The sequence below is a fragment of the Quercus lobata genome, chromosome 11 (assembly GCF_001633185.2).
Source record: "Quercus lobata isolate SW786 chromosome 11, ValleyOak3.0 Primary Assembly, whole genome shotgun sequence".
In the NCBI taxonomy this organism is placed as follows: Eukaryota; Viridiplantae; Streptophyta; class Magnoliopsida; order Fagales; family Fagaceae; genus Quercus; species Quercus lobata.
Genome location: NC_044914.1, coordinates 30326843 through 30398931, shown reverse-complemented (window position 1 = coordinate 30398931; position 72089 = coordinate 30326843). Strand labels below are relative to the sequence as shown.

The 72089-nt window shown below is 37.6% G+C and overlaps 1 protein-coding gene, 1 long non-coding RNA gene and 5 other non-coding genes across 9 annotated transcripts in view; 1 reads left to right on the top strand and 6 right to left on the bottom strand.

The window, feature by feature from the left end:
• The window catches only part of LOC115969529, a 746-nt gene extending 397 nt beyond the window's left edge, over window positions 1–349 (bottom strand). Inside the window, exons 1-2 of the long non-coding RNA XR_004087000.1 lie at window positions 177–349; window positions 1–68 (exon numbers count right to left, since the gene is read on the bottom strand). The exon at window positions 1–68 is cut by the window's left edge and continues 397 nt beyond it. This is a non-coding gene — a long non-coding RNA (uncharacterized LOC115969529). The remainder of the gene's footprint in view (window positions 69–176) is intronic.
• Window positions 350–22905: 22556 nt separating this feature from the next.
• LOC115969100 (ADP-ribosylation factor-like protein 8b) lies at window positions 22906–32641 on the top strand. 3 transcript variants are annotated; one of them, XM_031088667.1, is made up of 7 exons: window positions 22908–23098; window positions 23847–23920; window positions 25367–25448; window positions 25558–25590; window positions 25799–25920; window positions 31145–31306; window positions 32207–32641. In XM_031088667.1, the coding sequence occupies exons 1-7, from the start codon at window positions 23069–23071 to the stop codon at window positions 32322–32324; spliced, it is 621 nt and encodes a 206-aa protein (XP_030944527.1). In that variant the 5' UTR covers window positions 22908–23068; the 3' UTR covers window positions 32325–32641. The 3 variants fall into 3 exon arrangements, with proteins under 3 accessions (XP_030944528.1, XP_030944527.1, XP_030944529.1); XM_031088668.1 differs by lacking the exon at window positions 23847–23920 and having other exon boundaries at window positions 22906–23098; XM_031088669.1 differs by lacking the exons at window positions 23847–23920; window positions 25367–25448 and having other exon boundaries at window positions 25513–25590.
• A 3302-nt stretch (window positions 32642–35943) lies between these two features.
• Window positions 35944–36015, bottom strand: TRNAP-UGG. Its single transcript has one exon. It is a non-coding gene; the product is annotated as a tRNA-Pro (tRNA).
• Window positions 36016–42543: 6528 nt separating this feature from the next.
• TRNAP-AGG lies at window positions 42544–42615 on the bottom strand. The gene has a single exon. It is a non-coding gene; the product is annotated as a tRNA-Pro (tRNA).
• A 1135-nt stretch (window positions 42616–43750) lies between these two features.
• Window positions 43751–43822, bottom strand: TRNAP-UGG. The gene has a single exon. It is a non-coding gene; the product is annotated as a tRNA-Pro (tRNA).
• A 1328-nt stretch (window positions 43823–45150) lies between these two features.
• Window positions 45151–45222, bottom strand: TRNAP-UGG. The gene has a single exon. It is a non-coding gene; the product is annotated as a tRNA-Pro (tRNA).
• Window positions 45223–47485: 2263 nt separating this feature from the next.
• On the bottom strand, window positions 47486–47557 carry TRNAP-UGG. Its single transcript has one exon. It is a non-coding gene; the product is annotated as a tRNA-Pro (tRNA).
• Between the last annotated feature and the right edge of the window lie 24532 nt (window positions 47558–72089).

The window sequence follows — 72089 nt, the reverse complement described above, 5'->3', positions numbered from 1 at the left end:
CCAAAGAGTTGAAACACAAAGGCGCAACCCGCCAAACATCTGTAGCAAGATAGCCATCCCCTGCGGCCCTGCTGACCAGCATGAACCTCATGACTCTACTACATTATAGGTTTTACACACACACACATATGGAGAAATAGAACCAAATGCACAAAGTAAAATTGAAGTGAGCTTACCCAGAAACTACAATGTAGGAAGAGACACTAAGGTCACCTTAGTAAGGTGGGATATGGTTCTTTTCTCTTTGTTTCTCGCAAGGCTCATCACTGTATTTTTGTGTGTTAGATTCAAGAAATAGAGGAATTAACAGTACTGACTGATCAGAGCTAAAGAGTCAAAACAACAGCTTGGAGTTTTGCTCGTTACAAACATTATAACTGCTGCTTCTAGGATGCTTCCTAGCTAGTTCTCTTTCTTGTCATGGCGATCCAGTGTGGGTCCCACACACACTTGTCAGCACTAACGGTTCTCTTCTTGTAGGCTGTAGTAGTTCCAATCCATGCCACTAAGGTCGAGCACGACACCTGGTGCCATTAAAAGGCACTCCCTTACGGCACAGAAACAGAGGAGCTTATTTTTATGAAAAACATACGAACGTCTTGCAAGCAAATTGCAAAGACAGGTGGAGCTTCAAATTTTTTTATTCTCTTAAGGGACAGGACATCCGATAAAATTAGAAGGATACGCACACAGCTTCAAAAACTGAACTCGGACAGGATTTCTTGAAATTAGCGTTAGCATTCATGGCCAATTAATTATCCTAGTAACTAATATATAATAAAAAATAATAATAATAATAATAAAATAAAATAAAAAACTCATACTCGATTTTGGATTGTATACGAAGGTTGGATTCAGACACGACAATGTAAATACAAATTTTCTATCTTGATTTCGTATACCATTTTGCTAAATTACCAATTCTCTAAAAGCTTAAATTTTTTAAAAATATATAACAATTTTATTAATTTAATCTAACATTCTTCCTTTACGAGATTATTTAAGTTGTCATTGAATAAGAGCTTAACACGTGAAAATTTAGGAAAAATTTAAATTATTTAATATTATATTAAATTACTGATTCTCTCAAAAGATTAAATTAGTCCAAGTTCATATAATAAAATATTAGGTTGATCTTTGAATTCCTAGCGTTTTTCTCTATTAATTTCTCTTCAATATTATATTATATTGCTTCAATTTTTTTTTTTTTTTTTTTTGGAAAATCAAACAAACAACTATTTTTTTTTTTTTTTTTAGCTCAATAATAGAGGTTTTTACATTATTGTTAATTACCCCTTGTGGATCGACTTCAAACTCACTGAGATATTATTACTTGCAAATAATTTGCACTTGGATTTTGCATTATTTTATTCACAGCAAGTTTGGCTCACACGTGAAGAGGGAGTATTAGATTAAATGAATAAAATTCACCATCTCCTATCAACTAAAGTTTTTGGGAGAATTGGTAATTTAACACACTTTATGTTATATCAATCACAACTTGTCACATGTTTTTTTTACTTTTCTTATAAAATATTTAAATTTTTAAAGAAAATAAAAATTTCAAGCACATGACATACTATTATTGGTGGAGTATAAAGTAAAATATAAAAAATGAGACCAATAATTTGAATTCAAGGACACACAATTTTTTTTTTTTTTTTTTTTAAAGAAAGAAGAGGAATTGTATTAATACTAAGAAAGGCCGGATAAATCAGCCTAATAAACAGAAACAACTTATGAAGGAACAGACTCCATCCACACAATAAAATTAGAAACAATAATTATAGCTATGCCTAGCTAAACTATGAGTGACGTTATTACCTTCTCTCTTAATATGTGAGTAACGTAATTGAAAGAAATCAAGGGAAAAAGATTTTGCATCCACAATTAAAAGACCATATGAAGATAAAGAAACATCCACCTCAATGAGAGCATCCATTACTACCTTTGAATCACCCTTTAAAACTGCCTGTGCAATACCCAGCTCTGAAGCAAACTCTAAAGCCCTCACTACACCTAAGGCTTCTACTTCTACGGCTTGAAATGCCTGGGGGAGAAATTGAGAGAGAGAGGCAATGACTATACCTTGAGAATCTCGAATAACAACTCCGATGCCAAACTTATTTTCAGCGACAAAAGTGGCTCCGTCAAAATTAATTTTGAACCATTTAGAAGAGGGGGTTTGCCACAAAGCACGGGTCCGCTGCTGGGGCAAAGAATGTGGAACTTGCAAGGCCATGAATTCTTCATGTCGATCCTTGGAGACTCGCGCCAAATGATGGAGATTGACATTCAGCTAAGCTAAACGGACTTGATTCCGCTGAGTCCATATCACCACACTCTCATGGCAAATAGTTCCGGGTTCTTATCCTGTTGTATTATCCAAGATAGGAGTTCTTTGAAATCCACACACCGATGGGTATGTCTAAAACTCCACAGAACCGGGTCAAACCATACTACATCAAGCTCTGTACATGACCAGAGAGCATGTAGGGGATTCTCTATAGCACCATTACACCGATCACGGATAGGATTCTCCAATACTGTTCGACGGACTAAATTTTCCTTGGTGGGAATGGCGTTTTGGTAGGCTCTCTATAACAAATTTTTTACTTTGTTTGGAGATTGCAAAGCCCACACTCCCTTCCACAATGGTTTATCCCATGCAACCACTTGGGGAATGAGCTCCTCCTCTTCCTTTAAAAATCTTTACCCCGACTTGCGAGTATACACACCATTCCAATTAAGGGCTAGTAGAGAACATTCTCATAATCAACCCGAGCTAAAGGAATCTTCTTTATTATTTTTGCTTCCTAGGGAGCGAAAATCTCATCAATCACACTATCATTCCACCGTCTATTCTCTAGCTCAATGAGAAAATCCACCTTGGCCTCCTCCAATGACTCAATAATAGGAGATTGAATCAAGGGAGGGTGCTTAATTGGTAGCCAGCTGTGTTGCCCAATCTTTTAAAAATTAAGACATAACATAGTGAGATACCACACTTAATTAATCATATACTATACCGTATAATAAAAGTTGGGCTTAGAAGACGTGGTTGAGTAAAGTGGCTTCACTAAACTGCAGCAATATTTTGTTGTGTTTGCAGCAAGTGGTTACACCAAATTACAGTAATATTTTGGATAAAAACATTTTTTTTAGATAGAGACAACAATTTATTTGTTTTTATCAATTTCTTTAGATAAAATAACAATAAGTTTTTTAACAAAACATGGAACATGCATTTTAGATAAAATAACAATAAATGTTTTTATAATAAAAAGCTTAAAAGTTGTTGTAAGGACCAAAAAATCTAGCGGCCCAAGCCCACTTAGAACAGTGAGTTATACAGTTCAACCTTGGCCCAAATCAATGAAATTTGTAAGAGAGAGAAACAAACAATAAGAGAGAGCTCTGCCCGAGGATCAAAATAAAGAGGAAAAGGCTAATGTTATAAAATAGATGAGCATATATCCCTCCTCAAGCTTGCCCGAAGAGGCTAAGATTATACAAAAAGTTGCATTGTTCACTCTCTTCTCTCAATGCTCTTCTTCTTTCTTTTTGATACTGCTGTCTCGATCCCTTTTTCTACAAACCCCTCTTTTCTTATATACTTCTCCTTTCTTCATATCTCAATCATCCATCTCTACCTAACTAGCTTTCTCTCATGACACTTGTCTTTTTCTACATCTGAAGAAGGTGGTGGAAGGAGTTTGCTTAGCTGTAACTTGCATTGTTTAGGTCACTTCCTCATCAATGCAGTTGATAAAGTTGTTGCCCACCATTAATGCGGAGGCAACAGGCTACTCCAAACTAAAAATTTTCCCTACAATCACTCACTCTCTCTCTCTCTCTCTCTCTCTTCAAATTCTCTCTCCCACTTGGAATGCCTTAGAGTACTTTGACTCGTCTCTTCCTTTCCTTGGGCGGCTTTCCTCCTCGAGCCCATGGACTGTGACATCCCCACAATTATACTGTAGCTCTTTAGATCCATCCTTGGTCCTTGGGCACCAAAAACAGTCCCCTAAAACGTTCGCTATTGTTTCTGAGACAAAAACGAAGTTTTAATCACATAAGTAAACTATGCACATGCCCTATGTGTTCCCACGTGTTGATGTCCTTTCACCTGTCTCTAGCACAATCCTAACGCTTCGAAATCCACAATTTCACATTTATGGTGTCAAGCGGCTACTTGTTGCCCACATTCTACGATTCAATTAGGATCCAACAGTTACCATCTCCCCTCATTTATGGGCAGGAAATTTACTGCCCACTTTTTCACTCCTATAAAAGGAGAACTTGGGGCTGGCTGAGGCTTATTTTTACATTCTGGCAATTTGAGTTGAAGAAACCTCCCAAGGAGCATTTTTCACGTTACTCATAGGTGTGTTGATTTTCTTGTGTCTACTTTTTCATAAGCTTAATATTTCACACCACAAAACTCCATGAGTAGATACGCTAAGTCAGTGGACACTCCTGAGACTAGGGCAGTCTTTAGGGCACAATACAAGATCCCCGACGGTGTTGAAATTCGACACTATGAATACGATGAGTGGCTGGTCATGCACAGACCCCTCGAATTCGTAGTGATTCCTATGATTGCCTTCATTGTAGGCGGGATGGAACTTCCCATGGGAAAAGTCACTAGGGATTTCCTAATAAACTATAGGCTGACCCCCACCCAATGCTCCCCAAACGTCTTTGGGTCCTCAGGTGTGTAGATATGCTAAATAGGAAGATGGGGACTAACCTCACATGGCATGAGATAAACTGGGTGTACAATTGCCAAAAAAGGGAAAAGACCAAAAACTACATCAAGTGCAGAGTCCCCGCCGTTAGATTAATCTCCTGCCTACCTGACTCAAGCAAAGGTATGGACGAGGACTTCCTCATCGTCTCGGGAGACTAGCATGATGGAATGCATTGTCCTACTCAAGAAGGGGAACAAGGTAGGGTTCTCGAGGACTGGAGTCATACATAGAACCTTTACTTGGCTTTATTAGTATGATAATTCTCCCTTTATTTGTTTTACTTACAACCCTTCTTGTTTTACTTTGCAAACAAATACCACACCGCCCCAGTCAAGCACCTGGTAAATTTCAAAGACTTTAACCGAATCCTCAAGTCAGAGATCTTCTTGCACAAGGATGGCCAACTTCGAGCAGCTCACGTCATCCTTAGATACAAGCCCTCCACCAAACGTTTTCAAAGTCTGAAGAATGTCATTAAAGCCAGGGACCCCCGCTTGGCTTTAATTAACGTGGCCGTCCTAGGATTTCTACTATCCAAACCTCTTCCGAAAGGAACTCAAGATGCCCAAATCCCGGCCTCTTTAACTGCCAGGCTCCTCTACTCTCAAGAACCACCTCTTCCCTCGGACAATGAAGCCAAGGAGTCCACACCTGAGCCTACCCTCTAAGAAGTCACTGACAAGGACTTTGAGGTCTTCTATCAACAAGAAGACCCTGAAGATGCTTCCAGCACCTCGTGCCCACATCTAAAACCCGTGCAAGTCAGCGCCAACCAAGAGGCCACGAACATCCCAGAAGGCATGAGATTTGAAGAGAAAATGCCCGACCTGCTGGCATTACTCACTGCCCACACTGGGGGTTCCTCCCCAACCGTCCAATAATGACTCGGCCACCTACTCCTGCCCTAACACGCACCTCTTCCGTAGAGGCAGTAGATAAGAAACGGAAGAGGGCGCAAGGAGGCAAAGGCCAGGAAGCTGAGGAAGGGAAGGTTACCCAGTCCTCCCACCAGCCCCTTGCCAAAGAAGCCTGGACGGGGAAGGGGCAACAGAAGAAGACCTCTTCAGCAGGGACTGCCAAGGATGGAAGGGACTAGCCTAAGAAGCCCGCCATTTGAAGGCCTCTGTTCACCCTCAACTCAGACAATCTAGTGCTTGATGACTCTAACTTGAGGGGCCCCTAAAAAGGTAGCTTAGGCTTAATGGCAGAGTGCCTGGAGAAGGCATTATGCCTGCCCGAGGATATGGCGGGGCTGAGGTCTTTTAGGAAGCGTGAAATCTTCCTCGCTTTGAAACAAGACCTTGCCAAGGTATATCTCTTTCCTTAATATACATCATTAACTTGTAGAAGTTTTAACCAACACTTACATTTTTTTTTTTTTTTTAAATGTGTGTAGGCCATCCAAGCTACCTTTATGGCTGAGAAATGGGTGGACCATTCCCTAGACATGGCTAGAAAAGCCAAAAATAAGTTAGAGGCTGCCGAGAAGGCCCGCACGGACGCGGACAAGAAGCTCAAGGAGACTCTTGCCCAGTTAACTGAAATGGAGAAGGCTTACAGAAATGCTGAGTCTACCCTCAAGGGCTACGAGAAATAGGCAATTGACACCTTGGAGGCCCAACAGAAAGCCGAGAACAAAATGGTTCTGATTGTGGTGAAGCTAAAACAAGCAAAGAAGCAACTGGAGGCCAAGGAGGCCGAGAAATCCTAAGCCGAGCAGGCAACCTATAATGCAAGTATGACCAAGGCAACTGAAAGCCTTACTGCCCAACTCAGGGATGTCGCTCGGGCCTTCTGCTTGGAGGTATGGGGCCTAGCCCTAAGCGCTGCTAGGGTGTACTAGCCCCCTACATTGCGTTTGGTGCCTACCCCCCCAACCTCCAACAAATCCTAGCTCTGCTCCCCCTCTTCTTCGGACTAGCCTGCCCCTACTCCCTCTATGACCCTTACCAAAGACAAGGAGCCAGAGCAGCCCTTTCTAGCCAACGTGGTAGACGTGGAGATAAAGGAAATAATGAAGGTGGCTCAACTGAAAAGGAAGAAGAAGGAGAAAGAGCAGAAGAAGAAGGGAGGGAAAGGAAATGAGACCTCAGCTTAGCTCCACCTAGGACTTAAAAGAAAGAAACCATTTTGTAACTAGGCCGGAGTGTATCTAATGCCTCTCATCTTGTACTTAATATTTTACAAATTAATGAAAAGGACTTAGAGTTTATTTACTTCTTCTCTTAATTATTCAATTCGTACTTGTCATTTTATATCTTACACTCTTGTCTTCTCTTTATAATAATTTCATCATACTAACCTATAACTTATTCATGGAATTTCCCTATCCCTCTATCTAATCTGGAATGATTTGAACTACAATTAGTAGATTGATCCACAGAACTTGGGAAAAATTTCAACCAACACTTACCTTAATTTGGACATGGAATCTCATTGCAAAACCATTAGCAATGATCCCAAATCCCGAGGAGATACTTAAGACTTAATTTTTGCTCAACACTTAGAACGTTTCCCAAAATTGTTAATTTACCCTAGGCTTGTGGCTCGAGGAGCTAGACAAGGCCTAGGTTCTGTTTAATACTTAGAATATTTCCTGCAATGTTAATTTAACCTAGGCTTGTGCCCGAAGAACCAGACGAGGCCTAGGTTCTGTTTAACACTTAGAACATTTCCTGCAATGTTAATTTACCCTAGGCTTGTGACCCGAGGAGTCAGACAAGGCCTAGGTTCTGTTTAGCACTTAGAACATTTCCTGTAATGTTAATTTACCCTAGGCTTATGACTCGAGGAGCCAGACAAGGCCGAGGTTCTGTTTAACACTTAGAACACTTCCTGCAATGTTAATTTACCCTTGGCTTTTGACCCAAGGAGCCAGACAAAGCCTAGGTTCTATTTAACACTTAAAATATTTAAAAGACTAATTGTTTCGACAAACACATCCATAATACAACATAATCATTCGAGATATGAGTTGCAAAGGAAATCATTAATTATAATAACATTGTAGATTGTTTACATTCCAAGGGCGAGGAATTACATTTTCATCCAAATCTTCTAAATAATAAGCCCCAATGCCAGCAATGGAATTGACCTTGTATGGCCCTTCCCAGTTAGGGCCTAGTTTTCCTTAGGTAGGGTTCTTTGTTGTCCCCACAACTTTCCTCAAGACCAAGTCTCTTAGAGCTAATGGCCTAGACTTCACCCCCTTATCATACCCTTGCTTAAATTTTTGTTGGTAATATGTCATCTTTACCGTTGCCACTTCTCTTCTTTCCTCGGCCACATCTAGGTTGTCTAAGAGTAAACAGTTATTCTCTTCAATATTGAACTGATCAATTCTCAAAGTTGGAAATCCGAACTCAAGGGGAATTACTACCTCTACCACATAAGTCATTGAAAAATGAGTCTCCCCTGTTGATCTTCGGGGTGTGGTACGATAGGTCCATAATACGTGGGGAAGTTCATCCACCCATTTCCCTTTGGCATCGTCCAACCTTTTCTTCAGCCCAGACACTATAACCTTATTGGTGGTCTTGGCCTATCCATTCCCTTGAGGATAGGCAAGCATAGAATACCTGTTCCTAATCCCTAACTCCCTACAATATCCTCGGAAGGCTTTGTTGTCAAATTGAAGACCGTTATCCAAGATTAGTGTGTGAGGAACTCCAAACCTTGTGACAATATTCCTCCAGATGAACTTTTTAGCATCCACATCTCGGATATTAGCAAGTGGTTCAGCTTCCACCCACTTGGTAAAGTAGTCTGTGCCGACGATGAGCCATCTTCGATTCCCTATAGCTTAGGGAAATAGTCCTACTATATCCAAGCCCCACTAAGCAAACGGCCAAGGGCTAGATAATGGATTCAGGACTCCCCCTAGCTAATGAATATTTGGGGCATACCTCTGGCATTAGTCACACTTCTTCGCTTAATCCTGGGAGGTTCTTTGCATGCTAAGCCATTAGTATCCCTAGGTGAGGGCTCTATGCGCCAACAACCTACCTCCTGTATAACTCCCACATATGCCTTCATGTAGCTCTTCCAACAAAGGCTCCACTGCCTCTGGGTGTACGCACAACAAATATGGCCCTAAGTAAGAACACTTGTACAACTTCTGCTCTTCAAATAGCCAATAGCAAGAAGCACTTCTACGCACCTTCTCTACCTCACACTTGTCCTCAGGGCAATACCCCTTTCTTCAGAAAGGTTACAATGGGGTCCATCCAGCTTGTCCCCACATGAAGGTTATACACCTCGATTGAGGATACTTTTGTGAGACTTGAGCTATCCATATCCTCAACAACAAATACCTGAGGAAGACTTGACCCTAGAGAAGTGGCTAGCATTGCCAGAGAATCTGCATGAGAGTTTTGTCCCCTAGGGATTTACTTCAATACAAAACCCTTAAACTGAGCTCGGGCACTCTGCACCTTAGCAAGATACCCCTACATCCTCTCATCCCAAGCTTCAAAGTCTCCATTGACCTGGCCCACGACCAGTCTAGAATCAAAGTACAACTCAACCACTTCTCCTCCCAACTACCTAACCATAGCTACTCCTACTAACAAGGCCTCGTACTTAGCTTCATTATTGGTGGCTAGGAAACCTAATTGTAACGATTTCTCCATTATTAGCTTCTCGGGATTGATCAACACAATCCCTATTCCTGCTCCCTTTTGGTTAGATACTCCATCCGTATAAACCTCCCACGAGGGAACAGCAATGGTCGCCATGACCAATATCCCCATAATTGCTTCCTCCTTCTCAGAGGTACCCTCGGTGAACTTCGCCACAAAGTTTGCCAAAATCTGTCCTTTTACGACGATTTGAGGCATGTATTTGACATCATAATCTCTCAACCTAGTTCCCCCATTTAGCAATCCTGCCAGTATAATCTGATTTCCTCAAAAGAGCTTGCAAAGGGAGCTAGGTGAACACCATAATGGTGTGGGCCTAAAAATAATAAGGAAGCTTCCTAATGGCATGCACTATAGCCAACACTACCTTCTCCAAAGGTAGATAGCGCGTCTTAGCCTCCTGTAAAGATTTACTTACATAATAGATGGGCCTCTGAATTCTGTCCTTGTTTCTTACCAGGACGAGGTTAGCAACATAGTCTGTGACTACCAAGTATGCATACAACACTTCCTCCTTCTCAGGCTTGGAAAGTATAGAAGGATTGGACAAATATTGTTTGAGATCCTCGAAAGCTGGTACACACTCCTCAGTCCATCGAAAATCCTTCCACTTGTGAAGCAGCTGGAAAAAAGGATGACACATGTTCGCAGACCGCAAGATGAACTTATTTAAGGTTGTTGCCATCCCAGTCAACCTCTGCACCTCCTTGGGATTCCGAGGAGGATGCAAACTGTTAATAGCCTTAATTTGCTCGGGGTTGACCTCAATCCCGCGATGAGTAATCATGTAGCTCAAACATTTGCCCGAGCTGACCCCAAAAGATCACATAGACGCATTTAGGTGTAACTTATGCTTTCTCAAAACCGAGAAAGTCTCCTCTAAGTCGACTAAATGCTCTACTTCCTGCCTGTTCTTTACTACCATGTCATCAATGTATGCTTTCATATTCCTCCTGATCTGTGATTCAAACATTCGCGTCACTATTCTCTGATACGTGGATCCTGCATTTTTGAGGCCGAAGGGCATCACCCAATAATGATAGTTCCTATTAGAAGCACGAAAGGTCGTTTTCTCCTAGTCAGACAATGACTGGGGTATCTGATGGTAACCCTGAAAGACAACCAGGAAACTCATCCAAGGATGTCCCACCGTGGCATCCACCAGCTAGTCAATTCTAGGAATGGGGAAGGGGTCTTTTGGGTAGACTTTATTCAAGTCAGTGAAGTCCACACAAACTCGCCACTTCCTATTTTTCTTCTTAACCACTACTGTGTTAGCTAGCCACTCGGGATAGAAAATCTCCTTAATGGTCCTGACCTGCTTCAACTTGTTTACCTCTGTCTTGATTGCCTCAGCGTGATATTTGGACGATCGCCAAGGAGGTTGTTTACATGGCACGGCCTCGGGATTAACATTCAACTGGTGACATATAAACTCAGGGTCAATTCCTGGAACATCGTAAGCATTCCATGCGAAAACATCAATGTTAGCCTATAGAAACTTCACCAACTCTGCCTTTTCTAAGGGTGGCAACTGGGATACCACTTGGAAATATTGCTCCTAATCTAGCCCTATTATCACCTTTTCCAGCTCCTCGGATAATTCTCCAGATGCCTTGGTCTACTACCCCTCTGCAGGCCCTTTTAGTTGCTATGGGACTAGATCTTTAATCACTGCAGTAGGACTTGAAGGCCGCTGTGTTATTGCCAACACCAAGCATTGCTTAGTCATGGCCTGATCACCCACCAACTCTCCCACTCTTCCCTGAGTAGGATATTTGACCTTCAAATGTAAGGTTGAGGGCACGGCAACCATAGTGTGAAGCCAAGGTCTAGCCAAGATAGTTGTGTAGGGGGAAAATGCTTTTACTACTATGAAATTAACCTGCACCTCCACATCCCCAACATGTATGGGTAGTCTTATCATTCCCTGAAGGACCACCATTATGCCATTAAAACCCATTACCGATGAATCATACATTTCCAAGTCCTTGGGCCTCAAGTTTAGCCCCTTGTACAAATTAGGGTACATGATCTCTACTTCACTTCCCTGATCAACTAGCACTCTCTTTACATCGTAACCCCCAATCCTAATAGTAACCACTAGAGCATCATCATATGGTTGGAGAGTTCCTTACTTATCCTCCTCGAAGAATCCTAGGATAAGGGTGACCATCACCCTAGCTCTTTTGGGAGCCTAATCACTAGCCTCCATGTCACAACCCCTACCCACGGACATAACCCCAGTGCCTGAGGTCCCATTATTCCCTAGCTTGGCAAGGATCACATTGATGGTACCCAATGTTGGCCGAGGGGAGCTTCCTTTGTGAAACTCAGCTCCTGAGTGACCAAATAGTCCTGTACGCTGATGTAAAAACTTATTAAGCTTCCCTGCCCTCGCCAATTACCGCAGGTGATCTCGCAGGGTTCTGCAATCCTCCGTAGTATGTCCTTGGTCTTGATGGTAGTGGCAATAGAGGCTTTGGTTTCTTCTGGATAAATCTCTGCCCATCTTACTGGGCCATTTAAAATAAGGCTCATTCTTGATTTTCTCCAGTATGTGATACACTAGTACCCACCTCTCCGAGGATCCTTCCTCTCAAGGAACATTTAGCCTTGCCCTTTCCCTGTATCTAGTCCTCTTCTACCCGTTTATACTTATCTATGTGATCCATAAGTTGGCGCATGTTCAAGGCAGACTTCATCATCAACGACTTCCTTAACTCGTGCTCAGTAGGGAGCCCAACCTTGAAGGTCCTCACAGCCATATCCTCAAAGTTTCTATCAATCTCATTATATGTTTCCTAATATCTATCAGAGTAAGTCTTAAGGGTTTCTCCCTCCCTCATCGCCATAGACAACAAAGAATCTACAAGTTTGGGGACCCTATTGCATGCTACGAATCTAGCCCTAAAAGCCCTCATTAGCTCCTCAAAAGATCTCATTGATCCTTCCTCTAGGGCGTCAAATCAACGCATAGCCACAGGTCTAAGACTAGAGGGGAACACTTTGCACATTAGAGCCTCATCGTTGGCATGAACTGCCATCTTCTAATTTAAGTGGCTGACATGCTCCATGGGATCAGTCCTCCCATTATAAATGGCAAACGTTGGCTAGGGAAACCAATATGGAAGCTTGGCCTTGTTAATCCTTCTAGCGAAGGGTGATTTAGAAATCTGTTATAAGGTCTTACTTATTGCATCATTCCCCATGCCATTGTGGGCAGGCCTTTTCTCATGGTCATAACTGCTCTTCTCCCACTTGTCTTTGTACGAAGAAGTTGAATAGGACTCACTAGATGGAGTTCTAGACCTGCGACGGTACGAACGATCCCTACTTCCCTTAGAACCATCACTTAGTGGGGGGAAGGGCTTCTTCTTTCATGTTCCCTGTGCCTCAGCTTGTTGTGCAGGCGATCTATTTCCTGCTACAACGTCCGCGTCTCCTAATCATGCAAGGCATGACTCCAAGTCTTTGAATGACTTCGCTCAGTACGCTCAGTGTGGTAAAACTCCACCACAACGCTTAGGGTATGTTGCCTATCTCTCCTTCGCTCCAAGTTAACAAACTGGTTCTCCCTCAAGGAGCCAACTAATTCCTCCCTATCCTGGCCTACGTTAGCCATAAATACTCAGGACGAATACACCACACCTTGTTGTTTCTCACAAACGGCGCCAATTGTAAGGACCAAAAAATCTGGCGGCCCAAGCACAGTTAGAACAATGAGTTGTACAATTCAACCTTAGGCTAAATCGATGAAATTTGTAAGAGAGGGAAACGAACAACAAGAGAAGGCTCTGCCTAAGGATCAAAATAAAGAGGAAAAGGCTAATGTTATAAAATAGATAAGCATATATCCCTCCATAAGCTTGCCTGAGGAGGCTAAGATTATACAAAAAGTTTCACTATTCACTCTCTTCTCTCAATACTCTTCTTCTTTCTTTTTGATACTGCTGTCTTGATCCCTTTTTCTTATACTCCTCTTTTCTTATATACTTCTCCTTTCTTCATATCTCAACCATCCATCCTTACCTAACTAGCTTTCTCTCATGACACTTGTCTTTTTCTACATCTGAAGAAGGTGGTGGAAGGAGTTTGCTTAGCTGTAACTTGCACTGTTCAGGTTACTTCCTCATCAATGCAGCTAATAAAGCTGTTGCTCACCATTTAATGCGGAGGTGACAGGCTACTCCAAACTATAAATTTCCCCTACAACCACTGACTTTCTCTCTCTTCAGATTCTTGTTCCCACTTGGAATACCTTAAAGTACTTTGACTCATCTCTTCCTTTCCTCGAGCAACTTTCCTCCTTGGGCCCATATACTGTAGCTCTTCAGATCCATCCTCGATCCTCAGGCACCCACAATTGTGGTTGTGCCAAGTGGCTTCACTAAATTGCAGCAATTTTTTCTAAGTTGTAGTTGCATTAAGTGGCTTCACCAAAATACAACAATATTTTGAATAAAAAAAAATTAAATAGAGACAACAATTTCTTTGTTCTTATCAATTTCTTTAGATAAAATAACAACAATAAGTGTTTTAACTATTATTTTTTTTTTAGATAAAATAACAATAAGTGTTTTAACAAAACATGTAACATGCATCTAAGTTTTAGAAATTTAAATCTACTCCAACTAAAAATCTATTATCAAAATTTCAAAACTTATATATATTCACCAATGCTCATAGAATCCCTTTTGCACCCCATGTTTTTGCTTTTTTCAAGTGAAGCAAAACAAGGGAAACCTATTTAAGTTCTTGGTTTCTCTTAGGTAAGTTTTTTTTCTTCAACTTTTGAACTATTTTGTGTGTTTTAGGTTTTGGTTATTCTATGCATTTAGTTTGTAAGTGTTTTGATTTTTTCAATTGACTATTGCTATGAAAAATCTGGTTCAAAACATGTCTTTATGTGTTGTAATGCAATTTGATTCCAAGTTACTTTTACTTGTTAAGACTTTATCAATGTTTATCTATTTTTATATTTTAAAAATTCTTTTTGTACTTTGTGTTAATTTCTTAGTATGCAAAATTCCTCTTATATCCTTTTAGATCATAATTTAAGGTTCCTATGAACTTTTTCTTAGAATTACTCCTATATCCTTTTAGATCATAGATAATGTTCGGCTAAATTAGATTTATCGGTCCAAATTCTTATGTAAGTTTATTTTTACTTAACTTCTTTTTAATTGTTTTTAAAAATTTTAAATTTGGATTGTTTTTCATTAATGAATTGGGATTTTGCCATTTTGGCTTAATTTTGTTGCCAAATATTTTAATTATTTTTTTTTTTTTTTGAGAAACCAACTTGCTTTGCTTTTATTTAAACTAAATTGACCATATCGGCAAAAATTACATTAAAAACTAGTGGTGGAACAGTTTCCATCCACACAACAAAATCTGAAAATTTTGAAGCATAGCATGCCATATAGGGGTGTGAAAAAACCGACGAACCAAACAAACCGACTGAAACCGACCGAACCGTTGCCAAATATTTGGTTCAATTTCAGTTCGGTTCGGTTTCTTTTTTTTAAAATCGAAATTTTCGGTTTTGGTTTCGGTGTTGGATTTTTTCACCCAAAACCGAATCGAACCGAACCGACCGAATATATATATATATATATATGTAACTCTTTAACATAACTGATTAGTGGCTAAGTGGTACGCTACTTTGTGGTTTGGCTAATGATCCTAGGTTCAAGCCTTTGCGTGGGGGCTTGTGTTTTTTTGCTATTTAATTTTTTAAAACCCTAGAGCATGAGATAAAAACAGAAATACCCTTCCCCTCTTTTATTCCTCCCTTTTATTTTCTTCAGTTTAGCTGCCCCCTTCCCTAACTTTTTCTCTCAATTTTTTCTGTCTTTTAAAGAGTTCAGCCCTCAGCCCCTCCTCTTCTCTCACCGCTCCATGCCTCCATATGCCGCCTCCACACATCGGCCTTCCTACACCGGCCTCCACACGCTGGCCTTCCTACGTCGGCCTCCACACGCTGGTCTCCACACGCCGGGCTCCCTACGCCGGCTAATCTTTTCATTTTCACGGAGTTACAATGACCCTCTCTCTCTCTCTCTCTTTAATTTCTCCATAGTTTCCTCTCTCTTTTTTATATTCTGGGTTTGTTTAATATTGAATCAATGCTATTTTTTCAATTTTTATGTGCAAAGAAAGTTAGGGTTTTGAAAAAACCCATGTGCTTGGTTGTTTATTTTTTTAATTTCTTCTCTCTTTTTGATATTTTGGGTTTTTTTATTTTTTTTCTTTGTTTGCTTTCTTAGAAAATAAATGTTAAGGAACCGAAACCGACCGAAATTGAAACAAACCGAAACCGACGATTTTTCAACTATTTCGGTCGGTTTCGATTGAGACTTTTAAAAACCAAAAATTTCGGTTTCGATTGGCCGGATAAAAAAAACGACCGAATTGAACCGATTACAGCCCTAATGCCATACAATGAGCAACCTTATTACCTTCTCTCATAACATGAGAGTAAAGTAATTTTTGAAAGAGCTATGAACTACACTAGACATCGTCAATAATCAAACCTGCATAAGACAAGATTTCGCAACCACTTTATAGAGTTGTTATTAGTTACAGGCAATCCCCTTCAAAAACCTCATGAGTGTAGCCCAAATTCGATGTGCGTTGAAGGCCATCCAGAGCAGCCATTGCCTCCATCACGATAGGGCTATATGCATGATAAACCTTTTGTGTCTTTGAAGCCAAAACGTGACCATCTCGATTCCTAATAACAGTTCCCATCCAGCTGAGTTCTCGCTAGGAAAAGTCGCTTCGTCGACATTGATCTTCACAAACCAGTCTAGAGGGGGGTGTCAACAAACACGATGGGCAGTTGGTGGTGGATTTTCTCATGGTTTTAAAAACCAGACCGGTTTAACCGGGAATCGAGCATTAATCTGGTCCGATTATTGTTAAAAACCAAAAATAGAAGAAAAACTGTTAAAAATGGGAAACCGCTAGTTTAACCGGTAAAATAAAAAATTAGTACAGTTAAACTGGGTTTTAGCAGTTCTTCATTAAAACTTCAAATGCTGTGTTTTTTTTTTTTAAAGAGAGAGAGAGAGAGAGAGAGAGAGAGAGAGAGTTTTTGGTTTAGATTTGAGAGGAAAGATTTTGATTTTGAAAATGCTCTCAAGCTTGAAGTGGTGAAGCCTAAGACACCAACAATGACCCTAAAAACATTAGATCTCCTATCTTTGTGTTGAGGAAGGAGCCCAAATACAAAGCAAATTTACAATGATTTGATATGTCCGCTTCAGTCTTTGTTTGCTGCTCTTGCACAGTTGCACTTGCACATACCCATATTGATGAGAGAGACAGAGAGAGGGAGAGAATATTGAAGAGGGCAATGAAAATTTAGCAAAAAGTAGGATAAGAAAGAAACTAAGTACAGAATTGTTGTTTGAAAGTTTGAATAAACCATGTGGATGTAGTAGATTTTCAAATGGGTGTGATATAAATGTGTAAGTGTAGGATAGGTGGGAAAAAAATATCAAGTGGGCAATGATATTGTTACCAATTGGTGACTTACTTTTTATTATTTGACAAATTAAAAAATAACTAAAAATGGTTTGTAACTGTTACACTTGACCTTATACGTTTTTTTTTTTTTTTTTTGGTTGAATTTTGTTAAGTGGTTTCCAAAAGTTGGTAAGTTAATATTTAATGTTTTACTATTATTTAATTTTTTAAATAAAATGACTAGTTATAAAATTATTTATTTATTTTTATAAATAATAATTAATTATTTATTATTTATGATATCATCGATTCGACCACTAGTCAGACCTCAGTTGGACCATAAAACCTGGAAACACTCCCTATTTCGGTTCTTTCACCATACCGATGCACTACCCGAAATTCCTCAAGACGGTCTTTGGACACCTGAAGGATGAGATGGAGAGCACAATAAGCTTGCTGAAGCCTCACCTGGTTTCGTTGAGTCCAGGTTGACCAAACTACCATTGCAAACAGTTCTGGATATTTATGCTCCTTGAGAACCCATTCGGCCAGATCAGAGAACTCATTAAAGGCTGTGCGTTGCTGAAAATCCCATAGCTTCGCTTCATCCCAAACCACACCAAGCTCACAGCATGACTAGAGTGCATGAATTATCGATTCTTGGGCAAGCTCTCCACACAAAGTTTTTCACTTTTTTTGGCACCTGCAATGACCAAATGTTTCTCCACAGGTCCTTTTTCTCCACTTCCTCATCATCCTATTTAGCCACTTCCTTTAAGAACCTATACCCTGTTTTGCTAGTGTAATTCCCGTCTTGTGTCAATGGCCAAAATATGGTATCCTCGGAAGCATCCCTTGATAATAGGATTTTATAAATTAGCTCTGCCTCCTTAGGTGCAAAAATCCCATCAACAATGTCCTTGTTCCACTGCCTTGTAGATTCCTCAATAAGCAAATTGACAGTGGCTTCTTCCATGGAAGGAACCATTGGAGAGCAAACTAGTGAAGGATGTTTCCTAGGAAGCCATTGATGCTGCCATATCTTCACATTTTTTCCATTCCCAATCCACCATTAAGCACCTCTTTGGATGACATCCCACCCTTTTAGAATACTCCTTCATGCATACGATCCCGATCTTGAGTCTTTTGCCTCCATAATGGAACAATTTAGAAAAAGTGTGCCTTAAAAACTTTGTAGAAAAGAGACTCCTTATTATGTAACAATCTCCAAGCTTTTTTAGCCAATAGGGAATTATTGAACATAGCTACATCTCGAAAACCCATTCCACCTACCAACTTGGATTTTGTCAACTCATCCCATCGGAGCCAATGAATTTTCCTTTTATCACCACGCTGTCCCCACCAAAATTTTCTAATGAGACTCTCAATGTTGTCACACAATCCAATGGGTAATTTGAAGCATCCCATAGTGAAGGTTGGGATGGCTTGGATGACAAATTTAATCAAGACTTCACGACCGACTTGTGACAATAACTTCCCTTCCCATCCTTGCAACTTTTTCCATCTTTCCTTGATGTAATTGAGGCTCACCTTTTTTCCCTTCCCAACTAGAGATGGTAGACCAAGATATTTTTCATATTGTGCAATTTCTTGTAGACCTAAGCTATCTTTGATGGCAAGACAAACACTCTCTGGTGTGGATCTACTAAAGAACAAAGCTGTTTTGCTTTTATTCACCTTTTGTCTGGAAGCATGCTCATAGATTTCCAAGAGGTTGAGGATTTTTTCAAATTCTTTCGTTGAGGCCCTGCAAAATAAAATTTACAAACAAATGATGTGTTAGTTTAGGGCCCCATCTACACAAAGAAAAACCAATGATTTCCCCACAACTTGCAACATTGGATATGAGACTATGCAATCCTTCCGTACAAAGGAGAAGGAGAAAGGGAGACAAAGAGTCCCCTTTTCTTATCCCCCTAGTAGGATGGATCAAATCCTTTAGTTCACCATTAACAAGGATAGAATATGAAATTGTTTTGACACCATAATGAACCCAATCCACCTCTCATTAAGTCTCATTCGTCTCATAAGGTCTTCCTAAAAACAACATTCAACCCTATCATAAGCCTTACTCATATCCAATTTTACAGCCATATACCCATCATCCCCCAATTTTAGTGACTTCATATGATGAAGGGTTTCAAAGGCAATAAGGATATTGTCAGTGATAAGGTGATTTTTTGTAAAAGCTTATTGGTGTTCAGTTATAATATTTGGTAGGACTTTATTCAATCTATTTCCAAGTACTTTGGAAAAGATTTTATAAAGTACGTTACATAGGCTAATAGTCCTATATTCATGAACAAATTCAGAATTTTTGATCTTTGGAATGAGGGTAATGAAAGTGTGGTTTATGGGATGGGGAAGAGTACCTGAATTAAGCCAAGAGAGAATGGATCTAACCACATCAATGTCGACCACCTGCCAAAAGTGCTGATAACAAATTGGAGGCATCCTGTCTAGGCCAGGTGCTTTAAGTGGTGCCATTTGCTTTAAAGTCGTGGTCACTTCACATTCCAAAAACTCACCGGTCAGCAAATTGTTCATTTCCTCGGTAATAACATGTGGAATAAAGTTGAGTGTTGCATTTGAGGAATTCGGAAATGCCGTCGAGAAGAGTTCATGATAGTATTTCAACAAAGCACCCGCAATTTCATCCGGTTGGTCTTGCCATGAATTTGATTCATCAAAAATACCTCTGATAGAATTTTTTTCTATGTCACTTGGTTGCCTTACTGTGAAAAAATTTCGTCTTGTTATCACCATTTTTCAACCAGAGTACCCTGGATCTTTGACTCCATAAACGGGCTTCCTTATCGAAGAGGATATTAACTTCGGCTTTTAGCTCTCTGATTTTGCAATTCAAACCACTAATCAAGGCCTTCGTCTCGGCTTGGATTAGTAAGTTCTTTTTTTTTTTTTCGAACTCTTTTCTAACATTCCTAAAGATATTCCAATTCCATCTTGAAAGATCCCTTCTACACTTCTCCAATTTTTTTAGCATTGCACTATCCCCCAAATCATCCATACTCGAGCTCCATGCGACCTCAACTGTCTCAGCATAACAAGAATCAGACAACCACATTTCTTTGAATCGAAATATTTTTTTCCTTGGCAAGGGTTCAAGGCCTGAAAGATTAATGAGTAGTGGTGAATGGTCAGATGATTCACAATGTAGATGATGAACTCATGTACTTGGAAATTTCAAAAACCAGTTATTTGTAGCCAAACCCCTATCAAGTCTCTCCCAAATGGAGTTTCCATTCTCAAAGTGTTTACTCCAAGTGAACCTTGACCTGATAAAGCCTAGGTCCATGAATCCACATTCATTAATTACAACCCTGAACAGTTGCATCTGCTCACGATTGCGTAAGGCATCTCCCAATTTTTCATTTTGGCTAACTAGCATTGAAATCTCCAGCACACAGCCACGGGATATCCGAGCCACGTTTCAATCTTCGAAGACAATTCTATACTTCAATCCGTCCAGAAGTCTCAGCTTCACCATAAAAGCTGGTAAAACACTAGGCATTTTTAGAACCTTTATCAATACAAGTATCAATAAAATATCTTGATGAATCCTTAATAGTCAGATTAATTGAATCCTTCCAAAACATTACAAGCCCACCCCCTCGGCCCTCTTTAGGAACCACCCATTTGTGGTCAAAGTCAATGTTGCGTAAAACTGAATTTAGCCTAACTTCGTCTATCCATGTTTTAGCTATAAACATAATAGAGAGATCTTTTGCCCAAATTATATTTCCAAGCTCCTTCCCTGTACATAGGTTCTCAAGCCCAAAATAGTTCCATACTAAGCAATTCATGTCTCTTGGCAGGTCTGAATAATAGCCTCCACCACTAGAAAAAATAAGTCTTCATCTCTCCTTACATCCTACTTCTTCTTGCAAGGCAATTCAGAAAGATCACCCACTTGTGAAAACATTCTTGTGTTCTCATGAATATTGCTCCCAGGTTCAGTCCTAACAATTCTTGTCCATGTAATCTTTTTTTTTTTTTTTTTTTTTTTTTTTTTTTTTTTTTTTTTTTTTTTTTGGTGAGGGACTCAAACTAACCTCATCGTGCTTCTCACGTGACCTCAACTCAGCACTTAAATTTTTAGTTTCAAACCTGGGTTGGCCGAGCATTGATTGGAATCAATAGAGTTTAATTCCAAATCAATCGCTTTATTGTTATCATAGAGATATCAGTTGAGAAAGCTATCACCTTATCACAACAATAATGATTGGTTGAGTAAATAGGGGTTGTGGAATAATTGGTTGCAAAATCCCTTGATTTTAGCATGTCGCGCGTTACACTTGGAATATCTAAAGTAACGGCATCATCACATGAATGTGGCATATTGACCTAACCTGGCTTTTTAGTGCCATTTGCCTCTGCCGTTTCAGACTCAATTGGTGTAGGGGGGTGACTCGTGACTGTTGGTTTCCCTTTACCATCGTTCCATCGATCATCCGATTTCGAAGATGAAGCCTGTTTTGATTTATAAAACCCCGAGACTGAGATAACGCTTCTCCTTGACCAAACAAAAGGTGAAGCACGGAGGCTAGGTCCAAATTGCTTATGGTCTTCAGTTAAGCTTCCCTCACTCTCGAGCCATAGATCACAATCTTTATCATCGTGGTCTAGGCATCCACATCAATAGCAAACATTAGGGAGGCGCTCGTACTTAAAGGTTACCCAAATCTTTTTATCATTCTCCACCGTGATAATACGACCGCGACATAGAGGAAGGGTGACATCAAGTGATACCCTAATTCTCATAAAATGACCTCCCTCAGTTTCTGCATGGTTTGCGAAGCCCAGCACCTCACATATTTTTTCAGCAGCCTTGACGTTCATATATCGATAAGGGATCCCATAAACCTGTACCCAAAACAAAGTCCTATCAAACTTCAAATCTTCACTGGTGTTGTTTTTGTCATAGCATTGCATGATTACTAAATTTTTACTCCATGGCTTAGAACTGAGGACCTTATCAACATCAACGGCATCAGTGAAAATAAATAGAACCTTTTGTTCCCCCAATTTATGAATCTTGAGCCACCTCGGGAGTGCCATAGAGGGGTGAAAGTTTTAGCTGTTGCATTCGGTGTTAAAGGCTCATTTCGTGAGAAATTTTGCTGCAATGATGTATTCTTGAGAACTATGATCATTGTCTAGACAACAGCCAGGTTCCTCCCTATCAGAGAGAGAAAGATTTGTCCAATTTTGCGTCAACTCCTCCATTACAGTAGGGTTGAAAAGGTGTGAGTATGGAATGTGAAAAAAAAAAAAAAAAACCCAATAATCCAACGGATTAACATTGTTAACACGAGGAAAACGATAAGCCTTTATTCTAAAGAGACCAAAATTATACTGCCCAAGAGAAGTCAGGGACTTTCTTAACGACAGAGAAACCACTCTCTCTTTGCTAAAATGATTTTTTGTAGCAAAAAAATATTAAAAATATAAAAAAAGAAAAAAGAAAATCAGACTTCAAGTCGTATAAATTAAGGTGTTAACCTTTTGAATAAATTCAACACTAAAATAGATTATTTAAATATCAAAATTAGATTTCAAATACTGGATATTCAATAGCGTAACAAGATTTTTTTATCTTATTATGCTAAATACTATATTGCCCTTTGCGTTTTGGTCAAACCGTCAAAAGCACTCAACCTGGGTGTACAAGTACAACTCAAGAGAAAGACCAATTGCACTTTCCTTCCCAGCTCCAAAATTTCAAAACAACGTCGTTTAGCCACTTCCCAAGTTCCTGTTTTGTCTTCAAAAACCAGAAGCAACCAACCTCTCAGCAAAAGCGCGTATACCAAAACTCACCAATAGGCAAACTCATATTTTGTTTCACATTCACAAATCCAACGTTACACCATTGGCTCACGTGGCACCACGCGCGTGGGCTTATCAGAAATTACAACATTCCTTATAATTTTGTCGCCTTTTGATTATTACTATCTTAATCATATTATCTTTTTTTTTTTTAATATATTTATTTTCTCGTTTCTAATTTAAATCGCGAGGGAATTGAAAACAAAAAGAGCAAAAGCAAAAGCAAAAGTTTTCTCGTTTCTCAGATCATCAAATTCGAAACCCTAAATTTTCTTTTGGTTTATTTTTGATATCACATATATTTTTTTTCTCGTTCGCAATGGGGATATGGGATGCTTTTCTCAATTGGCTACGAAGGTAAATAAAACTCTCTCTCTCTCTCTCTCTCTCTCTCTCTGTTTTAGATGCTAAGAAAGTGTACTAAAAAAGTAAATAAAGAATCGAATTTTGAGTTTTCCAGTGTTTGGGAGCTGAGAAAATTGTTAATTTCTACTCTGCTGGACCTATTACTTACTCGACAGTTCACGAGATTAATGACTTTGCTTATAATAGAAAATTTCTTGTTCAGTTTTCTTAAGAACTAGATGGAAGTACATAATTCGGTTTAAATTTAATTTCTTCATATATTAGAATCATTTTACGATTCTTGTGTGTCGAGTTTTAGATTATATAGAAATTGTTGGATAAAAAAAATATATTTCAACTTAAAATAGGTCAACAGGACCAGTTGGCACATGAACTTAGTTGAATTTTTTAAATTATTTATCTATAATTGAAATCATATTCTGTTTCTAAGTTTCTAGTTGAACATATTAGTCTGTGTGTGTGTGTGTGTGTAAAATTATATATAGTTTTTTTCTTTTTCTTTTTTTAATAGGAAAATTTTGAGTGGGTTTTATGCCGGTTTTATTTAATTTTTTGTTTAAATATAAAATGAGTTTTGGCCCCAAAAAGAGGGAGAAGGGAAAATTTGAATTAGTGACCACCGTGCCACCCCTTGTGGCTGTGGGCTATGTTGTTGGTATGAGGAAGAATATAGGATCTAAGTTGAAGAATGGTTTTGAATAAAAGTGAAGTGACTGATGTGTTATTCTGTTATAATCAGATGATTGTGGTGTCTGCAATTGGCTTGGCCTGGCCAAGCGGCTGTTGCTTGGATCAGGTCCTACATGGGAAGTGGTAACTAGTTGTTTTGATTAAGTAATTAGGTTATTTTGCTGCACAAATCCTAGAGAACTTTAGATAAAATGCTTGATTTTTGAGACCTTCAGCTGATTCTAATGGCAATAAGTTTTTTTGATACTAGTTAGTGAGGCTCACATGAAGATCGTGTTTGTGTGTGTGTACTATAGCAAAAGTGGGGTTGTAGAGGAGGCTAAAGTGGTGGCGGTTTGATATGTGGTCTCACTGGAAGAAACAACAATGGGCTGAAAATGCTGTGGTAGAGGTGCTTGCTTTTAGTTACTCATAATAATCAAGCGAAAGGTTCTGATCTGGTGGTAATTAGAGTACTACCTATCAAAAACAAAACGGTGGTAATTAGGGTACTTATGCGGAAAAAAAAGAAAAAAAAAGGAAGAAAAACTTAATTACGTGGATGGTGGTGATGGGGAATAGCAAAAATGCGATATTTGAGAATTAGTGTTGGCAGGTTATCAAAGAAGCCTTGGGGAACCCTATGTGAAACCTACACTAATTAAGTGTTTTTGGTGTGGTAAGCTTGGTCATTGTTTAGTGATTGTTCTTCTCATAAATCTGTGAATTTAGTGGAGTATGAGAAAATATATGAACAGGAGCTATAGGATATAGAAGCAGTGATGATGATTTCATGGAGTGAGAAGACTGCTGTCTCACCTAAACAGGAGTTGTTGCAGTTTCTTACGATTTTCTATTCACAGAAATAACAAATTTGCAACAACATTTTTGAGAATTTTGATTCTCAGGCACTGGTCAAACACTTGAAATCGATAGTATAGAAACAGACATTTATGCTAAAAGAGCTCTGACATTGGTGGATACTTTGGGCAAAGGAGAAGCTGCAATGTTAGAAGGCTCTTTTGGTACTTGGTAGTTCAATGTCTTCTTGGTTTGTTCCTATCCGTCTGATGCCCTTAAGTTATGTGGTACAAGGACAATACTTTTAGGTGTATAATGTGAAGAAAATAAGATAAGCAAAAAAAAAACTAGGGCTAGAGTAATTTTTACCTTTGTCTCACCTATGATAATTTAACATAGTTCCAGATAATGTAGTTGATTAACATCTGTTGAACTTTTAAACCTTCTTGTTCTTACTTGCATTTATTATTTTTCCTGGATAGATTCCATATCATACATAGATGCCTTGGAAACCCTCTGAACTAAATATACCTCTTTATGTGTGGTTGAGGTGGACCTTGTATGATATACTTATTCTGGTGTGTGTGTTTCTAAGTTGCACTCGATTTTGTTGGAGTGAATGACTTGTTATGATTAAATACATGAACCTCTAGATTTCGCACCTGGTCTATCTTTTCTGCAATGAATTTCTTGTGATAATTGCTGTCTCACATTCATATTTAACACATATTGGCATTTTAGAGTTCATTAAATTATTTAGCAATTCTTCTTTTTCTTTATTTATTGTAGTCTCTTTTTCAAGCAAGAAATGGAGCTGTCTTTGATAGGCCTTCAGAATGCTGGAAAAACATCACTTGTAAATGTTATTGCAGTAAGTAAAGTATTTACAATAGGTCTGCTTTTTTTTCTTTTTTCTTTTTTCCTGTCTCTTTCAGTTTGATGCTGATGTTGAAATTTCTGTTTCTGGAACTCATTGCCAGACTGGTGGATATAGTGAAGACATGATCCCAACGGTGTGTGATCTTCTCTTTGAATTATTTTGTGCCTTTAATTTTCATTTTTGGAACGAGGAGGATGTGATTCTTCCATAGAACTGTCATTTTTGCCATTAGAAAACAAAAGAGAGGAAAAAAAAAAAAACTTGTCACTATTACTGCAAGTTTTTTTTTAGTTAATTTATCTTTTTGGATGCTTTGCTTAAGGCAAATTTGTAATCTACAGGTAGGATTTAATATGAAGAAGGTAACGAAAGGAAATGTCACAATAAAGTTGTGGGATCTTGGAGGTCAACCGAGGTTTCGCAGCATGTGGGAGAGATACTGCCGTGCAGTTTCTGCTATCGTGTATGTTATCTTTTAACACTTTGAATACATATGTATGTTGTCTATTTCTTTTGAACTTGCAAGCATCTTGTACTACTCAATTCTCTCCAATTTTAAGATTATATACTATTCTGCTACAGGGTCCCAATCCTAGAGAAAGAGGAGGGAGGGTTGTGATAGATTGAACTTTGAAGGACAACATAAAACTTAAATAAAGTTTATGAATTGACATGTTTGATAAATTACTAATTGTCTCAAAAGCTTAAGATGTTTGAAAATGGTGAATTTAATCATCTAACTATACTCCTAACACTCTCCCTTAATAAATTGGCCTAGTGCGTGGAATTTTTTATATTTTAAATGGGAGGTAGAGTGGAGACAACGATTGAACTTAGGATCTCCATTTTTTTTTTTTTTTTTTAAGCCGGAACCAAATGAATATCATTAATGAAGAATACTAGAATCCAAATTCAGAGCATCAACTGCTGGTGGAGGATCCTCCTCTAACCAGACAGTTTCATTGTCAGATAATCTAGCAAATCTTGCCAACACATGAGCAACACCATTGGCACTACGCCTAACACAATTGACAGAAAAGGATCTAAAACCTGCAATCAAGCACCAAATATCTTCATAAATAAACCCAAATCGAGCTAGATCTAGTTAAGCCTGTGCCACTGTCTTCATCACCCTTGCATTGTCACCTTCCAAAATCACCTCCAAAAAACCAGCATCTATAGCAAATTCAAGAGCTTTATAGCTGGCCAGCACCTCCACCTCTTCACTATCCCTCACAGCCCCACCCTTGGCCGAAATAGCAGCCATCACTTCGCCATTCCCATTGCGAACCACAGCCCCATGACCCAAAACAGCTCCATTATTAAAACATGCTCCATCAAAGTTCAGCTTGAATAAATCTCCTTGCGGTGGCTGCCATGCTTGACTTGCTGAAACAGGAACTGTCACAGGTACACTTAGATGCTCCTGCGCCTCATGAAACTCACTCAAATAATCCAAAGCCCATTGGTTTGACCGAGATGGATGTTGAAAAGCACCCCCATGCAAGATCAAGTTCCGCTAAAGCCAGATTTGCCAACAGATCACCCAAAATAAATCCAACTCCTCAAGTGACAACCTCGGCATGAGACTAGCAACCAACTGCCCAAAATCCACTTGCACCGTACCAGCTTTTTGGAGCCTAATTGCACTGCTAGCCCAAACGTCTTGTGCTGCCCCACACTCCCAAAGTACATGCAGCACCGATTCATCAGCTTTATGACAGAAACAACACCGAGCATCCTCCAACACCCTCCTTCGCACCAGATTTTATCTTTCGTAGGCAATATATTATGGCATGCTCTCCATGAAAAAATTCTAATCTTATTTGGCACCTTAGCCTTCCATATCCGTGACCACAAAGAAGTATTTGATGTTTGCATCGAAGCCTCTCCACAATTATTCTCCGCCAACCTCAATTTCTTAGCCACATGGTACCCGAACTTCACATTGTACCTGCCATTCTTTGTAGAGGACCAAGCCAAGACATCCTGCACCATCCGCCTGCTCAAGGGAACTTGGAGAATAGCATTAGCATCATACGGGTGGAACAAAGCACAGATTCAATCTGTATCCCACTGGTGGTTCTGCCAATCAATCAAATCCGAAACTCTCCACTCCCAAATTTCCTCCTCAAGTTGGAAAAGAACTCTCTTTGTTGGCTAATTAGGTAACCAACAATTCTTCAAAACATGGATAGAAGCACCATTCCCCACTCTCCAATGGCACCCTTTCCTCAATACCGGTTGAGTAGCTAATAAACTCTTCCAAACATAGAAGCTGTTTTGACAATCTTTCGCCTCAAGGAACTCACACCGTGGAAAGTACTTTTCCTTAAAGCATCTATACAAAAGAGAGTTTTTATCCTGCAACAATTGCCATCCTTGTTTAGCTAGCATAGCTAAATTAAAAGCTCGAATATCTCTAAATCTCATCCCTCCCTCCTTTTTCGACCACGTCAAAAAACTCCAACTCTTCCAGTCAATTTTCCTTTCCTCACCAATTTGGCCCCACCAAAATCTAGCACACATAGCATCCAATACATCACATAATTTTCTAGGCAATTGGAACACCCCCATCATATAAGTGGGAATAGATTGAGCCACTGCTTTTATCAAAACCTCCTTTCCAGCCCTTGAAAGCAACTTCCCCTTCCAGCCTTGGATCTTTTTCCAAACCCTTTCCTTAATGAAAGCAAAAGTGTCATATTTCCTCTTTGCCTGCAGTTTTCCCTTGAAATTTCCCCTTGGCTTTTTAGTCTCTATCTGAGTTTAGGAATAGCTCTAATGCAATCATTCAAGTATTCTCTTCTCTTCACTCTCACTCTCCTTTTTAACGGTTGTCTTATATACTTATCATATACCTGAATTTTGCACATTTTTGATAAATTTAGTACTTATCCAGGTGGAAAAAAAATCCTTAGCTTGCTTCTTCTATTTCGGGGAATATTCAAGCGCCTTGTATGCAAAAGCCCAAAAGCCAGATCTGATGCAGGACCGTTAAGAAATTCAGCATTATACTAGGTTTCTTGATGAATTCTTGAATAAGGATTGATGTTTAAGAGTATAGGTTAGAAAAGAATGAATGTTGACGGCTGTTTGGGGCTGAAACAGGGGATAAACAGAAAATAGCATAAATAAAACACTAGGCAATCACACCTAGGTCTTCCTCAGCATCACACCTCGGAGAAGTTTGTGTCACCCAAACAAAGCTTAAAATAAGCTTCTGAATTTTATTAATCAATCACAATATTCCGAAATAACATGACTACAAAAGAACCTTTATATAGAGGCTATAGTTATCCTTTTCCTAGTAGGACTTGGACTCTAAATAACCTATATCTAGAATGAATAGGAATACTAATAATAATTAAATAAAAGACTTAATAATACATAAACATAAACATAAAATAAGACTCATGAGCCTTTGATACTGCCAAGGACAGCCCATTCCAAACTTCTGGAAATTACCAAATTGCCATTATTCTAATAGAACTTATTAAAACTGATCCAGCAGCTTCTCAACCTAAAAGACTCCATACTAATAATTAAAATTACCTATCAAAGGTGCTAAGAGGGTCCAACATCAAACTAGACCACAATTCTTGAATCTTGGTATATTTAATCTTCTTTTTCCTTGAGCTCTTCCTTGTCCTCATCAAGATCTCCTGCAACTTCCCCCATACAGCCCCATAGAATCACCAAATATCAATCTACTTTTTGCTTCTTCCTTTTATCCCTTCTTTCTTCTGCTGCTGCCAAATATTGAAATGCCATTACCAGGCCCCTGAACACATTTGATAATGTGCACTAACACAGGGAGGTACCAGTACCTTGTCCTGGTAAACAGGTTTTTTTTATCCCCCTTGTTATTCTTTTTGTTCACTATGGCAGTGATACACAATTAGAAAGATCATGAGTTTGACTTCAATGGAGAATGCTAGTTGTATTTAATTTAAGTTGTTGCTTATCCCACTGATACCCTTTTATTGATATCCTTGTATTAGTGGATGTCCTTTGGAACCTGAAGTTTGCTTATATTGAATAGTAAAGTCCTTAGTCTCAAAGCTTCTTCTTCTTTTTTCCTCTAAGGGAACTTTGTGATTTCTATTAGTGGATGTCTTTCTGAATATTACAAATAGAGGAATTTCTCCCCCCACTTATAGTTTCTTGTCTATCATAGTTGATACCTTAGTCTTGCAGATTCTTCTTTCAAAAGGGTCTTTGATAGCGCAAAGTGGAAGAGGGGGCAGGGGGTGGCCATGAAAAAACAAGGGAATGAAATGCTGCACTGTGTTGGAAGCTCTTTAACCTTCACACAATGATGGCTCTCTTGTCTTGAGAAGGGTTGAAGCTTGCTTCTTCCCCAAAATTTTCTTGGTCATCAATATAACATGTCTGATTTATTTATTTATTTATTTTCATTTAACATTATTTTTGAAATATTTTAGTTAGTTGTCAGATTTCAAAACTATGTAGCAAACTAGCATCTCGAGTTTCTAAAACTCGAGTTCAAAGATGGAACTCGAGTTTTTAAGACTCGAGTTGCATGTGTAGGCAAACTAATGTGAAAAAAAATCCACGTGGAAATCGAGTATTTAAAACTAGATTTCCATTGTTCTTCTTATTCTTCTTTTTCTTCACCTGGTCCGTTCTTCTTCTCTGTTTTTCTTGGTTCTTCTGCAGGTTCCTTTCTTTTTTGTGCTTGGGTTCTTCATGTTCTTCCATGGGTTTCTTTCTTCTTCGTGTTCTTTCTATTCTCGTGGGGACTGTTCTTCTTCTTCCTCTGTGGGTCACTTCGTCTTCTTTTCTTCTTCAATTTCAGATCTTCTTCTTTCTTCTTCAGATTCTGTTTCTTATTCTATGAAACTCGAGTCTTTAAGACTCGAGTTCTATGTGGCAAAAATATCTCCATGTTAGCAATCGATCTCGAGTCTTTGAGTCTCGATTTCTTCACCGAACTCGAGTTTCAAAAACTCGAGATGCTAGTTTCCTAAATGGTTTCAAAACCTTGCCAACTAACGATATTCTATCTCCTCACTATGCTAGTCTGCAAATTCCCTCTGACATGTCCTTAATAGAACCAATCTGATTCTCTGAACAATTGGAACTTTGTGATTCTGTCAGATCCTCCATCTCCTAGTTGGGCTTGTATAGGTAGACATTTCCTGTAGGGCCAATAGTATTTCACTGTGTAGGACAGAGTAACCCTTCTCACCTAATACAAGTCGCCTGGCACAAAAGACCTTCCAAGTGGAGTAAAAGACTTGGGATTGCTAATCCCTTCCTTAATATTGTTCTTTCTTATGTTTGCTGAGGGTATCAAGAGGGAAGAGGTGGAATCAAAATTTCAGGAGTTGTCTTACTAACTAAATTTAGTGTAGCATATGACCATATGTAACGTGTTCCCATAAAGAGAAAGCTACATTCTGCTTGTCATGGTTACCTTTTCTATAATATGCTTGAATTTTTTATAGTTCCCGTCTTAACTTATTATTGCATAAGTAAGTTTTAGATATGCTTTTTTATTCTGATGAGTAATAATTATCAAAAGGGAAAAAGGGCATTGCCCTAGTACGGGGGTAATATGGTTCCCTTTTTTCTTTTGTAACTGACCAGTTTAAGTTATAGCTCATCAGTCTGGTGGACTAAGACCAAAAATTTCTTACCCTGATTTTTGCATGTTGCAGATATGTTGTGGATGCTGCTGATTACGATAATGTGCCTGTATCAAGAAGTGAACTTCATGACCTGTTGAGTAAGCCATCACTTAATGGCATTCCTTTGCTGGTACTTGGTAACAAGATTGACAAACAAGGAGCTTTGTCTAAAGAGGGTCTGACAGAGCAATTGTAAGTGTAGAGTCAAGAAAAACTAATATGGTTTATGGGTGGCCTGTCAATTTTATTTTTGGTTGAATGATGCATTCACCCACTCCCCCTCCCTTCTTGTCCCCTCTAAAAAAAAGTGCTCCGTCACAAAGTGTCATGTTTGCTTATAGCTCCATTGCATTAAAAATTAGGGGAAGATACACTTTAGCCCCCTTGTACCTAGGGTTAGTTCACTTTACCTCATTGACTTTTTCAATATTACACTTTACCCCCTTGTGCATTGGAGTAAGTGAAATTTTTAGCGTTTCTGTTACTTTGCATGGAATTTACACACGTGCTACATGTATGACACTATTCCTGACCTTTAGGCTTTAAACGCTCAATTAGTTGCTCTTCAGGACAAAGTCATGCACAAACTTATTAACTTCGTTTTTTTTTTTTTTTTTGTGCAACTCACTCTCTTACTTTTTTGGTTTATGTTAGGGCCTTAGTGTTCCCAGTACATGTGTGTCACACTTTGTGTAATTCCATAAAGAGTAATGAAAATGTTTGACAGTTTCACTTTACTCAAATGAAGGAGGTAAAGTAAATTAACCCTAATCACAGGGTGAAGTGTATTCACCCCAAATTAGATAAAAAAGAATGCAACCTTTTCTTAGACCAAAAAACAAAAGAGAGGCAGAGGGAGAGATTTCCTTTTTCCCAATATTGCTTAGCTGTAACATATTTATATTTCTCATATTTAAATTAGTAACAATCAGAATAGAGAACACATTAAACAATGGATTACAAATGTCCATCCTGTGCCCTTTATGATTTGGGTTTCAGTTACTTCTGAGTTTTTTAATTTGTAAATTCTCTGTAGTGTTACTTATCCAAAAAAAAATCTGTTTAGTGTTGAAATGGTGTTCCACTGTGCAGGGGGCTGAAGGACATTACTGATAGAGAAGTTTGTTGCTTTATGATTTCATGCAAGAATTCTTCCAACATTGATTCAGTCATTGATTGGCTTGTAAAGCATTCAAAATCAATGAATTGATTCTCAGCTCCTGTACATTTCAATCTGTCATTCATGAATACTGGAGACTGGATGAAGCAAATGGAAGTCACTTCTGCTGTTTTGTCTAACTGGGGTTATTGATCAGTCTGATTATCATCTTTTTCTACTTGGCTTCAGTTACATTATTTATTGTGTTGGTTAACATCTTGGGTTTTGCTGCAGAGTTGTCTTGATGTTGGAACACGGTGATTTTTATTTCTTGTATATATTTTGATTGGTGTGTATTTTAATGTAAACATGGAATTTTTTTTGTGCGCTTTTGAATGGAATAGTGGCTTAATGTTTTCAGCTCTGGACGAATTTCGCTTTCTTTCTTTTTGGTGGTGGATGAGTTTATTTCAGGCTGGCAGGTTGATGGGGCTTGATGTGTTTGGATTAGAGTAGTGTATTTGTCGATTAGGGTTAGTTGTTTGAAAGTGTGTTTAAAAAAAAATTGCAAATTTGAAAGTCATGTTTTGAATGCATGTTTTTGAAAATAGGGAACGTGGAGAGGGTCTTGGGAGCATGATGGTGAGATTCCTAGTCTCCCTCTTGGTGGTCTCTCAATAGACTAAATTAGGTGGTCCTACAGCTAGACCCTCTTAACCGAGCTCTTTTATGGAAAACATATAGCATTTCATGGTTTTAAGAGTTCTGAATCTTGTCTCAGTCATCATTAGTTAGGACTATTAGAATTCTGAATCTTGTCTCAATCATCATTAGCCGGGACTATTCGAAGTTTTAAGAACGCAACATCAAACGGTTGATAAAATCTGCAAAAAGTGTTATCGTTGTGAAAAACAATTGTAGTGTGAAAATTGAAAACGCAATTTGTTAGTGATTTTGAAAAGCCAAACATCAATTTTCTGTGTTTTTATTTAAAATCGTTCTTTTTCTTGTGAAATGGCAATGCGGACCCTATTTATCTCGAACATTTTGCAGTTACAATTTGCATTCAAGTGGAAGTGATACCATGATAGTTTAAATAAACCAACCAAATCCCTAATGTGGTATAACTCTTGCATAAAATCAAAATTTGTTCTCTTTTTTTTACCTTTAATCTCTGCCTTTTTTAAGCAGCTGAATCCCTAAAACTTTTGATTACTTGATAATAGTTTTCATAATAATTTACTGGTTCTGTTAAATATTTACTTGTGAAAGCCTATGTTCATGTTTTGTGTCGTCTAGGCGGTGTAGCTGAGTATCCTTTGATTGCATTGGCAGCATTGCATGGCTAAGTTCACTCCTAATTTAGGAGCTATGGAAAAAAGTGTGGTTGGGGGAAATAAAAATGGGGCATTCTGAGAATTGAACTAAGTACCTCTCACACCCTAAGCGAGAATCATACCAATAGGTAGGGGTGTTCACCAAACCGAATAAACCGCAAAAATAGCACCAAAACCGCCCGCAGAATGGCATAACCGCACCACACCGCATGGTACAGTGTGGTTTGCAGTTTTATAATAAGAAAACCACACCGCACCCTCTTTATATATTAATATATATATATATATATATATATATATATATATTTATATATATTTTTTAATATTAAATATATTACTAATAGTTTAATAACTCTAGTTTTCAAAAAACAAAAAAAAAAAGTTTAATAACCCTAGCAAGTGTTGATTAGAAAAGCCAACCCAAAATCTAAAAACTAGTTCAATAATTTAAAACTTGGCCCAAAAAAAGGGAAAAATTAGTTTTGAACTGAGTAGGAAAATCCAAAAATTTGAAAAATATACCGATTTCAAACCGCATCTTATACATAGTATCGCACGTGTGACTGCAAAAATGAGATGCAGTACGGTTATGGTTTTGGCTAAACTCTAAACCACACCACACCGCACGTGTGACCACAAAAATAAGGTACAATGCAGTTATGGTTTTAACTAAATCGCACAGCAAAGTGTGGTGCTAAAAATGGCCTAAAACTGCACCACACCGCACCGCAAACACCCCTACTAATAGGGGTGTGCAGCCAATCTGCCAAGTGCCAACCCACCAAAACCGACCTGACCCAATCCAACCCGCCGAGTTGAATTGGTTTTTAGGGCTTGGTGGGTTGGGTTGGGTTACAAAAATTTTTTTGATAGCAGGTCGGGTTGGGTTTGGGTTATAAAATTCCAAACCCAACCCAACCCACCCATATATTTAATATATATTTAAAATATATTATATAATTAATAAATTTTTTTAAATAACCGACTTTTCCTATCCTATATAAAAACCAATTAGTCCACACAAATCCTAATAAATTACTATTTTTGTTTAGTCATAGTGTTGTTTGCCTTTAAGGAGTTACATTGATACTAATCTTTGGGTTTTTTTTAATATATTTATATTTATATTTTTTTTGCTCAATTTAATAATAAAAGTAATAAAAAATTGTCTAACCCATAGGTTCAACCCGACCCATGTGGGTTGCGTTGGGTTGGACTTATGTAATGGATTGAGTTGGGTTGAATTTTTTTTAACCCACTATGGGGAGTTGGGTCAAAAAATCTCCTTTACCTAACCCAATCTGATCCATGCACACTCCTACATACTACTAGACCAAATGCCCTGCTATTTGATCATTTATTTCTATTAATTAATTTAATTTATGATTTGTCATAGATGGACTTAATCTCTGCAACGTTGAAAAATCATATTATATTCTTCACCTATGAGGCCATGAGCTGTAATTGACGAATTCAGATATCAAGGTATATGGGGTTAGTCCTCTCTGGCATATGTTCGTGTTAATGTCAATTTTTTTTTTCTTTGCTAATTAACCCTTATGTCATTTAATACTTGAGCTCTCAGTATTTGACTTCTCTATTTTCTCCTTTTTTTTTTTTTTCATTGCAAACATAGGTTAATGCCAGACTAATCTAGGATTACGGTACTAAGTGTACCCGAACCTACACTAGGTTCTTTGGTGCCCATTCTAAGCTTAACTAAAATGCTTGCATATCCTAATTTTTCTCCTGTTTTACCTGGAGTCTAGTATAAAAACTAACCATATTTGCTTTGGTATCAGTGCAGTTGCTGCAGTAACTAGAATTTTAATCTATGATATTCTCATTCTCTGAAGTCTAAAATTATAGTTTATAACATGCCCTTTTCCAAATACATTTACATTAAAATGTGCAGCAATGCTGCGTTTTTTTTCCCATTATATTGTACAAAATTTGAAACTTTTGGCTTCTTGCTGGCTTACCTATTGATGAAGTGTCTTTAGTAATTGTTTTTGGTTTGAGGTGAGGAGGAAAATTAAGTGATATGCATTGACCACCAAATGCCATTATCTTAGAAATACTAAAACTTTAGCATGTGAGGGCAGTGAGTTGAATACATAACCTATGGTGATAAATGACCCCCTCAGGTAATAAAGGATGATAAATTTGGGTTTGTTTCCTAGCTCTCCTTCCTTGACTTAGCATCTTCTGAGATCTAATTTATTAGAATATTCATTAATGAAGAGTCTTGTCAGATCTAAGATATATTTGGATCAATTGAAAATTTGAAACCTAATTTTGCAGTTATTGACTTGAATTTGCTCATTGGTTTTTTTTAAGCAATATTAAAATCTGAACTGAAAAACATTACTAGTAAAGAACATTACATGAATGGGGCATTCCGAGAATCGAACTCGGGACCTCTCGCACCCAAAGCGAGAATCATACCACTAGACCAAATGCCCATTTGGTGATACCATTTTTGTGTTTGAGTATAATCAACCATTTTCAATAAAGGCAATTGATCTTTTTTGCCCCTACCTTGTAGCCTGAGACTTACAAGACTTCTAAAATAATAGGTTGCAGGATATGTAGGTAAAATGGAGCTATCTCACAACTTGGTGTTTTTAGTAGGGTTTTTTAGATCTAGGAATTATGACTAACAGCTCAAATTAAAGAGATTTGCTGGTTATAGTAAGCTGTAAGCCTACTTTGATAGTTGGCAATGGCACTGACATTTAAACACATGTAAATTTGATGAATGGGGGATATTACCCTCTTGGAATATTCATATGTAAGTGATGTAATTAGTTAATTATTGAAGTCCTGCATGGAATATTAATGACAAGAGTGACTGGTTAATAGGTTTAGTTTTTGGATCAAGTGATGTCCTTACAGGGGCGAAGCTAGGGGGGGTCGAGAGGGGGCAATTGCCCCCCCTGACCTCACCCAAACCCCACCCCCCTTAATATATATATATATATATATATATATCTTTCTTTTAGATTTAGTCTTGCTTTATATATGTTTCTCTTTGCTCTAAGCTTATGGTCTTCAACTCTACATGTAATTGTGCTACAGGGCTGTCACTCTTGGCTCCACTTTTAATACACTTTTCTTGGCCGGTTACTAGTAAGAAGCTCCATTAACTTCGTATAATAATGACTATATATTGATTTTTTTTTTAAATCTTTTACTTATTTGAAAAATATACTTGTAGTCACCTATGAAGTATCTTAAGTACAACAACATTTATACTAAATCTAACGTTACACACGAGGGGAAAAAAAAACTTAACACTAACATTATATTTTATATTTTAATCAATTTTTTTTTAATTAGTTAAGTATTTTTTTAATTATACTAATTAAAAAAATTGAAATTAATTTTATCTTCAGCTCTTTATTTTCATCTTGCCCCCCCTAAATTAAAATCTTGACTCCGCCACTGTGTCCTTATATGTTATATTAATCATTCTGGATATTGAAATCATCCCAAGGTGTTATGAGGACTTGGAAGGATGCATCCGATGAAAGGCTTGAACTTCATTGCTTGCGTAGCACGGCATTCCATAAAATCTAGAACTTCATCCATGCTGTGGGTTCCTTCATAGGAAAATATGTTTCTGATAAAATAAGCCTACTTCGACCATATTTGATTTGGTATCAGTGTAGTTGCTGCAGTCACTAGAGTTTTAATCTATGATATTCTCTTTTTTTGAAGTCTGATTTTTTTTTCCTTTTAATGTGTCTGAAATCTGAAGTTATTACTTATAAGATGCCCTTAGTAAGGAATCAAAACTTCTTATGAGTCTGTCATTGTGTTTCCAAGTTGCAAATGCTGGGATTGATTCTTCCTTGCCATTGGAGGAGATTATCATGGCTTTTGGTTTCGTTGATGCATCTTCTATGTGAACCATTTATATTTGTGGTGATGCTCTGATACTTGCAAGGGAAGGGTGCTCTGTTAAGCTTGCACTTAAGCCATGTAGGACACTTGGATCATAACACAACAGAGTTGATGGAACAACATAATAAGGAATTAACCGTTGCTTCATCCATGGCCCATACAGAGGAGCACGTGTACCACAATTCAAACGAGTTTATCTCTACATTTCTACCAATCCCACAAATCTTGTCAACAATAACTGCAGACCATATTCAGCTGCACATGTCAATACCAGAATCATGGACTATGACAGATTGTGTCCAAGTTCAAATCATAGTTGACCATGTAGTAATTAACTTTCCTTGTAAAATATCTTTACCATTGTAGAACAAATATTATATATACACAGTTTCGGCTCTCTCCTAATGTGTCAAAGAAGATTCTGTCATCAACTCTGTTGTTCTTTAGCCCTTTCCAAATACATTTACATCAAGATGTGCAGCAATGCTATGCTTTGTCCACCACAGTGTACAAAATTTGAAACCTTTGGCTTCTTGCAACTTACCTATTGATGAGACAGGTGAGTGGTTGATTTTTGTCAGTAACTGGCTTAATTCTAGAATATTGAGGTGAGGAGGACAATTAGGTGAAATGCCAATCACCACAAAATGCCATCAGCCGAGAAAGAACTGAATTTTTTGCATGTGTGGGCAGTGAGTTGATAATTGAAGTTATTGACTTGACTTTGTTCAGTTTATTTTTCAGCAATATTAAAATCTGAATTGGAAAAAATTATTAGTAAAGAACATGAATGGGGTATTCCAAGAATCAATCTCGGGACCTCTCGCACTCAAAGCAAGAATCATACCACTAGACCAAATGCCCATTTGTTGATACTAGTTTGTATTTAAGTTTAATCAACCATTTTCATTGAAGTCAATTGATCTTTTTGCCCCTATCTTGTAGCCTCTCACTTTGTTTGTTTCATTGTAAAATGTGGTCAAATTTGAAAATATTTTCAAGTTTATTGTAAAATTCTTTGTAAATTGTTGTAAAATGGTTTACCTTTAAAAACTTGGTAAAACATTTTACAAAAACATACATTGGCTCTTCCCCTCCCATCTGGTGGCTAGGTTGTCGGTGCCAACGATTTAGTAGTTGGAGCTGCTAGATTAGAGCTGCTAGATTGATCGACAGAGCTGCCAAACCGGTGGTCTGGTCATCAGACCTTCAACATTGATGGCTTTGGTGGCTGAGCTGTCAGTCTAGTGGCAAGTGATGCTGGTCTAGTGGATGTGTCGACACTTTGGTCATAGACCTCCAACATTGGTGGCTTCAGTGGCTAAGCCGTTGATTTTGGTGGTTTATGCTTGAAAATTTTTAAATGTCACACCAAACACTTCAAAATATTTTACTGAGAATGTTTGTTGCAAGAAAACGGAGCTAAAAGAAGGTTAATGGATTACCAAATTATACTAATGTCAAATGCTTGTTGCAAGAAATGTAGGTAAAATTGAGCTATCTTACAATTTGGTGTTTTCGTGTAGGGTTCTATAGATTTCAGAATTGTGACTAACAGCTCAAATTAAATAAATTTGCTAGTTGTAGTAAGCTATAAGCAAGATTATAATTTGGGGGTAATTTGCCCCCTAGCATAGTGGTGGGCAAGAATATTATAAGTTAGCATGTGAGTTGAAAGATTTTTGAAAGTAGCATCTCGAGTTTCCAAATCTCGAGTTCAGTATCAATCTCGAGTCTACAAGACTCGAGTTTCCCTTGAGGATGTGGCAGTTTTATGCCACATGGATCTCAAGTCTACAAGACTCAAGTTATGTCTCAAGTTTCCAAAACTCAATTTCTTATGAAATAGAGTCAAAAAACACACCACACTGCCACAATGAATTGGCACCTCACTGATCTCGAGTCTGCAAGATTTGATTTCTACAGGAATAAAATTAGGTAGGTGCCCAATCTTTTGGTAATGGTGATTAAAAAAAAATTGGAATGAGGATTCATCAATGATGACTTAATGCATGAATATTAAGTATAAAAAATATGGTTTATCTTACAAGAATTGTTGTTGAAATATATCTACACTATTTTCTTGTTTCTAGTTTGTTGCTTATGTGTGGTTCTGGTGCAACCTGCATGTCAAAAAAGAACCTAAGTGTTTATGTATCTGGTTTGGGGGCATGTGGAAATTAGGGGGGGGGAAAAAATTCCCAGTGGAATCGAGGATATAAAACTTGAGTGAGAGGTCGCCGATGAGAGGAGACGAGAGTTTTCTGTGGTCGATGGGTTTTCTGCTGCCAATGAGATGTGCTTGTCTCTAGTAGAGTGAGGGTTTGGGGTTTGTATGTTTGGGTGTGAAGGAGAGTGAAGTGTTCTGGACACTTAAGTGAGAGTGAGAAGTGAAAGTGAGAGTTTGAAATAAAAGTTGAGTTTGTGCTTAAAATATGATCACAAATCGAGTATTAGAAACTCGATTTCCACGTGTCTCCACGTAGAAAAAAGTCCACGTCAGATGTTTGGTAGCTCAGGATCTCGAGTATTAGAAACTTGATTTCTTCCCGGAACTCGAGTTTTAAAAATTCAAGATGCTACTTTTCCACTTTGTTTTGAAACTAGGAAACTAACGAAATCCTTAGCAATCTAATGTTAAATGAAAAAAAAAAAAAAAAAATCTTATAATTTGATGAATGAAGAATATTACCTTGTAGGAATATTCACAAGTAAGTGGTGTGGTTAGTTAAGTGTCAAAATCTCACATGAAATACAATTGACAAGAGTGAGTGCTTAATAATTTAACCTTTTGGGTCAAGTGATTACCCTATGTATTAACTCCTTTATCTCCCCAATAAGTGGTATTAGAGTCGAAGGAGTCTAGCATAAAAAATAACCATATTTAATTTGATATCAATATAGTTGTTACAGTCACTAGAATTTTAATATATGATATTCTCATTCTTTGAAGTCTAAACTTATTACTTATAAGATGTCTTTTCCAAATACCTTTACGATATATGATACAGATTAATTAAAAAATTCGATTCACAATATGATTTACATTTTGACAATTAGGGTTGTCAAGACTAATCAGTAACCTGGCAAAACCATCCAACTTAGTGCCAGACGAACTGAAATCAACTCTATTTGACGACAGGTCTTTGACATCAGTAATCAGTGTGAGCAGCTCAAGTGGCAATTTTAGAGCTTGAAACCGAATGAAAACTAAACTGACCAACCCAAGCTGGCAAAAAACTTTCATTCCCCCCCTAAATTAACGTCCTCCCTCTCTCTCAATTTCAAATCCATCGAGATCCAGTGAGATTTCATCGAGATCTTGACCAGATCCTTCGATATTTGGCAACCTGCCTCACTTCCGCTCCTTCGTCAATTATGCCTAAATTCGACTGTCGTCCACCCGAACCAAAACTAACTCGACTCATGGTTATTAGTGGTCGTCGACGACTCTCTCCTTTTGTCACTCAATGTGAGCATGTGGGATCTAAGTTGAGCACAAACCTAGCTTAAATCAACCCATGGACAAACCTATTGACAACTATAATTAGGACTATTCAAAGTTTTAAAGCACAATTTTTTAGCGATTTTGAAAAGGCATCTCGTGAGTTGCTATTTTTCTCCTAGTTTTAAAAACGCAATCAATCTCCATTATATATATATATATATATATATATATATATATATATAAAGCAGAGACCTTATGTGGGAAAGTATGAGGTTCTGCCAAGTAGCGCGTTCTATGCGAAGAGAATTAAAATATTCTCAAGTGTCACATCAAAGATAAGAACAAATTAAATATTGACTTTTTTGTTTCAATATTTCAAGATTTTTCTAATTTAAAAACAAATTTTTTTTGTATTTTTTGGTTCAATATTTCAAGACTTTTTTATAATTTCATCTCTCAAACATACACACAAAACTCTTTTCTCTTTAATTCACAATTTTCACCTTTTGCACTTCTACCCCTTTATATATACCTAGTACCTACCCATAGCCCTTTATGTCATTCCATGTCAAATACACACAGACCAAAAATAATTTCATTGACCTTCAATCTTTCGACGACACTTACTTAGCTCTAACATTGTTGTTTCATCTAATCTTAATCCGTATGAGTTGGCTACAACCAAGAAAGAGGGGCTTGCATTTTATATTGAGTGACAACGGCAATTATGATTTTGATATTAAGGTCAGACGTTATGGATTTGTGAGTTTTATAAATGATGTAATTGATTATGGGTGTTTGGAATGTTTTTTTTTTTTTTTTAAGAATTAAGGAGAAAAAGAAAGCCACATTCTATATTAGTTTTTATTCTATGATATTCCTCCAAAGTTTTTTTTTTCCCTCGTTACTTCAATTCAATAATTATAATAAATATGTATGTGCAATTTATAATTGTTATTTTTATGATGAATTCATACTAATAAAGTTTTATAACAATTATGCTACAATACATATACAATATTCTCCTAAATCATCTTGCATAAAATATTACAATATTATCCATGCATCACACAGATAACTTACTAGGGCCAACATCAATTTTTTTATGCATTTTCATTAATATAACCGCTCTTCCCCCCTCCCCTTTTTTATTTTTTGAAATTGCAATGCAGACGCTATAATCTATATATCTCGAAGATGTTGCAATTATTATCGGCGTTCAATTGGAGGTGATTGTTTAATTGAACCAAGCATTTCCCTGATAGTTTTCATAATAATTTGCTGGTTCTGTTGAATTGCATTGCATGGCTAAGTTCACTCCTAATTTAGGAGCTATGCATTTTTACTTTATACATTTTTTTTTTTTTTTTTATAAATCCCAAATTGTTAGTAATTTAGTTCACTCCAGCCGATTGAGTAATAAAAAATCAAGGGTCCTATGAAATATGAATATATGATCCTATCCCATGGTTCTTTTCTTCTTTTAGGATAAATGGAAATAAGTGTGGTTAAGTTGATTTTAGAATTATCTTTCTCAAAAAAAAAAAAAAAAAAAAGATTTTAGAATCAGGTTATAAAAATTGGGGGCATTCCGAAATGGAAAAAATTGTAATTTAAAAATGAAGGAAAAACAAATGGGGCATTCGGAGAATTGAACTCGGGACCTCTCGCACCCTAAGCGAGAATCATACCACTAGACCAAATGCCCTACTATTTTATCATTTTTTCAATCAAGTAATTTAATTTATGATTTTTCATAGTTGGAGAATTATCATATTATATTCTTCACCCATGAGCTGTTGTAATTGACGAATTCAGAAATCAAGGTATTTGAGGTTAGTCGTCTCTGGCACGTGTTTATGTTACCGGCTACCTATGTCAATTGTGTTTTTTTTTTTTTTTTTTTTGAAACCTATGTCAATTGTGTTTATTTGCTAAGTACCTGTTTTGTCAATTACTACTTGAGCTCTCAATATTTGACTTTTCTCTCTCTTTTTCTTATAAAATAGCTAAATTAAATCATAGACTAGATCTAGGATTACAGTACAAGTACAATAAATTACAATAGGTTTGGGCTCCTTAGACCATAATATCTCTAACTAGTAACAACTACAATTCCCCTGTAGGCTGCAGGGAAACAAAGTAAGATGAAAATTGGGTTCTTTTGTTTTGGTGCCAATCAACCGAATGTTTTCTCCAGCTTAAGATGGAGTACATAAAAACCAACCACATTTGATTTGGTATCTATGCAGTTGCTTCAGTCACTAGAATTTTAGTCTATGATATTCTCATTCTCTGAAGTCCAAACTTGTAACATGCCCCTTCAAAATACCTTTAGTCCTTTACATCAGGATGTGCAGCAATGCTATTTTTGTCCAGTACATTGTACAAAATTTGGCTTATTGCTGCTTACCTATTGATGAAGTGTCTTTACAGGTATGTAGTTGGTTTCTGTTAAGAGAAATTGGCCTAACTTTTGAAACATTTGAAGTGAGGAGGACAATTAGGTGATATGCCAATCACCACCAAATGCCATAATCTGAGAAAGAACAAAAACTTTTTGCATGTGGGGCAGTGAGTTGAATTCACAACCTCTGGTGGTAAATGTTCCTCACAGGTAATAAAGGATAACAAATTTGGGTTTGTTTCCTAGCTAGTAGCCCCCCTTCCTTGATTCAGCATCCTCTGTAACCTTATTATTACTTTATTCATTAATGAATAGTCTTGTCAGATCTAAGATATATTTGGATCTACTGAAACCTAAGTTAGCAGTTTTTGACTTGACTTTGCTCAGTTTATTTTTCAGCAATATTAAAATTTGAACTTAAAAACATTAAATGAGTGGGGCATTCCGAGAATCGAACTCGGGACCTCTCGCACCCAAAGCGAGAATCATACCACTAGACCAAATGCCCATTTGGTGTTACTATTTTGTGTTTTAAGTTTACTCAAACATTTTCATTAAAGTCAATTGATCTTTTCTCCCCCTAACTTGTAGCCTGAGACCCAAAAGACTAGTAAAAATGGAAGGTTGATGGGTTACCAATTATACTATTTTCTAATGCTTGCTGCAGGAAATGTTGGTAAAATTGAGCTATCTTACAGTTCAGTGTTTTCTGAAGGATTCTTTAAATCTCAGAATTATGACTAACAACTAGAACTAAAGAAATTTGCTGGTTATATTAAGCTGTAAGCCTGATTTGATAGTTGGATATGACATTTAAACATGAAGAATGAAGAATATTGCCCTGTTGGCATATTCACGTGTGAGTTTTGTGGTTAGTTAAATCTTAAAGTCCCACATGGGATACTAATGAGAAGACTGAGTGGTTAAATGGCTTATGCTTATATATATATATATATATATATATATATATAATCCCCTTAATTGGAATCTCCCCAATGTGTTATGCCTGAATTCAAACACAAGAGTATGGCTTGAACCATCTTTGTAGCTTGATAGGGTTCTAAAAGCTGATAATTCATTTCCGGCATCCATAAAAACTTATTATATTTGAATTGGCATCAGTATTGTTGCTGCAGTCACTAGAATTTTAATCTATGATATTTACATCTTCTGATGTCTAATTTTTTTTTTTTTTTTTTTGGGGGGGGGGGGGAAGTATGAAGTCTAAACTTGTAACTTTTAAGATGCCGTTTCCAATTACCTTTACATCAAGATGTGCAGCAAAGCTATCATCTGTCTGTTAGAATGTACAAAATTTGGAACCATTGGCTTCTAGCTGCTTACCTATTGATGAAGTGTCTTGATAGGTGAGTGATTGATTTTTGTTAAAGATTGGCCAAATTCTAGAATATTGAGGTTAGGAGGAAAATCAGGTGATATGCCAATCACCACAAAATGTCATCATCCAAGAAACAACTGAATCTTTTGCATGTGGAGGCAGTGATTTCATTACATAACCTCTTGTGGCATATTACCCCCTCAGGTAATAAAGTATGATAAACTTGGGTTTTTTTCCTAGCTCCCCTTCCTTAATTCAGAATCTTCTAATGCCAAATTTATTACTTCATTCATAAATGAAGAGTCTTGTCATATTTAAGATATATTTGGCTTTATTGAATCTTCATCTAGCAGTTCTTGACTTGACTTTGCTCTGTATATTTTAAGCATTATTAAAAACTGAACTGATATACTTCAAAACTTTAGTAAACATAATTTGTAAATGTGGAGGCATTCAAAATAAAAAATTTCGTAATTTAAAATGAAGTTAAAAAATGTGGGGCATTCCGAGAATCGAACTCGGGACCTCTCGCACCCAAAGCGAGAATCATACCACTAGACCAAATGCCCATTTGATGGTGTTATTTGTGCTTAAGTTTGAATTAACCATTTTCACTAAAGTTGATATCTTCCCCCCAACCTACCTTCTAGGTTGAGACTTTGAATTGTAAAAATGCAAGGTTGCTAGATTACCAACCTATACTAATGTGTAACGGTTGCGGCAGGAAATGTAGGAAAAATTGAGCTATGTCACAGTTTGGTGTTTTCAGGTAGGGTCTTTAATCTCGGAATTTTGACTAACAGTTCAAGCTAAAGAGGTTATAAGCTGGCTATAGTAAGCCTACTTTGATAGTTGGCACTGATATTTAAAGTGACAGATTAGAAACTGAACATTTTAAGAATTGAACTCCTTAGGACCTCTCATTGTTGAAGCATCATACATACCACTAGATCGATTGTCTAGTAGTTCAACCTCATCTAAGTACCTAACCACATTCATCATATCCATTTGATGTTTGTTGGTTTGACTCCCAACATAGTTTAATTATTCATTTACGAATTAAAACCAAACGTTGAAAATTTGAAATCCATTGAATTGCTAAAGGAGCATTTTCTTGTATATGTGAATCCAACTCCAATAGAACACAAAGATAAGGAACAATGAATGATGCATTCATTCACCAAATGTAGTGCCAGATCTAAGATATATTTGGATGGATTTGGATCTATCGGATCTAAAATATTTATAATAAAGTAAGCCCCACTTCTCCTGCTGAAGATGGAGTCTAGCATAAAAACTAACCATGTTTGATTTGATATCAGCGTAGTTGCATCAGTCACTAGAATTTTAATCTATCATATTCTCATTCTTTTAAGATTAAACTTATTACCTATTAGATTGCTCATTAATGCAGACGCTATATGTCTAGAAGATTTTGCAATTACAATCTGCGTTCAAGTGGAGGTGATATCTTAATTGAACCAAGCATTTTCCTAATGTAGTCTAACTACTGCATAAAATCAAATTTTGTTCTCTTTCTGACGTTTAATCTCTGCCTTTTTAAGCAGCTGAAAATCCCTAAAAATTTTGATTACTTGGTAATACTAATAGTTTTCATAATAATTTACTGATTCTGTTGAATATTTATTTGTGAAAGCTATGTCCTCGTTTTGTGTAGTCTAGCTGGCTATCCTTTGACTGTATTGCATGGCTAAGTTCACTCCTAATTTAGGAGCTATCCATTTTTATTTTATACAATTTTTTTTTGGGATAAATCCCAAATTGTTAGTAATTTAGTTGACTCCAGCTGACTGAGTAATCAAAAATCAAGGACCCACCTTTGATGAAGCCCCACCTTTGAACTCGGGACCTCTCGCACCCTAAGCGAGAATCATACCACTAGACCAAATGCCCTACCATTTGATCATTTAATTCTATTAAGTAGTTTAATGTATGATTTGTCATAGATGGACATAATCTCTATGATGTAGAATTATCATATTATATTCTTCATAGATGAACATAATCTCTATGATGTAGAATTATCATATTATATTCTTCACCCATGAGCTGTAATTGACTAATTCAGAAATCAATATATTTGAGGTTAGTTGTCTCTGGCACATGTTTATGATACCGGTTACCTATGTCAATTATTGTTTCTTTGCTAAGTACCCCTAATGTCAATTACTACTTTAGCTCTCTTTATTTGACTTCTCTCTCTCTCTCTCTTCATAGAAAAGCTAGGTAAATCCTAGACTAATCTAGGACTACTGTACTTCGGGCTCCTTTAGACCATAATATCTCTTACTAGTAACAACTACAATTCTCCTGTAGGGAAACAAAATAAGATGAAAATTGGGTTCTAGCATAAAAACTAACCATATTTGATTTGGTATCAATGCAGTTGCTGCAGCCAGTAGAATTTTAGTCAATGATATTCTCATTCTCCGATGTCTAAATTTATATAACTTATAGCATGCCCTTTCCAATACCTTTACATCAGGATGTCCAGCAATGCTATGTTTTGTCATTATCTGAGAATGAACTAAAACTTTTGCATATGTGGCAGTGAATTGAATACACAACCTCTGGAGGTAAATGTTTCCTAGCTAGTAGCTCCCCTTCCTTGATTCAGCATTTTCTGAAACCTTATTTATTACTTTATTCTTTTTTTATAAGTATTACCCAATGAATAGTCTTGTCAGATCTAAGATATATTTGGATCTATTGAAACCTAATTTTGTAGATATTGACTTGACTTTGCTGAGATTATTTCTCAGCAATATTAAAATCTTAACAGAAAAACATTGTAAAGAGAATTAAATGAATGGGGCATTCCGAGAATCGAACTCGGGACCTCTCGCACCCAAAGCGAGAATCATACCACTAGACCAAATGCCCATTTGGTGATACTAATTTGTGTTTAAGTTTAATCAATTATTTTCATTAAAGCGAATTGATCTCTTTTCCTTCCTACATTTTAGCTTGAGACTTTAAATACTTGTAAAAATGGAAGGTTGCTGGCTTACCAAATTATATTAATGTCTAATGCCTGCTGCAGGAAATGTCATCTATCTTGCAGTTTGGTGTTTTTCATGTAGGGTTATTTAGATCTTGGAATTGTGACTACTGCTCAAATTAAAGAATTAGCTGGTTATAGGTAAGCTGTATGCCTAGTTTGATAGTTGGCTAATAGTTGGCTATGACATTTGAACATGATTATAAGTTGATGAATGGAGAATTTACACTGTTGGTATATTCACATGTGAGTGGCGTGGTTAGTTAAGTGTTGAAGTCCCACATGAGATACTAATGACGAGAGTGAGTGGTTAATAGGTTTAAGCTTTTGGGTCAAATGATGTCCTATGTGTTATATTAACCCCTCAATCTCACCCAACAAGTGGTATTAGAGTAAATGGTTCAACTGGGCAAGTGTTCGTTAGTGAATTCCACCAACCAGAACAAGGAACACTTGGAATGATGCACATCTGATTTAAGGCTTTAACCACTTGTGGGTTCCTTCAGAGGAGAAGATATTTCTAATAAAATAAGCCCACTTCTCCTGCTGAAGATGGAGTCTAGCATAAAAACTAACCATATTTGATTTGATATCAGTGTAATTGCTTTAGTCACTAAAATTCTAATATATGATATTCTCATTCTTTGAGGTCTAAACTTATTACTTATAAGATGCCCTTTCAAAATATCTTGACATCAGGATGTGCAGCAATGCTATGTTTTGTCCACTACATTGTACAAAATTTGAAACCTTTGCCTTCTTACTGCTTACCAATTGATGAAGTGTCTTCGCAGGTAAGTAGTTGGCCTAATTCTTAAAATGTTGAGGTGAGGATAACAATAAGGTGAAATGCATATCACCACAAAATGCCATCATTTGAGAAAGAACTGAATCTTTTGCATTTGAGAGCAGTGAGTTGAATACATATAGACCTCGTGAATACGAGGTCTATTTCCCTTAGGGTTTCTAGGGGCTTGAGTTTTCTGTTCAATTTATTTCTTCGTGGTTTTACTAGTTAGGATGGCAGATGATTTGATTAATAATGGGCTTGTGAATATGAAGTTAACGGCGGAGGAAGAGGAAGTAATACCAATATCGGAGGAAGGTAGACGTGAGGAAATTGAGAGCTACACTCAAAGCCTGATAGGGAAGTTTCTTACATGTAAACCATTTAACAAGAGGGCAGCTCTGAGTACGTTGATGAGAGTGTGGGGGCTGGAAGATAGCGTGGTAGTCAGCGAAGTGGGATCAAATCTGTTAGAATTCAAGTTCCAAATAGAGTTTAATATGGAACAGATTTTGAAATAGGGTTTATGGGTGTTTGATAATCAAGTTTTGTTATCATGTCGTTGGGAAGCAGGGATGACGGTGAAGAATGTGCGCTTTGACTCCTTGCCTATATGGATAGAGATATGGGATGCACCGCTTGATATGGTGTGCTCACAAGTCACGGAGGAGGTGGGGCAGAGATTGAGAAGGGTTGTTGAAGTTGAGCGACGGCGAGGGCATATTGTGCAAAACCTCTTTATGAGAGTTAAGGTGGCCATTCCCTTAGAGAAACCTTTGCGGCGAGGAGGTTATTTGTTAGACTCGGGTGGACAGAGAGTTTGGGTAAAGTTTAGATACGAGAGATTGACAATGCACTGTCACGTCTGCAATATGTTAGGCCATGATTTGAAGCATTGTGCATCTTACTTTGCATGTACTAAGACTGGAGAGGTAGTCTGTCAGTACGGTGAATGGTTGAAGGCGAGTGGTGGGCGTCCTTGATCACCACCTAAGAGAGAACCTAAGCTGAAACGGGCTGCTATGGAGGAACAAAGTGGAGAGAATAGTGTAGATGCAAAGGTGGGTGTGGTGGCAGCGGTGGTGGAGCAAGAGAAGCAGACAGTTACCTTAACACACGATACGGGGAAAGGAGAGTTATGTGTGCAGAGTTACTCCGTGAATGCAGGACCTGTCTCAGGATTGGATGATGTTGGCGTCGAAAAAGAAGGAGATATGGGGCTGGATATAGAAATTAAAGATTCGGTGCTAGCTACTAATATCTCTTTGGTTTCAAATTTAAACAAGGATAATGTAGCAAGAACAGAATCACTTGAAGAGGGTATTGGGCTGGTTAAGGAGACAAAACAGGTGGAGGGTCAGGCTTTGGTTGGTCTTCCTGAAATTAAAAATAAGCCCACTTGGAAGAGGTTAGCAAGGATGGTTTGTGGGCTGAGTGATAGTGATCAAAAACAGGTTACTGTATTGGGTAAAAGAGATATAGACCAGAAAGAGGATGATGAAGGAAAAGAACATGCAGAACAGAGGCAGAAAAAGGAGAAGATTGAGGTGCAGCAATCACAAAACACTACAGCGACCGGGGTGTCAAATCACCCCCACCGATCACAATGAGGCTATTAAGTTGGAACTACCAAAGGCTTGGGAATTCTTGGATAGGTCGTAGCCTTCTCAAATTTGTGAAGGATCAAGTTCCCGACGTGTGTTTTCTTATGGAAACACGTTTAGATGAGGATGGTTTTAATGATTTGTATAGGTATTTACCATTTAAGAATAAGTTGTTTGTGAAGAAACCAAATGCAGGAGGTGGATTGGCTTTGCTTTGGAAGCAGGATATTCAATTGGATTTGATAAATTATTCTGAGCATCATATTTTGGTCAAAGTCAGGGAGGATGATGGTTTTGAGTGGTTTTTAACAGGGTTTTATGGATGGCCTTTGATTAGAAGAGCAAATCATGGGTTTTGCTTTCTCACTTGGCTATGTTTGCAAAAGGCCCTTGGTGTTGTATAGGTGATTTCAATTCCATTCTTTATGCAGCAGAAAACAGAGTGCATGTCCACTGTCGGCTAGGCAAACGGAGGAATTTGGGTGTACTTTGGAGGAGAATGGCTTGGCTGACTTAGGGTATTGTGGTTTTCCTTTTACATGGACAAATAGGAGACCGGGGGATGTAAATACTAGGCTAAATTTAGATCGAGCAGTGGCCAACATAGAATGGAAAAGCAAATTTTCGGATTGCTTGGTAACTCATCTTGGAACACATGCTTCGGATCATCTTCCTTTGCTTATGCAAACAAAAATGAATAAAGTGTTAAGGGGTAGGGGTGTACTTAGCTTTAAATTTGAGGAGAAATGGTTAATGTTAGATGAATGTGAGAAGGTTGTGGAGGAGGCATGGGTTGGTGGAGGGAGGTTGGATTCGGCCTTGGTGACTATTAAAGAAAAAATAAAAGAATGTGGGGCTGGTTTGAATGCTTGTGGCTCATCAAAGACGCAAGCTTGGACTGAGGAATTTAAAAATTTGCAAAAAAGGGTGGAGCAATTACTTTATGTTGATCAAACAAAAGAAGCAAAGGCTGAATTCTTGGAGGCAAGCAAAAAATTGGATGGTCTTCTCCTTAAGCAAGAAATTTTTTTTGGCACCAATGATCAAGAGTATCATGGTTGAAATATGGTGACAAGGATTCAAAAAAATTTCATTCAAAGGCCACTCAACGGTAGAGAAGAAATTTTATCCATGGCCTTTGCAATAATCAGCAACAATGGGTGGAAGAAATTGAAGATATTGCAGATGTGGCGACTGATTATTTTGAGACATTGTTTAATTCAGAGGGGAATGGGCAAATGGATGACTGTCTTAATACAGTAAACCATAGAGTTACTCTGGAGATGCTAGAGGAGTTGTCCAGAGATTATACAGCAGAGGAGATAAAAGCAGTGTTGTTCCAGATGGGACCAACAAAGGCTCCTGGACCGGATGGTATGAATGCTCTCTTTTAGCAAAAATTTTGGCATATTGTGGGTACTGATGTGGTTGCTGCTGTATTAGATTTTATGCATTCTAGTACCATGCCATCTGATATTAATTATACACACATTGTTTTGATTCCAAAGGTCAAGTCACCTAAAAAGATGTCTGATTATAGACCCATTAGTTTATGTAATGTCATCTATAAAATTATTTCTAAGGTGTTGGCAAATAGATTAAAAATTATTTTGCCTTAACTCATATCACCTACTCAGAGTGCTTTTGTTCCTAGTCGTTTGATCACTGATAATATTTTGGTTGCATATGAATCGTTGTATTCCATGCATTGTAAAAAGACTGGAAAAAGGAGTTCTATGGCCCTGAAATTGGATGTTAGTAAGGCATATGATAGGATAGAGTGGGATTTTTTGAAGGGTATGATGGTTAGATTGGGTCTTCCTGATGTTTGGGTGGATAGAGTCATGACTTGTGTAGTGACCCCATTTTTTTCAATGCAGATTAATAGGAGAGCCTATGGTAGTATTACACCATCTAGAGGACTCCAGTAGGGTGATCCTTTGTTGCCTTACTTGTTTCTGATTTGTGTAGAAGGGTTTTCCTCATTACTTACAAAGGCTGAAAGGGAGGGGCATATTCATGGGGTGTCTAGTTGTAGGAGAGCTCCTACAATGAGCCATCTTTTGTTTGCTAATGATTCGTTATTATTTTGTCATGCTACCCAGGAGGAAGTCCAAGCTATTTCTGATGTGTTACAGGTTTATGCAACATCCTCAAGTCAATGCATTAATTTTGAAAAGTTTTCTATCTTCTTCAGTAGTAATATTGATATGGATCAGAAGGAGAGAATTAAAGCAACACTGGGCATTAGAGAGGTGGACTGGTTTGAGTCATACCTTGGGCTTCCTACTTTGATTGGCAGATCTAAAAATCAAGCTTTTTCCTATATTAAGGATAGAGTTTGGAAGAAAATTCAAGGTTGGAAGGGCCAATTGTTATCAAGAGTAGGCAAGGAGGTTCTTATTAAAGCAATTGCACAATCGATACCTGCATATACTATAGGAGTATTTCAGTTGCCTAAGAAGCCTTGTGATGATTTAAATGCAATGTGTACTAGATTTTGGTGGGAACAGGTGTGTAGTGAAAGAAAAATACATTGGAAAAGTTGGAAGGCCCTATCTCAATCAAAAAAGGAAGGTGACATGGGTTTACCAGACATAAGGTGCTTCAATCTAGCTATGCTGGCAAAACAAGGGTAGAGGTTATTGCAGGAGAATGGTTCTTTGTTATATGAATGTTTTAAAGCTAGATATTTTCCTAGAAGTACATTCTTGGAAGCTACTGATGTTCCCAACAATTCATATGTATGGAAAAGCTTGATAGCAGCGCAACCAATTTTATAGAAGGTTTGTTGTTGGATGGTGGGAAATGGAGTTAGCATAAGGGTGGTTAAGGATAGGTGGATCCCGAACTATCCAACAAATAAGGTTTTGCACCCACTACTTGATGAGGAATGGGAGTGGCGAGTTGCAAATCTTATAGATTGGAGTACTCACGACTGGAACAGAGAACTTATTGTTGCCAATTTTCACCGAGATGACATAGAGGCCATTTTACGAATTCCATTGAGTAGAAGGCAGGTGCAGGATACCTTAATGTGGCTCCATACCAAAAACGGATATTATTTAGTGCGATCGGGATATTATATAGCTTGTGGCTTGCAACAACAGGAGAATGGAGGACTTGAAGGATCAGGTTTGAAGAAGGGTGAGATGGTATGGCCAAAATTGTGGAAGTATAAGGTGTCGAATCAAATAAAAGCATTTGGGTGGAGAATGTGTCAAAATATTTTGCCTACAAGGGAGAACCTATTTCACCGAAAGGTTATGGAGGATAGGGGGTGTGAGGCATGCAAGCAAGAGGTGGAATCAGTAATACATGTGATGTGGGAGTGTGGTGTAGCCTAGGATGTTTGGGCTGGAAGTAGGATCAGTTTGCAGAAGTGTCCTAAGTTAATGGGTGATATAGGGAAGTTATTTGAGTGGATAGTAGATTGGTTAGCTGAGGAAGATATGGAGCTATTTTTAGTTTAGTGCTGGGTTTTGTGGAATCAAAGAAATTCTATTTTGCATAGAGGTACAATTCAGGATCCATCTGTGCTGGTTCAAAAAGTTGAAACAATGCTGCATGATTACCGTGATGCTCAGTCTCATCTCTCTGTTCCACTACCATCTTCATCGGTGCAACAACTAGAGAGATGGAAGCCACCTATAGGGCTGAACTATAAAATAAATGTCGATGCAACAATATTCCCAAGGCAGAAGGCTTCGGGGTTTGGGGTTATGATTCACAATGAAAGGGGAGAGACTGTGGCTGCTATCTCGACAAGAGGGCCATCAGTTTAGAACAGCAAGGAGGCAGAAGCTTTGGCTTGTAGGAAGGCGGTGGAAGTTGCTATGGATTTGGGATTCAGGGATGTCACACTTGAAGGAGATAACATTTCTGTTATGAACTCAATTTCCTTAGCAGGTATTAATAGAGCTAGGCTTGGGTTTGTGCATGATGATATCAAATGTATGGGGAGGGGCTTTAGAAGTTTTCATGTTAACCATGTGAGGAGGACAACCAATACTGTGGCACACTCACTTGCTAACTATGCTGGGTTGATAGAGGGTGAAATGGTCTGGTTGGAGGAAGACCCACCTCCAGCCAAAGATACTTTGTACTCTGATTCTTGTCATATTTCTCTTTAATGAATGAATTGATTCCAGTTTCAAAAAAAAAAAAAAAAAATTGAAGCGTAGTATTTATTGTTACTACGCTTATGTTGAACCATATCAACAGTCACATCATCCACCAATTTCCAACATTCTCTCTATCTTTTTTAACTCTCTTTTTTCTTAATAATTTTCCAACTTTATGTTATACTGTCTCCAACTTTCCCCCTCTCTTTTACCTTTTCATCTCCCCACTATTATCTATCTTAATATCACTTTCCCTATATCCCTTTATCTTACTTTATTTTTGCCTTTTCTTATTTCCCTTCTCTTACTATGAATTTACAATTTTCCATTTCATTCTATGCATCGTTTTTCCACACATAAAAGGTTCTCTCTCTCTCTCTCTCTCTCTCTCTCTCTCTCTCTCTCTCCCTCTCTCTCTCTCTATATATATATATATATATATATATATTTTTTTTTTTTTGCATCTCTACTTTAGATTGATGATTTTTATTTATTTATTTATTATATGGAACTTTACTTTGGGTTGATGTGATTAAGTTTTGTTTTTAAGTTGATATTTTTTTTTCTCATTAATTTCAAAGATCTTATCCTATTGCATTATATATAAAGATAGTATTAAAGAATATAATGTTATTTTATTACATAACCTAACATGACTTAGATAATTTGGTGTTTATTACAATATTTTTTAATTTTTACTTTTTTCTATACATTTTGGTGTTGTATTTTTTAGTTCCCCATTACAAGTAGTATATCTCTTTCGCTCTTATAGTTTTGGTTGGTTTGATTTTGTTTGAATTAATAATGGATTATTTTGGAAGTAAGAATTTTATTTTATATCAAAACACAGTCTTGGCTATGCTATTAACAGATCAGCGTTCAGTCCATTTCGGTCTATTTCGGTCCACTTCATCAATTCGGTCTACTTCGGTTCGGTCTACGTTGGTCCACCTCAATTAAATTAGGTCCATTTTGTCTACTTCAGTCCAATTCAGCCCATTCAGTCCAATCACTTTGGTCCAATTTGGCCCATTTGGTCAATTCAATTAACTTCAATCTATTCAGTCCATATGGTCCACTTAGGTCTATTTGGTCCATTTCAGATTACTTCGGTCCAATTCGGTGTACCTACTTAAGAATGGCAAAATACAAGTTTGAGCTGAGAGTACTATTAAGTATTAATTATTTGAGTATCAATTGTAATTATATAATAAGTTTTGGTTATCATAATAATATCCTTAAGAGAATGAGAATTTGAATAAAAACTTTGAAATTTAAAAAATTTAATTTTACCAAAAGAAATTAAGAAAATATAATTCATAGTAAAAATAGTTAGAAGAATATGACCATTTCATAAAAGAATAACAATCAAAAACATCAAAAATGATAAAATTATATATTTGTAAAAATAGAGTCATGGAAATTACTTTTTGAAATTGTTTAAGTTTTTGGAAGAACAAATTATCTACAATAAAATTTAGAAGAATAAATTATATATATATTCAATATAAGTTTGTTATGAGCTTTGATTATCATAATAATCTCTTTTAAGAGAAAAAAGAATTTGAATAATTTATTTAAATAAAATTTATACATACATTTATTTATTTTGCTTAAAATATAATCAACCTCGTGCAATTCATTTAAAAGTAATGACATTAAAATAAATGAGTAACTGCCCTAAAGATTATATTTATATATTCATAACCTCAAGGTTTAGAAAGACTTTCACTTAAATTTAGCCAAACCAAAGTATACTGAGATGTTATATTAATGTGGCTCAACAAAAGTGTAGCAACAATAAATGTTATACAGGTGTCAATTCGGGTTAGCATGTCGGGTTCGTGTCATGTTAAGCTAGGGGTATTCGACTAAATGGCTCAACCCAAACCCAACCTATTTAATAATCGTGTCTTGATCCTTCAACACTAACCTAACCTATTAATAAGGCGGGTTGACTAACCCAACCTACTTTACACGCTTAATAAACAATTCGTATTGGGTTGACATGAATGGAACATAACCCATTTCTACCTTCATAATATTAAATATAACTTCCATCTAGAAGTAATTTTTTTTTTTCATCCCAAAAATAGTGCATACACTTCTAGTCTTCAACACACATTCAAAATAATATAGTTCAACAAAAATATAACATCCATCTAAAAATAAGTTCTTTACACTCCAAAAGAAGTGCATACACTTCAACCCAAATTCAAAATAACATAGTTCAACAAAATAACATAGTTTAAGTTAATACATGTATGACACTCATAATGCCAGTAATCAAGGAGTACATCATGCATCAGTTCAAAATTCTTTACACTCCAAAAGAAGTGTACACACTTCAACCCAAATTCAAAACAAAATAACATAGTTTAAGTTAATCTATGTCTGACACTTGTAATGCCAGTAAACAAGGAGTATACCATGTGTTAGTTCAAAGTTAACCGGCAATGGGATGAATGTGGCCACGTTCAAATGGTTCTTACTAATCTATATATATATATATATATAACCGAAGACTCTGAAGCTCCCACAATTTCCACATCAGCACAATATTTAAAAAATAAATAATAAAATTAAAAACTCTTTTCACTTAGTTAAAAACTCTATTCACTCAAAAACACCAGATACTTATCTTTAAAAAAAAAAAAAAAAAAAAAAAAAAAAAAAAAAAAAAAAAAAAAAAAAAACAAAACAAAACAAAACCTGGCCATCCCTACCCTAATATGATTCATTCTCTTAACTATTCCACAATCAGGAAAAAAGAAAAGGCGAGCGAGAGAGAGAAGATGACGAAAACGTCAATGGCTTCCCTAAGGTCATTCTCCGCGAGGTTCGTGGTTGCTCTACTGAGGTACGTTACGATCTTTGCTGTTTTCTCTGTAAATCTTTCACTCTAATTGTTTATTACTGTTAAATCTATCAATCTGTTATGAATTTTCGCCTAAATTTTGCAAATTGTGAACCGAAATTTGGTTGATTAATGCAATGGTCCACAATTCACATAGATGAGAAAACTTGGCTAATCTTGAAGCGAAGTTTGATATGAAAAGGGTTTTTTTTTTTTTTTTTTTTTGACGGTTTGCTCTCTGTGTTCTGTAAGAAAACGAAGAGGTTAGGATGTAATTGATGTTATCTTGGTTCTTGGATTATATTTTGACTAATTGAAACCAAAATCCTAAACCTTTATCTTTTAGAACTTTTTTTTTTTTTTTTTTTTTTTTTTTTTTTTTGAGAATCCATTCAAGGAGCATTTTATTACGAAAGGAGAAAACTTCTGTCAAGAGTTACATAATCTGTTACATCCCTATGGATGTCTTCTATCCAAACTTGTGGTTCATACAAGTATTTTGCTAACTTGGCAAGCTTGTCAGCTACTCTGTTTCCATTCCGCCGAACATGAGAGAAAGACACGTTCCTCAAACTTGTGATTAGCCTACGAGTATCCTCAATGATGTGGCCAAAAGCTGTCATGCAGATTGAATCCGAAACAAGGTGGCTGTAAATGATCTCGGAGTCGACCTCAAAAATTACGTCTTGTAGGCCAATCTCAGTGGCGAAGGATACAGCTTTCCTGCACGCTAGAGCTTCCACAACTTCGACTGTGGATGGAAGCGAAATGCGCTCCGACAGCGCAGCAATCACCATTCCTTCAGAGTCTCTTATCACCACTCCAATGCCTGCTGTTCCCGTGTCCTGGAAAATCGCACCATCGCTGTTGGCTTTGAAATGAGGTGGTGGGGGGGGTAACCAACGCACTGGGGTGTCCACCAATCTGTACTGCACTGAGGAGTCTTGGGCAGCATGGTATTCTTGTAGACGATCCACCGCATCCGCATATAACCTCTCCAAGGGTAACGTGACCTCTCCCATTCGCTTGGAATTCCAGTTTTTCACCCAAAAAAAGTCTACACTCCACCAGCTCCCACCATGTGCTCTTCACCTCAATGCAGTCCCAAAGGGCATGGATTGTATCCTCTGTTTCACAGCCACAGCGGTCACACATAGAGTTTGCTGTGATGTTGCGCTTCATTAAATTCATCTTAGTTGGAAGAGAATCATTCACTGGTGCTTTCACTTCTGCTTCTTTTTGAAGGAGCTGGTATGCTGTCTTGGTAGAGTAGACTCCCTTGCTTGTTGCTGTCCAGATGAGTCTGTCTTCCGCGTGCGTGGAACTCAGTGGTAGGCCGAGAATTGCAGCTGCTTCATGGGGCACAAATTCATTCTGAATTCTATCTTCAATCCATCTCCCATTTTCTTCATCAATGAGGGCACACACCCGTGCATTGTTAGGCAGATTTTTTTGTGGAGATACCACCCTGCTTGAGTACTCATCCGGCAGCCACTTATCTCCACGTATCAAGACTGACCTCCCATCCCCTATTCTCCATCTCGCCCCCATCCTCACAACCCTACAAGCTTTAAGAATGCTTTGCCAAGCATAGGACCCCTTCACCTTCACTCCCTCATCTAGGATAGAGCAATTAGGGAAGTACTTTGATTTAAAGACCTTATGGAAGAGAGAGTCTTTATTATGAAGCAATCGCCATACTTGTTTCCCCAACATTGCTAGATTGAAATTTTCAATATCCTTAAAACCTAAGCCCCCTTGGCACTTCGGTTTACACAAATTTTTCCAAGCCACCCAATGTATTTTCCGCCCCTCCCCTTTATATCCCCACCAAAACTTACGAATTAGGGACTCAATATCTTTACATAAACTCTTTGGGAGTTTGAAACATGCCATGGTGTAAGTGGGCATCGCTTGGAGCACTGCTTTAATAAGGACTTCCCTTCCCCCTTGTGATAAGAGGCGTTCTTTCCAACCTTGCATTTTGTGCCAAATCCGTTCGCGGATGTAACTAAAACTTTGTTTCTTTGCTCTACCCACCAAGGATGGTAATCCAAGGTATTTTTCATAATTTGTGGCGGCTCCAACTCCAAGTAGATTTTTGATTTCTTGCTGCACATGTGGATTGGTGTTTGGGCTGAAAAATAATTGAGATTTTCCTTGGTTGATTTTCTGCCCCGAAGATACTTCATATTTATTCAAAATATCAAGTATGGTGCTGCATTCTTGTGTAGTTGCCCGGCAAAATAGCACTCTATCGTCTGCAAAGAACAAATGGGAGACCTTAGGACCTGCATTACAAAGAGAGACTCCTTTGATAGTGCCTGCAAGTTCAGCTTGTTTAATAAGTGAGTGTAATCCTTCAGCACATAAAAGGAACAAATAAGGTGAAAGGGGGTCCCCTTGGCGGAGGCCTCGGTTTGGTGTGAAGTGACCATGTGGTTCACCATTCACCAAGACAGAAAAAGAGACTGAGCGGATGCAAGAACTGATAAGGGATATCCATCTAGTTGCAAACCCCAACTTTTCCATTAATTTTTCGAGGAAAACCCACTCCACTCTATCATAGGCTTTGCTCATATCAAGCTTTAAAGCCATGAGCCCTTCTTTTCCTTTTCTCTTGTTTTTTAAATGGTGTAGTGTTTCAAAGGCTATAAGAATATTATCTGTAATTAGTCTATCTGACATGAAAGCACTTTGTGACTCCGACACCAATTTGGGCAAAAATTTTTTGAGTCTATTGGCTATGGTTTTAGACACAATTTTGTATAGGACATTACACAAGCTTATGGGGCGAAAATCTGTGGGTTTTTCAGGGTTTTTCGATTTTGGTATGAGTGATATGAAGGTGTGGTTTAGGTTTTCTGGCATTACACCTGAATTGAGAATAGTTAAAGAGGCAGCAATGACATCTTGTCCAACAATATCCCAACAAAATTTGAAAAAGATAGGGGGTAGTCCATCGGGTCCTGGAGCCGTTAGTGGTTTCATTTGATTCAAGGCTTGTTCTACTTCATGTGCAGTAAAATCATGGATTAAATCATCATTCATAGAGGGGGTAATTTTTGAATCAATACCTTGGAGGATCTGATCAAAATTTGAAGGATTGGATGAAGTGAAAATATTTTTGAAGTAGTCCACAAAAGTCTCACCGATAAGTTTTGGTTCTTCCACCACCGACCCATCATCCAAAAGTAGCTTAGATATATAATTCCTCTTGTTCCGTTGGGTTGCTCGGCCATGGAAATAGCTTGTGTTCAAATCCCCTCCCTTCAACCATTCCACCCGTGACCTTTGCTGCCATAAGCACTCCTCCTTCACCAAGAGTTCATACACCTCACCCCTTAGGATCCGCACTTGGTCATGACTAACCCCTGCCATGGATAGTTGTTCGGCTGCTGCTAACTCCTTCTTTTTTTTCATCAACATTCGGCGTATATTACCAAAAGATAACCTACTCCATGACTTTAAGCTTAATCTGCAAGCCTCCACCTTCCCCATTAATTTGCCCACTGAGTCATCTGAATTTTCCCCTTGCCATGCACTTCTAATGATGCCCTCACACCTTTCATCTCTCAACCATACAGCCTCAAAGCGGAATGGTCTGGATTTATTGTAGAATCTAATATTTTCATCATCTGAACAAACCCATAATGGACAATGGTCTGATAGCGTACCTTGCACATGGTGCACTCGCACAGTGGGAAACATTTGTATCCAAGACGGTGTTGCCACCCCTCGGTCTAAACGAATCCAAGTCACCTCTCCATCAAATTGGTTATTACACCATGTGAAAGGGTTACCCACAAATCCCAAATCTCGGAAACCACAAAAATCCAAGGCTTCTCTAAATTCCCTCATCTGTCTCTCCCTTCTGTTTGCACCACCCTTCTTCTCTTCCGCTTTGATTATTTCGTTGAAATCCCCCATGCATAACCAAGGTATATCCATTTTCAGGCAAAGGTGTTTTAGTAGCGCCCAAGAATGTTCCCGGTTGGCTGTTATTGGGTTTCCGTAGAAACCCGTTAACCGCCAGGCGTCATCCATTCCAGGGTTAACTACTGCGTCGATAAATGTTGGTGAAGAATCTAGTACTTTGAGATCAATCCCGTTCTTCCAATAGAGTGCTAATCCACCACCTGTGTTCATCCGAGGCTCAATGTGTACATTTTCAAACTTAAGCTTTGAACAAAGTTTCTTCAAAAACTGCTCCTTTGATCTTGTCTCCATGAGGAAGAGGATTGAGGGCGATTTGTTTTTCACCAACTCGGTGAGTTCTAAAACTGCACGTGGTTGCCCCAAACCACGGCAGTTCCAACTTATGCAATTCATTGCGGCTGGTGGGGCTGCTCCACAGCCTCCACCAATTCAAGAAAATCATCATCGACGCCATGGAAAACTTGTTGGCGTTTGGAAGGTAAATGTGACTGACTGCCCTCTGCCTCAGCTCCTCTTTTCTTCCCTACAAACTGTTCGTATTGTGCTACTGTACTGGGAGTTGCCGCTCTAACTTTCCTGGTCCAAGTTGATAGCACACGACGAAGAGTTGTTGGAGTGGGAACCCTAGGGGTGTTTTGGAGGTCACGTGGATCATTAACTTGGTCATTGTTTGTGGGACTTAGTGAGGCACGTGCGCTGGACTCTTCAAGGCTTACCCGATTTGCTTCATCATCTTTTACTCGGTTTAAATGCATGCTAACGTTCTGGTGCATTATATTCCTCATACCGTTATGGGAATCAGCTGTAATTGAGGCTCCATGATTTGCGTCATTGACCGTTTGGGATTTGGAAACCGTAATCTTCTCATTGGGGCTGTCCTTCATTAAGTCTGATTGCACCACCTTAATTTCATTGATTCCAGGATTTCCGTTACACCCCTTATCATTATTGTCCCCTGTTTCATCAACGGTTACCTGCTTCCTCATCAGACCGCCCTGTTCTGCCGTATCCCGGAGGTTCACCGTCGTTTGGGTAGCCGTCTCTGTTTCCATGGCCACCTGAGAGCTGCTTGACACTGATTTTTTCCTAGCCTCATAATAGCTCGGTACTGTCAACCCCTGCTTCCGTGTCATAACAAAGGCTGGAGCTCGCAATCCCGATCCGAATTGCCTGTCCTTACTCTTCAGAGTTCCCTCACTCTCAATCCACAAATCACAATCCTTATCATCATGAGTGAGACGCCCACACCAATAACATATATTCGGTAGTCTTTCATACTTGAAGCCTATCCAAACTTGCTTTCCACTTTCTAATGAAATTAACCTCCCACGACACAATGGGAGAGATAAATCCAGCTTCACCTTGAGTCGCAAAAAACTTCCTCCATCAATTTCATTAAAATCCTTGGGACGTTCTACTTCTCCAACCACATTAGATATTTTCAGAGCTGCTTCCACCGTCATGTATCGTGGTGGAATTCCATGGAGTTGGACCCAAAAACTAGCCCTATCAAACTTCACTTCACTGACCGGTGTTTCTTTGTCATATTGCTGCATCACCACCAGATGCTTATCAAAGCTCCAAGGTTCACTTGAGAGGATTCTGTCAACCTCTCTCTGATTATCAAAAGTAAAAAGAAGGATATGGTTACCAAGATTTTGAATCTTGAAACCATTGCGCGCCCTCCACAAAGGGTTAAAAGTTCTCGCTATTACCTCCATATTGAGCGCTCTTTTAGTAAGAAACTTTGCTATGATGGCGTAGTCCGAGTTTTGATCCTCGTTAGTAAGATTGCAACCGGGTCCCTCCCTCTCAGACAGTGAGAGGCGACTCCAACTCTGTGTGATATCATCCATGTCTCCTACCAAGAAAAAAACCTTTCAACTCTCCTTCCTGTTTCCCTTACCCCCTGAAAAAAAACCCCACTAGCCTAGGAGTAATCTTATTACCCCAAGGAAAACACTCTTACCACCTTCTGTAAGAAGGGACAAACAAATTCTACTGTGCACTAGCTGTTGGAAGTCAACCTCAGGTGCAGCAGAGAAACCGTATCTTTTTAACTAAAATTTTAACATTTGCAGGTAGATCTTTAGAACTTTGTTCTGTGTGTGTAATGCTGCCAAATCTTTCTTTGTTTTGTATGTGTAACGTTTTTATGTACATATATAGTTTCCGTGCCACCATCAAATTCAAAGAATCTGCAACTGAAGCCAACCTTCTCTGAAGAGCAAAATCCTAACCCCGGGTAAGAATTCTGATTCTCTTTCAATTGAAAACCTACCTACCCTGTTATTATTTACTTTTGGTGTTTTGGGTTGCTATGGCTGAATGATTTGCCTTTAGTTCGCCAGCCTTAAAAAGGGTTTTCCAAAAAAAATTTAATTGTATTTACTTTAGGAGCTATGGTCTCTTCTGCTTTATATCTTATTGTGGTAGAACTCGAACACTTTAGTGGGTTTTCAAACTTGGGCTTCTTCCTCTAGAGGTGGAAGATTCTTTCTTTAATTTTTGGTTATTGGTTCTGATTTACATTACTTTGCTATTATTATTATTTTCATATGTGATGCGTAGAATTGGATCATGGGTGAATTATAATTGAATTCATAGATTGATGGGTTTAGATGTAGAGGGTTTAGAATCTTTCGATAATTCAAATTATTGGACGCATTGAATTTTTATGTTCCTATCTGTGTTGTGATTGTTATTTAAAAATATTGTATAGTTTATATCATCAGTTGCCCTTTTTAGTTGGTAGATTTTGGTTCAAGCTGAATTGCATGGATTCCTTTCTTCAAAATTCTAGACCTTTACATAAGAGTCATTGAGACAAAAGATTTTTGAAGATAGGCCAAACCTATCATAGCATCACTCGATGTGCTTTACAATTGTCTAAGTAAAGTTAAAATAAATAAATTAAAAAAAAATAGCTTGGAATATTTTTTATGTTTATTTTATGAAAATCCTCTATCTTTGTTTGGATTATTTATTGTTTTTTTTTCATGCCAATACAACATGATATTTGTTTTGTTTACTACAAGGATTTTCGTAATTATTAGAATATGATGAGTCTTATACCTTGATGTTTTTTTGCTGATTCTTGCCACTGTAGCGGTAATACTGTTCAATATCCCAACCAAAGCACCTAGGTTGTCCACCTATTTCAGACCTTTGTACAGCCCCTTTCAATTTTCAGTTTAACCCATTGATACCTACACTACCTGCAAGGTCTCTGTCTTTCTCCATGTATATGTGTATGTGTGTAAAGTTTGTCTTTTTTCTCTATTTATATGTGTAAAGTTTGACTCTTTTATGGCTTTTCAATGGGTGATATTTTCATTTTGGTTGGGATTGCTTAGGTGTTTCAAGTTAGAGTGTGTTTTGTAAAGGATGTGCAAAAGCAAGAGGCATGGTGGGAAAGACAGCATGAACTTGTGGCTGAGAATTTTGGGGTAAGAATTTCTTCTAATATTTCTTGTTCTTCATCTTCTTCTTTCAATTTTTATTTCTTTAAGTTTTAATTTTGTTTATATAGAACTATTAGTGTTTACATATATTTTTGTATGGTTGTCTTTAGAATAAATAGATTATGACTTTGGGAATTTACTTTCTGACTCAAGTGAATTATAAATATTGGGGCCTTGAAGCTTATTTCATCATAATTTACCACAAATCAATTGATAATGTATGACCTATTATCTATATATCTTTAAAAGAAAAGGTTTGTAAAAGCACTTTTTTTTAATTTTTAATTTTTAATTTTTTTTTTGCCCTGTTTGAAGCTTCTCAATGGGTATCACTAAGACTTAGTAAGAAAACCACAAATATGATAAACCATATGTAAATTTATTTTAAAATTTGATTCACGGTTCACGCTATTGTTTTCATTACATTCCTATGTGTTATTCTATAGACTCTTACATTTATCATTTTCATTATGTTATGATGTTTAGAAATCATTTATTTTTAGGAGTGACCTTCTTGCATCAATTTATAGTGGTAGATGATGAATTTTGATAAATGTCAGGTTTTGCTGAAGGAGCTTACAGGTATTGATATAAATTTCATGTAAAATTGTGAGTGGTGTTAATGCATTCACTTAAAAGTGATTGTCTATTCAGTACTATTAGAAATAATTCTTGCTGCTGGCTGGGTCATGTAATTAATTGGATGTGGTCATTAAAGAAATCCATTTATGAATGAGGAGGAGGAGGAATACATGTTGCGTACACACCTTTTTTAAGGGTTTAATTCATTCAATTGACTACCTACTATTGTAGTTTACTTTTAATTCTCTTTGCTTCAATCCTTTTATGATGGTTGCTGTTGAAAGGTAGAGATAGAGTTATTTTTTGTTTTGTTTTTTTTTTTTTTTTTGTTATTTGTTGGCTTATAAATTCTGCTCAATTCTTTTATGTGTTTCTATACAGTTTTATAGGCTCTATTCAGTACTATTAGTGGAAGCAATTGGACTTGCTTGGTGATTTTGTTGAAGGAGCTTGCAGGTATTGATATAAATTATTATTATTCAAAAAATTTCGTCAATTATTAATATACAATGAATCATTGGATGTTGTTAACAACAAATAGAACCCAACAACAATTAACTGACATTAGGGTGATTAGTATTTGTTTGTCTTCATTGGGATAAGTATGTTTTTCTCTTTTGAAAATTGAGACTGCTGAGTTTTTTATATTGAAAGCACTGATTAGTTTAATGCCTAAGATAGTAATCAATATATAGTGTATGTTGTCTCATTTTAGTGATTTTAAGCATTCTTTGTTAGAAAGGTTGTTTTAGATGGAGGCAAATAAACCTGAGTTTGAAAGAATTCAAACTAGAAGTTTTTTTCGGATTTGTTATTGGCTTCTCACAAGAGTTTGATAGAATTCCTAAATAGTGTTCATATGGCATGATCTGTTTTCCCACATAACTTAGTTCCTGGATCCATACTAGAGCTTTCTACCTCCAGTTCCCTAAACTTTTAAATTCTAAGTTTGGAAAGATTCTCCCCCTTGCTAATTTTTTCAAGTCTTCTGGTATTGAAATTTATAATATAATTAAGCCTTTTACTCTCATCTCTTGAGACTATGTACCAAGATATACTTTTTAGGCAATTATAAGCCATCATGAATTTATTTATCTTTTGAGACCGTATAAGCCATCATGAATATTATTTCTTTTCAACCATGCTTTGGTAATCCAAAGAAGTAAATAAGTTCATTATGCAAGACTTGTATAACATTTTTCCCTCAGGCAATGGTGTGACTTTAAATTTTAAGATATTTCATACTTAATTCCATCTGCCTTGATACTATAAATAAATTACCACTTATCTAAAAATTGTAAATTGTTAGAAACTAATAAATTTAATCATTCAATCAAAATTCTTAATTGCTCTTTTGGAAATCCTATTGCAAGGAGGGGGGAGAATATTGTCCAAAGAATGATGGAAAACTAGCAGTTTATTCACGTGATTTCAAATCAATATCTAATGTATTACTATATATGTTAAAGTAGAAGCTAAGAGAAAGTAAGGCCCTACAATCAAGGATGTTGGGAAAGGTAGAGATAGAGTTATTTTCTTTTTTTGCTCCCATGTCTTGCTGCTTGCTTTGTTGTATATGTTCTTCCTGTTGGTTGTGTAGGGTGAATGGGAAAAGGAGCTACCTTTGCTGGGTTTCTTGGTTCAATAAGAAAAAGGAGGAAGCTTTATACGTTTTTAGTCATGCTTTCCTTGGGTTTCTTTGAGAGGTTGGTCTGACTGCTGTGGAGAGTTGTTGGTGGTCTTTTTGGGTTAGGAAAGGGTTTTGTTTATGGAGTTATGGAGGGCTGGAACAGTGGTAATTTTTGTATTTGGTATGTTACTTTTTTTCTTTTCTATCTCATTTGTCTATATTGAATTGTGCTTAAGAACAGCCAATGCTATTGCCCATTGTACCTAGATATATAAATTACTTTGTTATATACTGTAGAATATGAGCAGCAAGATAGAGTTACAAAAAATTGCCCCCTTTTGTAAAATATATTACTATCTAATTTTATAAAGAACATTTTTCTACCATTGAGTTGGCTTATCAGACTTGGAATATATGTAGTTTGTTTTAAATCTAACCTACATTTTCATCTCATTGAAGTGAAAATTTTCAAATTAAAAAAAAAAAACACTATTGTCTACTATCTATTAAAAAATTAAAAATATTTTATGTACATAAGATAATATATACATAAAAATTGACTCACTACACTTGATATTTCACAATAATTGAGTGAAATAATTGAAATTGATTTTTCTATTATCACTACATTTCTTAAGTATTTTTTATTATTAAAATAATCTTCTACCAAACCATTTATAAAATTTCTCACCACTTAGCTCAAAGCAGTAGGTCCATAGTCCAATCAGTCATTATACAACTTTTCAAATATATTGTTATATTTTTGGCAAAAATATTATTTTGGTCCCTACATTTTCATCTCATTCTCATTTTGGTCTCTACTTTTTAATTTTACCGCATTTAGTCCCTAAAATAATAAAGCAATCTTGTTTTGGTCCCTATCGTCATCTTACTAACGGAAATAGTTTACATGGCCAACAGAGTGCACCGCTAGCACACTAAGAGGCTGTTTGGCACTGCTGTTTAAACAATAGTTTTCAGTGTTTAAACAATAATAACATTTCTGACATGTATTTCTATAACACTCAAACACATATTTCCACAACACTAAAAACTGAACAACAATACTTAAACACTGCTACCAAACGGGCCCTAAATGCTGGTGACAGCATTAAAATAATAATAAAAAAAATTTAGTTAGCATTTTAAAAATGCCGCGTCATCTTTTAAATATAAAAAATTAATTTATCAATTTTAACTAAATGAAAAAAGAAGAAGGAAAAAACAGAAATAAAAGCCAAAAATCATATAAATTGAGACCTAGCTTTATCTTGAGGAAGAACATAGAAGAGCACAAACACGGAAAATTCAAAACCCAAAAACATCTGTCAATTATCTTTAAAAAAATAAAAAATAACTTCAGATCCACCTCAACACAAAATTAAACACAAATAAATCCAATATAAAACCCCTCACATGACACCATAACATCACAGCTAATAAATTTGTTTCTAATTTCAAACCACATGGCCACACTTTCATTTTCCAATTTTGGTATCTCTCTCTCGACTAAAACTTTTTCTCTCTCAGCTCAAAATTTATCTCTCTAAGGTCTTGGGATTTGGTTTGATGGGTTTGATATGGTTTAGAAAGAGAGAGGCTGAGATCAGTTTGATTCGGGTTAGAGGGAGATGTTAAGATTGGTTGTTGTCACGGCATGGTTGGTGGTGACATGTGGGTTCAAGATCAACCAAATGGGGAGTGATTTAAGAACTGTGGTGGTCAGGTTTTGGGTTTCAAACTGGTTTTGGAGATTGAAGAAGTGTAGGTTTTGTGATGTGGGTTTTGATGTATTAGGATTGGTGGTTTTTGTTTCTCCGATCTTGTTGTTGTGGCCAATGTTTAGTGTTAATTTTCTGGGTTAGTTTTAATTGTGTTAATTTTATGGGTTTGTTGTTATGGGGGGTTGGGCCCAAACAACACATGTTAGCCCACCTAACCAAAATCCAACATAAGACCCAGGGCCCATTAGAGGAGCTTAACTTGGCACCTAAGGAAGGAGTTAACCCCGGGCCCTATCACAATGGGCCCTACCCTGAGGTCAGGACGATGGGCCGAGGAGACGACCACTTGAGGAAGTCTTAAGTGGTTGGCTAAAAGCTGACTAGTGACGAGGAAAGTCAGGGTGAAACACGAACCTAGTGAGGTCGGTAGCCAAGGACTAATAATACCATTGGGGAAACCACCACCAAACATTATTCGGTGTCTGGAACAAGTTCCAAGGGAATCCTTTAAAGTTGTAAGGATCCCTTGGGATTCTGATGAACATAGAAATACGTGTGCAGTGGGAAAATAATGATGGTTACCCCACTAACAAGAGACTATAAAAGGGAGAAATGGGCAGAGGATCTGGGATTGGAAAAGCTGAGGAGTGAGAGATAGAGAGAGAAACATAGGAAAACACTGGGGAGTTAAGGGAAACTAGGAAGAAGTTCTTGCATTATAGCTTGGAGTAAATGAACTAGGTGAAGTTTAGGGCCAAATCTGTAGGATCAAGTCTTAACTCACATACAAATAAATTGTGTCCGAAATACTATCATCAATTCAGTCTTTAGTGACCACAATTGGCACCGTCTGTGGGGATCCTACTCCACTCAAGGCTTCAAACTAATTTGGTGCTTTCCAACCATGGAAGGTCCGTATATTGGTGAGGGATCTGTGGGAGGAAATCAGTTGAGGGCCTTCTCAAAGGGCTGGAGGAGGCAGGAGAAGGAGCATAGAAGGGAATTGCAACACATGCAAGATGGACATAAGACCAGAGTATATTTAGACGAGGGATCTTCAGAAGAGGAATGAACTGTGTCTTATATCCCCGAGCGGTCTCAGCAAAGAGATCGGCTACGGGAGTTGGAGAATCTACGGAAACATGTCAATTACCTTGAAATTGAGCTGAAAGGGAGACACTGTAGGAAGGACCGGCTAGGTCTTCCCAAGGAGTTAGAATTGAGGGATTCTTTAACCATGTGGCCACCTGAAGACATGCATCAGTTGATGAGAAGGATAGAGGAATATAAGAGATTGGAAGATGACAGACTGCAAGGAAAGGGCAAAGCTCGGCCTCGTCCCAATATCGCAAAGAGTATTGACCTGAAAAGTTACAGCAAAGGACCAAGAGAGAGCCAGGGGCCCCTAGGGAAGGGTCGGCACAGCGTACTGAAGGGGTCAATGTGACGTTCAAGGAACCTGTCTATAAAATCCTAGAATGCATTAAAAATGAGCCCTACTTCCGATGGCCAGGAGAAATGGGTAAGGATCCGGCCAAAAGGAATTAGAGTTTATATTGCACATACCATAGGGAAAGAGGGCACACCACCGAGCAATGTCATGTATTGAAAGATCACCTAGAGTAGCTGGTGAAGGTAGGCATCTCAAGGAGTTTCTAGTCGGCCAAGAAAGGGTAAATATAGGCCAGGGGTTGAGGAATCGAAACTACTAAGCTCTTCCACCCCCCTTGGGAGTTATCAAGGTCATTCATGCAACTTTCTGGGGCATGAGCTTGAATAATTGAAGGGGAGTACTAAGCGTGGTATCCCCATCTGAGGCAGATACCATAGACCAACCTGAGAAGAAGCCCCGAATAACCTTTGCCCCAATCTCTTTTAGTGAAGTTGATTTGGAGGGGACGTCCCAGCCGCACGATGACACTTTAGTGTTGACCTCTTGGATTGGAGATTTCCTAGTGAAAAGGGTCGATCAAGGGAGTGGGGTTGAGATAATGTACCCCGATCTGTACAAGGGACTGGGGCTGAAGCCATAAAATTTAAGTAAATATGAAGGGTTTAATGGGAGAATTGTGACACCCGAGGGGCAGATAAAGTTGCCAATAGTAACCGAAGGGAAAGAGGTTGAAGTTAATTTTATCGTGGTCAATGCTTTCTCACCCTACACGGCGATCTTGGGGCAGCCTTGGATCCATGCTATGGGGGGCAATCCCATCAACCTTGCACCAGAAGATTATATTTCCTACAGAAGATGAGGTCACGGTAGTCCGGGCCAATCAAAATATGGCAAGGAAGTGCTTGGTGGTAGCAATAAACCATGAAATTTTGCAGAAGGATCAGCTTGATTGGGAGCCATTATAGCAATTATCGATGGCCAAGGGATTGGCAGGAGTAGACAGCACCAAAGGGTTGGTTCAAATACCAATCATGCCATATTCTAACAAGTGTTTCCAGATTGGGAAAAGTTTGTCCACTGAAGACCGAGTAGTTATTTTGTTATCGCTGATACAAAACATGGACGTGTTTGCCTAGAGTCCATACAAAGTACCCAGGGTTGACCTAAATTTTATTATGCATAAGTTAAATGTAGATCCCCAAGTCCCACAAAAAAAAACAAAAAACAAAAAAAAAAAAAAAAACAAAACAAAACAAAACAAAACAAAAATCGAGGAAGTCCGCAAAACCCCCCATGTGGAGGCAATAAAGGAAGAGGTAGAAAAGTTAAAACGATCGGTGGCCATAAAGGAAGTATTCTTTCCTGAATGGCTAGCTAAAATAGTGGTGGTTAAGAAGAAGAATGGAAAGTGGAGAGTTTGTGTCGACTTTACCAACCTTAACAGAGCATGCCTAATGGACCGTTCGAAAATAGATCAGTTGGTAGACATCACAATCGGGCACCAACGGATGAGATTTTTGGATGCCTTTCAAGGTTACCATCAAATTGCTTTGGCTCCCAAGGATCAGGATAATACTTCCTTTATAACACCTGAAGGGAACTATCATTACACGATGATGCCCTTCGAGCTAAAGAACGCAGGGGCTACGTACCAGCGAATGGTTACACGCATGTTCACGGAGCTGATCAGTAAAACAGTGGAGGTCTATATCAATGATGTGGTGGTGAAGATGAAGGAAAGAGTGGGGCATGCCTGTGACTTGGTGGATGTCTTTCATATTTTGAGGTAACACAAGTTACGCCTTAATGCGGAGAAATGTGCCTTCAGGTTAGGATTGGGAAAGTTCTTGGGGTACATGATCACCACATGCGGCATAAAGGTGAACCCTGATTAGATAATGGCCATCCAGTAGTTACACCCGCCCAACAATCCGAAAAAGGTCCAAAAGCTTACTAGCATGATTGCCGCACTGAATAGGTTTGTGTCAAGATCGGCAAACAGATGCCGACCATTTTATCAGTTTTTGAAAAAGTGGAAGGGTTTTCAATGGACCTAAGAGTGTGATTCAGCATTCAAAGACTTAAAGTCCTATCTAGCCAGCCCGCCTATTTTATCCTGACCTAAGCTGGAGGAGGATTTGTACATGTACTTGGCAATCCTTAACCATGCCATTAGTTCGGTGTTGATTAGACAGCATGAAATGACTCGAAGGCCTATGTATTACCTCAGCAAAACTTTGGTAGACGCAAAGACTTGGTATTTTCCATTAGAGAAAATGGCCCTGGCCTTAGTACATGCCACAAGGAAAT

Excerpts from the sequence above, each read along its gene's own strand:
- LOC115969100 (XM_031088667.1), top strand. The coding sequence starts at position 23,069 with ATGGGATGCTTTTCTCAATTGGCTACGAAG. Across the intron at positions 23,099-23,846 it reads TTTCTCAATTGGCTACGAAG|ATGATTGTGGTGTCTGCAAT; the intron begins GTAAATAAAACT and ends TGTTATAATCAG. Across the intron at positions 23,921-25,366 it reads CAGGTCCTACATGGGAAGTG|TCTCTTTTTCAAGCAAGAAA; the intron begins GTAACTAGTTGT and ends TATTTATTGTAG.